Source organism: Citrus sinensis, chromosome 7 (genome assembly GCF_022201045.2).
Source record: "Citrus sinensis cultivar Valencia sweet orange chromosome 7, DVS_A1.0, whole genome shotgun sequence".
Taxonomy (NCBI): domain Eukaryota; kingdom Viridiplantae; phylum Streptophyta; class Magnoliopsida; order Sapindales; family Rutaceae; genus Citrus; species Citrus sinensis.
In genome coordinates, this window is record NC_068562.1 from 28506933 (window position 1) to 28578782 (window position 71850).

Genomic DNA, 71850 nt, shown 5'->3' on the forward strand with positions numbered 1-71850 from the left:
CCAACATCAGATTTTGGATCAAATTTACCAAGATTATCTTTTGTGTTCAAAACAAAACATTTGCATCCAAAAACTTTAAAATAGCCAATGTTGGGTTTTCTATCTTTCCACAACTCATATGGAGTTTTATTAAGATTAGGTCTAATCAACACCCGATTTAAAACATAACAAGCGATGTTGACGGCTTTGGCCCAAAAATATTTTGGTAATGCATTTTCATTTAACATGGTCCTAGCCATTTCTTGAATAGACCTATTCTTTCTCTCAACAACACCATTTTGTTGTGGAGTTCTAGGTGATGAAAATTTATGCCCAATGCCTAGATTATTGCAAAAAATCTCAAATGCATGATTTTCAAATTCTCCTCCATGATCACTCCTAATGCATACAATACCATGCCCTTTTTCATTTTGTAATTTCTTACAAAGCACTTTAAACGCATCAATAGCATCATCCTTATTGGCTAAGAATAATACCCACGTATATCTAGAATAATCATCCACTATCACAAATGCATAATATTTGCCATTTAGACTCGCATATCTAGATGGCCCAAAAAGATCTATGTGAAGAAGTTCAAGTGGTTTTGAAGTAGAAATATGGTTTTTATTCTTGAAAGAAGTTTTAATTTGTTTTCCAAATTGAAAAGCTTCACAAATCTTATCCTTTTGAAAACCAATTTTCGGAAGACCTTTAACTAAATCATCTTTCGAAATTGTTGAAATCAAATCCATACTTGCATGTCATAACCTTTTATGCCATAACCAACAATCATCATGCAATGCCGAAAAACATTTATCAAGAGTAGATGCACATTCTATGTCAATGATATAAACATTACCACATCTATTCCCAACAAATAAGATTTTGCCATCACATGATTTCTCAATAACACAACTAAATTTATCAAAGATAACTTTATAACCTTTGTCACATAATTGACTAATGCTAATTAAGTTGTGTTTAAAGTTCTCAACCAAACATACATTCTTAATTAGAGTTTAAGAGACTTTACCAACATTTCTAATTCCAAGAATTTTTCCTTTTAAGTTGTCTCCAAAAGATACGTCTCCACCATTTTCAATTTTGGTGAAACTTGAGAACCATGCATAGTTTCTGGTCATGTGCCTTGAACAACCGTTGTCCAAGTACCATTTATTTTTCTTCTTCTTCAAGCCCTACAAGAAAAAATCTCAAGTTTTAGGTACCCAAAGCTTTTTGGGTCCTTGAGAGTTAGCAACGGTTCCTTTTGGAACCCAAATGCATTTAACACCATAATATGCATTCCTTTTCACGGGACATCTATATTTCATATGACCATTTTGATTACAATAATGACATACAATCTTATGATCATTTGTGGAGGTAGCTTTAACAAAATAATTCTTATAATACTTTTGCTTCAAGTTAGGCTTATATCCAAGTCCTCCTTTATCAAAAACACATTTTTGTGAGTTAAGCATATTATCTAACATCTTTTGCCCATTTGTAAATTTCAAAACAATTTCATTCAATTCATTACTCTTTTTCTTGAGCATTTCGTTCTCATTTTTCAACTCATCTATGTGTGATTCTAAATGCTCATGTAAGATGCTAGGTTTCTCATTTGATAATGCAATTTCATCATGCAATGTTTTGTTCCCTACTTCTAGGCATACAATTCTTGCATTTAGAGATTCATTTTCATTTTTAAGCTTTGCCATTTCCTTTTTAAGACATACATTCTTTTTACCAATCTTCATCAACTCATCATGCAAATCTTTAAAAGCATCATACAATTCATCATAGGTGGGATCACTTACCTCATTGAGATCATCATCCCCTCCTATTGCCATGAGTGTTAGGTTTGATACTTCTTGTGATCCTTCTTCATCACTTAATTCTTCCTCACTATCATCCCAAGTTGCAAGCATTGCTTTCTTATTGAGTTTATTGATAAGTGGGCACTCTGATCTTATATGTCCAGGCTTCTTACATTCATAACATGTAATTGCCTCCTCCTTCTCCCTATGGTTCTTGAAGTTTCTGAAATTTCTTCGCTCTCTGGTTTTCTTGAAGAATTTTTTGAACCTCCTTGCTAGCATGGATAGCTCTTCATCATTCGGTTCACTCTCCCCATCACTCTCATATTTTGAAGCTTTGAGAGCAATGCTTTTCTTCTTCTCCTCATGTCCTTTTTCTGCAGCTAAATTCTCTTCATATGAAATGAGAGAACCAATTAAATCATCAAGAGGTAAAGTATTTAAATCTTTGGCCTCTTCAATGGCGGTTCTTTTAGGTCTCCATTCTTTTGGAAGTGACCTAATGATTTTCTTAACTTTCTCACTATTTGAGAAGGTTTTCCCTAAGGCACCTAGGGTATTCACTATGTCCGTGAATCTAGTATACATAGAATACACATTTTCATTTTGTTTCATTTGGAACAACTCATATTGACGAGTGTATCTATTGATTTTAGACTCTTTTACTTGATTTGTCCCTTCATAGACAACTTCAAGTTTGTTCCATATCTCTTGTGCACTTTCACAACTAGATACTCTATGGAATTCTTTCTTATCAAGGGCACAAAACAAAGCATTCATAGCCTTGGAGTTTAGAGACATTTTTCTCTTTTCTAACTCACTCCATTGACTTGATGGTTTAGGAATATCATCTCCTACTTCATCTTTAAACATAGGCATGAATGGACTATCACAAACAACTTCCCAAATTTCATAATCTAAAGCTTGCAAGTAGATTCTCATTCTAGTTTTCTAATAAGCATAGTCATTTCCATCAAAGAATGGTGGTCTAGTTGTAGATTGCCCTTCTCTAAAGGTTGAGTCATTTAGGGTTGCCATGGATCTTTTACTCTAGACGATTAAGTCTTAACAAGAGAACAAGGCTCTGATACCAATTGAAATACAAGTATGCAACCTAAGAGGGGGGTGAATTGGGATTCTAAAAATTATTCAATTTATAAAGAAAAAACTTAATGCAAATATAATCCAAATTCAAAGCAATATCAATTAAGTTGATCACAATATAAAGAGATAAGGGAAGAGTGATTCAAACACAGAGAATTTTACGTGGTTCGGCCAACCTCGCCTACGTCCACACCTCCAAGCTTTCCGGGCTTGAGGATTCCACTAAGCAAGCCTCCAAGGCTTCAAATGCCTACACTTGACTTCCAAGGTGTCAATAAACCTTTACAACAAGAGATTATCCTAAATCTCTTAACCCAAGTGTATCCCAACACTTACAATCACTCAAAGTAAAGGATTACAAATTGATTTGCCTCTCACAATATATAGGATTACACAATGATGCTTAATATGTGAATAGATGAAGCAAGAATGTATTCTAAGCTCTATGAAGATTGTATTCTCGAATATTAGCTTAATGGTCGTGTTGTGATCAATCTTCTTTGAATTTGAATGAGCTTATTTATATTTGGAGCTGAAAAACTAGCCGTTACAAACTGTCGGCCCGAAAACGGTTCGCCGTTAGCCATTAACGGTTAACCGTTTACGCTGATCAAAAGTTACCGTTGGGCCAAATTTCAAATAAACGGTTTGCCGTTTAGGATTGCCCTTTCGCCGTTAAATTCCATAGACCTGCAAAATGAATATCAGTTATCCGTTTAAAGTAAACGATTAAGGATTTGCGTGAAGTGACTTATCTAGATGTTATCGGTTGACCGTTTGTAATAAACGGTTCGCCGTTTGTTTCCAGTAACCTGCAAAACAATTTAGCCTTAACCGGTTTTGTTAATCAGTGATTCTGGACGTTATCGGTTAACCATTTAAATAAACGGTTCACCGTTAAGTTCTAGTAGCCTTCCCATCTTCGGTGTTTTTCGTTTTTCATAAACAGTTAGAGCTTAGGCAATATGTTGCTCTCTGGTGTTAATCGGTTAATCGTTTAAATAAACGGTTCACCGTTAAGTTTCAGTAACCTTCACATCTTTTGTGTTTTCTGTTTTTCATAAACGGTTAGAGGTTTAAGAAATATGTTGCTCGCTGGCATTAATCGGTTAACCGTTTAAAGGAAAACGATTTACCGTTTATTTCCAGAATCACACTTTAAAACAAATTTTACATAGAATCATTTTTGAATTTGAAGGACATCTTTTATGAAATAATGAATGGGAATGATTATTAAGGCTTTCATTTATTAAGGAATAGTTCCAACATTTTTATCAAAAACCATTTAAAGTTTGTTATCATCAAAATCAATATTATTAACATATTCATGTTAACACTTTTATCATTGATTTTTTTTTCATTTTTATGTGCTCTGACTTAGGGATGGCAATTATACCCGCAAACCCGCCCAAACCCACCCGTCAAAACCCGCCGCTACGGGTAATTTTACCCGTTGCGGGCGGGTTTAGTATTATAAACTAAAACCCACACATGGATGCGGGTGGGTTTGGTATTAACCTTATATCCAGTGGATACCCGCATGGATATCCACCAAACCCACAATATTTTTTCCAAATATTTTTAATTTAATTTTAATCTAAAAATGTATAAATAAAATAATGTCATTATTCAAATTACCAAATAGTCAAAGGTTCAAAGTTGTATATGTGTGTATGTGGCCCATCTCCCATTCTAAAGTCATAACCTAAAGAAAACTAAAGGCATTTTCCTTCGAATTAGTATTTGAAAATATTAATCTTAATTATTATTATAGGCATTGTGTTGGATGGGTGCTTATGGTGGTGAATGAAATGAATATCTTCTCTCGGAGCTTGTTTTAAATGATAATATGAAATGTAATTATTATTTTTAGATACTAGTTTGTATTTTTTAAATGGATTTGTGTAATTTATACTTAAATTTGAGAATTTGTGTTGGATTGATATTGAAATTTTAATTTTTCATTTACATTATTTAAATATAAAATTGAGTATGTTATATAGAATTTGAGGTTATTATTATAAATTTATATATTAAACATTTGTGATTTTAAATACGGAAACCCGCAAAAAATCCGCCGAGTACCATTGCGGGTTTGGTAATTGTTAAAACCCGCTATGGGTGGGTTTTTTTAAAAAAATTAAAACCCGCTGTGAGTTGCGGGTGGGTTTGGTAATTTAAATTTTGTGCGGGTTTGGGTTTGGTAATGACAAACCCGCTGCGGACGGTGCCCATTGCCATCCCTACTCTGACTATTGGGATTTGTAAATGAGAATACAAGAATAGTGTCATCAAATACTAACATCATAGAGTCACTATTTTGGTGATATTATGTGGATACAAATTACTGACACAAAAATCACTTGAGCATTACTGACACAATTAATAAGTGTCAATAAAAATAATTACAAACATTAAATTAATGCTTGTAAAGCCTATTTTTCTAGTAGTGTCATGTCCTTAATTTGAATTAATAGTTTTATGTTCAATCGAAAAGTTCGAATCTAATAGTACAGTACTGGGTCTGAGAAATTGACTTAGCTTGTCATATAGTCTTCCAACTATCTGCATCCTGCATATGATCCAGCGAAATTGAACAATATCCCTGCACTGCTAAGAGTTTCTACTATCAATACTTTTGAATTTAAATCAGTTTGATGTCGGCTAAAAGCGAACAATGCAATCAGGCAAATGATTTTGTTATGAATCATAATACGTGATTAAAGCCAGTGTGCTTCTGTGCAGGCGGCCAGCCAAAGTTCCTTGAGCCACATGGCTGCAGAAAACCCCTGATACATGAGCTTCATTGTTGCAGGCGACATGCCAAAGGCTGTCCGTTGGGTGACACGCAGCCAAAGCGTGGTGAGATGCTTCTTTCTGTTCATGACTTAGCCCTTGGGTTGTACGAGGAGGATAACATGGGAGCCATAAAACTCATGCCTTTAAATCAGCAAATTTCCCTCTCTCTGATTCTTGATCTTAAAACTGTTGGGAGAAGAAATGTTTTTGATTGTGTTCTGAAAATGAATCCTTTGGATAACCAATGTAACCTAGCTTACTAAACAAAATGACAGATGTATCTGCTTCACCTTGCAGTTTGTATTTAAAAAAAAAAAAAAATTGCTTGGATGGAGTATATAATGTATCCTTGATTCTTGTATTATGTCTTAGATTTGATCTGATATTTGAATTCTTGATTGTAGAATCTGAATAAAGTTGATCTTAAAATAATAAACAAATCTGCAATGGTTGCCCATTTAGTTCTGCTCTGAATATACTTTCATAATTATACGTGTAATTTTTTCTCTTTGTTCGAATGTGCTGTTACCTTGACGCCGATCTTTAGCTAAAGTTAGTGTTAAATCTTAAGTTTTTAACAAACTCATGCGCCTTTGTTTTCACCTGCTGTAATTATAAAAGAAATGGATCTCTTTTGCCACTTCACTTGTCAGATGTGGGTATTGACTATTGAGACCAAGATTTGAAAATAAGAAAAATCAGATTGATACTGAGGATCTGAAAGCAGCTTTAGTCAGCCCTGTAGAGCAGAAGGAAGAAGGAGATGGAATATAGAGTGAGGTGCTGTATGATGAAGATGATCAGCACTCATGTAGCCTGAATACAAGTAAACCAAAAAAAACAGGCAGGCCAGGCAGGGGAGGATCTTTTATTAGGAACCATACCGTTTTGTTCCATACACTTCAGTAACTTCTGCACAAGCTCCTTCATATTGGCCTTAGTGTGGGCCTTATAAAGAAGTTTATATGTCAATGAATCCGGAGTCACCCTCGTCTTATGCGAATTCTCAAAGAGCAAATCTGCTTCCAGTGTCATGCCATTCAGTGGTACACAAGTACTTTTCATGCCAGAAAGTACAGATTCCATTTCATTTATCATCCCATTTTTCCCATATCTATCCATCACACCATTTTAAGCATAGACATCAGGGGTCACACCATTGTAAAATTCTAATTTTATCTTCTGTAGCATTATCTTTACAACATTTACCAATCAATAATGGTAAATGGCCTACTATTATTTCCTTCTTAATTAATAAATCACCCTTTGTAATATGGACATTTACCATACAAACAAAAATGATTTTAGACATCAATTACCCTTATCTACACCATCAACATCTCTTGAGGATCTATATCTTAGTACTATAGAATTTAAAATAAAACAATGTGTATCAAATATTTAACAAGCAGTATCATCGATTAAAATTAAATATATTAAACTTAAATACAGAACAATCTAACATTTTCAATGTGTGCTTTTTATTTTTGTTACTACTCAAATGCAAAGTAACAGCAATAGAGATAAGAGTAGTAGCAGTAGAGATAGAGCCGCAACAGTGGCTAGAGCAGTGGTAGCAAAGCAGCAACAGCAGTAGCAGAAGAGCTACAAAATGAGTAAGGGTAATCTTCATCACCTATAAATTCTCCTTATTTTTATCTTTTATTTTCATGCTTTTACGTAAAATAAAAGTAAACTTTAATTAGCTTTTTGCACATCCAGCAGCCAGGTGCCAGCATAAGAATTGAAAGGATCAACGTATCTTCACAGAATATTCGGGTCGCAATGTGATTAGTCGATTACTTTGCGCTCTTTTAACTTTAATGTTTTTTATTAATTTATAAACCAAACAATCCTATGATTTTAACTATTCCATATGGACATTATGGTTTAAAATAATAATAATAATAAAATCAGTAATGCTCATTGCTGATTTAGGGGCAATAATAAGGGTTGCTAACTGTTAATGTAAATGGGCCATGTAACACCTGATGGACTAGGGGCTTGTTAACCTTTGTCACAACTTGTTGCTAGACATGTCAGTCATTACCCACTAATGTCTAGTAGTCTGGTTGAATAGAAAGTTTATTTGGATATTTTATTCTTATAATGCGAAAGGATCAAATTGCCCACAAAAGCATTACCCCTGAGTGACAAAAGAGAAATTAAAGAGGCTAAAGTTTGTTGCTTGGCAAAATGGGATCCGATGATTACAAGTTGAAGTTGACAGCCTCTGTATTTTTCACCACTCCTATGATCACGACTAATGAGTTCTCTCATGTGATTAAGTCCATTAAAGATCTCGTTAGTCGGAACTAGCGCATTACCATTAACTATGTTTACAGAGAAGTTAATTTTGCAGCAGACTTCTTACTCTTAGTAAACCATACACTATCACTTCTTTTGGGTCTTCATTTGTTACCAAACTCTCTTCCTAGCGTCATTGTTTATCTTCAACATGACATATATGATTTGTTTTTCCTTTTAACTCTTTTTAAAACCCGTTTGTTTAAAAAAAAAAAAAGGCTATAATTTATTACTTATTAGAAATAAAAATATAATATTAATTACTATTTTAGTTGTGAGGTATGATTACACACAATGGCGGTGGAAATTCACTGGCCGTTAAAAGTTTAGACTAATTTGGGCATCTTCAATCTTTTATGAAAAGATGGAAGGAACCTTTTTTTGGAATCGTTCAACATTTTTTTAAGTTATCAATAGTTAAACGAGCCTTGTGTAGCTCGGATCCTGTCATCTGGGAAGATGACTTTCCAGCCGATGTTTTGTGTATGTTTGAATGCTTAGCTTAATGAATGGTTTACTTTTTGAGTGGATGTATGTTTCAGCTACAGCAAGGTTCATCTCTTATTCCATTATACATCTATTGATTACTGACTGATTCCTCACTGACAGACATGACCCACTGGATGTGCTTTCACACGTAAAAACAAGGGTTATTTTTAGGTACCTCCCTTGAGGTTTAGTGTATTTACAGTCAGATAGAAAGTATACATGTAATTACAGGGACCTCCCCTGACGTTAGTATTCAAATACGTATGTCATTAGTATGTAAGGGCAATTGTGTAAAAATATATTTAAAATTAAAAAAAATCAAAAGTGAGATGATTTAGTTGATTCGTCTCTTTCACAACCCTTCAAAGGAGCCAACATCATCGCCTCACAGCTCTGGGTTTAGGTAATAACCAGCAGCATGAAGAGGGCTATGGAGATGATTGTCCCAGATCTCATCAATAATTTCTCAAATTGGCCAATATTGGGTTTTCTTGTTCTTAAATTCCTCTTTAATTGTCTCCTTTGCTTGATCCATGGTTTCATAGATGTAACCCACTTGTGGTTTATCAGCCCCATTGATCAAACACAGAACACGCACAAGGGGTATAGTTGCCTTTAGGACCATCTTGGCTGTGCTCCAAAAAGAACGAATCTCCACTAAATTAACTATCCTCTTCCCCTCTGTTCTTGAAGCCCATTTCAACGCCGAAGTCTGCTAGTGGTCCTGCAATATCTTCTCAACCCAAGACCACGTGGCCGCCGCCATCGCATGTAACTCCGCCTCCGTCTTCGTTTGGAAGGGCGAGACCCACTAGGAGTGCTGGTGGTGCACGGAGAAAGCTCTGGACTGGGGTCGCGACGGCGGCCCAGATCTCATCATTGACGACGGTGGTACGCCACGTTGTTGATCCGCGAGAGAGTCAAAGCTGAGGAGATCTACGAGAAGACCCGGAAGCTACCCGACCCGGCCTCCACCAACAATGCCGAGTTTCAGATTGGTTGTACCAGATGCAAGAAAATGGAACCCTCTTATTCCCTGCCATCAATGTCAATGACTCTGTCACCAATAGCAAGGTAATTTACTTTGATTTGCGTCAGATCTCAATTTTATTTTATTTTATTTCATACCATCAATTCATTAAATGTTTGAAATATTGGAAGAAATTAAATACTAATGTTTGATAATGCAATGGGGGAAACAATTTGATGACTTGTGGATGCCGCCACTTGCTCCCAGATGGTTTGATGAGAGCTATTGATGTTATGATTGTCGGAAAGGCTGCTGTTGTTTGCGGTTATGGTGATGTTGGCAATGGTTGTGCTGCTACTTTGAAGCAAGCCGGTGCTTGTGTAATTGTAACTGAGATTGATCTGTACTAGGATGTTAGGTTTAAATTTCTTAGGAGTGTGTGTTTGGGTGGTGGGAAAGTTGGAGGAAAAAAAAGCTTGGTTTCAGTTGATTGAAGACCATTCGGGTTTTGAATAAGGTTATGGATGGGGCTGTGTGGATCATTTTGTATTTGATGCAGTTTTAAAGTTTTGCTTGCTTTGCTGCATCTTGTTATCCTATTGTTTACTGATGAATCATTAAAAAATATTTTTGTTTGGAGGTCAATGAAAATGTAGAATCAGTGTAAAAGATAACTTATAATTTTGAGGAGGAGGGTAATTTTGTAAATTTAACAGTCGACTAACAGTTAAACTAACTGGATACTAACGGCAGGGGAGGTGTTTATAATTACGTGGATACTTTCTATCTGACTGTAAATATACTAAACCTCAGGGGAGGTACCTAAAAATAACCCGTAAAAACAATAATAAAACTGTAATCTGAAATGACCTTTCATTTTTTATTGCCTTCTGTCGCTATCTCTTCTATTATGATGAACTAAATTTATCTGGAACTTTGAAGAAGATCTTATCACAGGTGTTCATATTCATTTATGGGTTAATTTTATCCTGCCCCAAAATATTTTAATATTTTTCACCACGTATTTATATATTTTAAAAATATTTATTTCACATTTAATTATATTAATTTGATCGTTATATTTAACAGAACTATTTAAAATTTAAGTAAATATCTTAAATACATCTTATCTTGAATTAGAAAAAATAAAATGAGATAAAATATTAATTTAATAATTAATATTTATATTAAAAAATTTTATTTAAAGATAATTAATAATAATTTCATTAATTAAATTATCAAATAAATTTAATTTATCATCATCAAATAATATTTAGGATATGAATTTCTAAATTTACCTTTTGACCATGAGAATAAACGGTCAAAATAACAGAATTGAGTGTGAAATGAGTATTTTCGAAACATATAGATACGTGATGAAAAATATTAAAATATTTGGGGGCAGGACAAAATTAACCCTTCATTTATCTAAAGTAAAGAAAATTTATTTCTTTACATTGGTTTCAATAGATATATAGAATTATCAATCATATAATTGTATTTTATTTAAAGAACATAATTAAGAGAAAATCTTAATTCAGCTATTACATAATAGCATCCAAATAATAGTATGAATTATATAAGCCTCCTTAAAATATTTATTACAAAAAGTTAATCATATAAAATTAAACATATATTCCTTTTTAGTTCCTAGAGTTTATGATAATTTCTTGCTTAGTACTCAACATGAAGTAAAGCCCAACTAACATAAAGTAACATTCAAGTAGATCAACTTGATTAAGGAGTTATTAACAATAATATTATTACTTTTATTAGAGATTTAGTTAGTATTTCAAAATCTCTCACCCAACTGAACGGTGGCTCCACTAGAACCCACTGGTAGGTAGTAGAGAAGGCTGTTTCTTACGTTAAACGTAAGTAGCAGCTCCCAAAAACAAGATATTCCTCAAATTGATAATTGATATAACACAGGGAACATCTTCACAATATAATTACCTCCTTTCTGCACTTTGGCAATAACTTTTTTTTATTGTTTTCAAATACTTCACCAAATTTTTCAATATGGTTGACGCGATGGTTTCCGTTGTTTTGGAGCAGCTGATTTCAACGGCTATTGAAGAGGCAAAAGAGCGGGTGAGGCTTGTAAAGGGTGTTGGTACAGAAGTGAAAATGTTGCAAGACAATTTTGAAGCCATTCAAGCTGTGCTGGTTGATGCAGACCGAAGGCAAATGGCGGAGGAACCGGTCAGACTTTGGTTAGAGAAGCTCAAATATGCATCCTACGACATGGAGGATGTGTTGGATGAGTGGAACACCGCAAGGCTCAAACTGCAAATCGAAGGAGTTGATAACAATGCTCTCGCTCCTCGAAAGAGGGTATGTTCCTTCTTTCCTGCTTCCTCTTGCTTTGGTTCCAAACAAGTGTTTCTGCGTCATGACATTGCTCGGGAGATAAAAGAAATCAATAAAAATTTAGATGGTATTCACAGACAGAAAGATATTTTTAATTTTAGTGTCATTAGATCTACTGAGAGGTCTGAGAGGATGCATAGTACTGCTTTAATTGATGTGTCTGATGTTTGTGGTCGAGTTGAGGAGAAGAGCACTCTAAAGAGCAAGTTATTAGGTGAGGGTAGTGAACAACAAAATGCCGTCCAAACCATCTCTCTTGTTGGGATGGGTGGAATTGGCAAGACAACTCTTGCTCAATTTGTTTATAATGATAATGATGTGATAAACCATTTTGGGAAAAGAATATGGGTTTGTGTGTCTGACCCTTTTGATGAGTACAGAATTGCGAAAGCAATCATTGAAGCTTTAGAAGGTTCTGCCACTAATTTAGTTGAACTAAATGCACTTCTTCTACGTATTAATGAATCTATTGCAAGAGAAAAATTTCTTCTTGTTCTGGATGATGTTTGGACAGAAGATTACAATAAATGGGAATCATTTCGACATTGTCTAATAAATGGACAGCGTGGAAGTAAGATTTTAGTTACCACTCGTAAGGAGATAGTTGCTGGAACGATGGATTCAACTGATGTTATCTCCATTAAGGAGCTGTCTGAACGTGAATGCTGGTCGTTGTTCGAACGAATAGCTTTTTCTAACAGACCTCGTTTGGAGTGTGAACAGTTAGAGGAAATTGGTAGAAAAATTGTCAGCAAGTGTAAGGGCCTGCCACTTGCTGTCAAAACTATTGGGAGCCTTTTGCGTTTTAAAAGAAGCGTGAGAGTGTGGCAAAGTATTTTAGATAGTCAGATGTGGCAACTAGAAGAATTTGAAAGAGGTCTTTTAGCCCCTCTTTTATTGAGTTATAATGATTTGCCGCCCACAATAAAACGGTGTTTTTTGTATTGTGCTATTTTTCCAAAAGACTACCGTATGGATAAAGATGAATTGATTAAATTGTGGTTGGCTCAAGGTTATATTAGGCCAAAAGAAAATAAGGAGTTGGAGATGATTGGGGAGGAATATTTTGACTACTTAGCCACAAGATCTTTCTTCCAAGAGTTTGAGACAGACGAGTATGATGGGCTTGTTGTAAGTTGCAAGATGCATGATATAGTGCATGATTTTGCACAATATCTCACTAAAAATGAATGTTTTTCAACAGAAGCTAATGGTCATGAAGAACCGTTGTCATTGATAAATACCCCCAAGGAAAAACTTCGTCATTCGATGTTGATGCTTGGATTTGAGGCCTCATTTCCTGATTCCTTATTAAATGCCAAGAAATTGCGAAGCTTTTTAATTCGTAGCCCATATGATGTCTTTTCACCGGTCCTGCCACGCTTGTTTGATCAATTGACATGTTTAAGGACATTAAAAATAGTTGCACATGGCTCTTGGTCTCGGGGTATGATTCGTGAAATTCCAAAGGAGATTGAGAAATTGATTCATTTGAGATTTCTTCAACTGCATCGTTTAATGATGGATGAACTGCCTGAAACGTGCTGTGAGTTATTTAACTTGCAAACATTAGAGATCCGTCAACACGGTTATTATTTGAGAAGCTTACCTCACGGATTTGGAAAGTTAGTGAATCTGAGGCATTTAAGTGAGTTTGTTGTGGGTATTACCGGGAGCAGAAATGACAGTCGAAGTCAAGGATGTAAATTGGAGGTTCTGGGACAGTTGCGTCACCTCAGAGGGTCTCTTAGAATTCGAGGGTTGGGGAACGTGAAAGATGTAGATGAGGCTAAATCTGCAGGGCTTGAGAATAAGATGAATCTTCTTCATTTGGGATTAGGGTTTGATAAGGAACTGATAGAGGAGATGAACGAGGAAAATGGAGCAAAGGATGAAGCAATTATTGAAGCCTTAAGACCACCTCCAAATCTTGAGTCACTAGAAATATTATTTTATAAAGGCAAGACTTTGTTCCCCATTTGGATAGTGTCGTCATGCAAACTGAAGAAATTAAGACTCCAGGGTTGCCATTCGGTAAAATTGCCTCCTTTGGGAAAATGGCCATTGCTTGAAGTACTCACAATAGAGTGGATCAAGAGAGTGAAAACAGTGGATGATGAATTTTTGGGAATAGAAAGTAGAGATCGTCTACATGGTATTGGCACATCTTCCTCAGTTATTGCCTTTCCTAAATTAAAACAACTCAAGTTTACTCTTTTAGAAGGATGGGAAGAGTGGGATTTTGGGAAAGAAGATAATATTACAATCATGCCACAACTAAAGACATTAAAGATTTCTAACTGTTCGAAGTTGAAGTCGGTGCCAGACCAACTTCTTCGGAGCACAACACTGGAGGAATTGTGGATTAGTCAGTGTCCTATTTTAGAAGAACGTTTCAAAAAGGACACAGGAGAGGATTGGTCAAACATCTCTCACATTCCGAACATCCGATTTACATGGGATTATGTGCAAGGGGGCCCTGGCTGAATTCAATATCAGATAGCAACAGTTACCACTGACTGGTATTTTCTTCTCCTCATTCCTTTTAACTTAATTTATTTTATTGGTAATTGTTTGTAATATATTAACCGAATAATGTATTTACTTTATGATTGCAACAATTTTGCAGCTATATATATATGAGCAACAATTTTCTCTGTAATATATTCTTCACAAGCGAGTGGCTACCTGCAGTTAATTACCTTCAAATCCTAGGTATTTGCTTCTCGATCTTTTTTTTTTTTTCAAACTCACCTTTTTTGTAATTTTATTGAACCAAATCCTCTATCACACACACACATGTTATCTGGTCAAGAACGTATGCAATACTATTTTTTAATTATTAATTTTCTAATTTCACATTGAATAAATTAACAGTTTCTTTAATTAAAAGTAATTAGTTGAGACTTAATTATTGAGATGGTGTTAATTGAACTTTCAGGGATTTCATTACATTAAGGGTCCTTTTTTTAGGGATTCATCGTGTTCTTTTGTGGTATGACAAGTCTGAGCCAAAGCCTGTGACCTGTTGAATTTTGAAATAGAGAAACTCAGGTGCAATTAAAATACTAAGTAGTTTGTTTAATCATTTCACAGGTTTTTCCTCCATAAGCAGAAATTTTTTATCATGTAATTAATGGCCAACTTTGTTTGATCATCCAATATCATAATAAGCATGAGTTATAGCTTTTACAGCCGTGCAACGTGATTTTGATTTTTCTTCCTCATCTCTATATCTTGGGAAGATTTGATTTGGATTAAGGTTTTTGGAATAAGAGCATTTAATATTTTCTTTTGATTCAAAAGCAATGCTCACAGCACGATGAGCCTACTCAAAGCTGAATGAGTGATTTGTTTATTACATACTTTTTTTGTCTCTTCAACTTTAGAATTATTAGGATTCTATAATTAAGCATATCTAGATTCTGGACTGTCAACTCAACTTTAGCAAGTTCGTTTAAGATAAATATATATTAATTGGAGTTTAATTTGCAAGGTTGCTTTTAAATTGTCATAATTTGCTTCTAAATTAAGTTAAAAATTCAATTTAATTTGTCAAAAAAGTGATGTCTTATTGTGAAACACTCGAAATTCTTTTTATGCAGAGTAAACAGAGTAAGCGATGATTTTTCAGAATATGAAGTGATCATGCCACATCTTCAACTGCACTGGTTATTGCATTTCCTAAATTAAAACAACTCGCACTTGTCGTATGTTAGAAGAACGTTTCAGAAAAGACACAGGAGGGGATTGGTCAAAAATATCTCGCATTGCTTTAATCAAAATTCAAAATGATTATGTGCACGGAGGCTCTCATTGAATTCAATAACAATAACACTGAGCTACGTACCATTGACCCAAAAGGTATTTTATTCTTTTCATAGTTAGCTAATTCTCTAATTTATTTAGTTATTTGTAATATAAAAGGTTAAATGAACAAAATCTGGATCAAATTCTAAAACCTGTCATATAGTCTGGAAGCAGCAGTTGTTACTAATTTAAGCTGTGTCTGGTTTTGCTTCCTAGTAATTGTATCTTTTTTAAGCCCCTACCATAAAGTGTTTCATAAATTCTTAGAACTGAGGCTCAAAAGATTAGTTGATTTGATGTATTGATGAAAAACTTTGGTTATTATTTTTTGGACTTTAAAAGTTATATTTTTACCAAACATCGTTACTTTTTGTTTGAAAACAACAATAGCAGTACTTGCATTTCATTCAAGTTCTCCAAGATCCGACCTTTATGGACACATTACAACACTTTTGCAGGTATTAGCAGAAGTTTCCACCATAATTTCAAAGTGACCAGAAAAGCTGCAGTTACCATCTCTCCTAGGTATTTTCTTTTGTCATCAAATTCTGTGGAGCTAGTTAAGAAATGAAAGAGCTTATTAAGAACTAAAATTTCCAAAACAGGGAACTACAGAGAGAAGAATAAAATTTTGCTCAGCATACTTACATTTCATTTCTTAGTTAAATAAATATACAAAAACACATTCTTGTTTAACAAGTCATGCTCAGTTCAAGTACAGCTGTATTGCTAATTAAATGGCTCCCTTTGCTTCCATCTAATGGACACAGTTCACTGTCCTTTGTCCTTTACAAAGGACAGAGCTAACCTTTCTTGTGCAACCCTTCATTCTTATCTACAAGCTATCTATAGAAAGCCTGAGAGTGCTACTGAGTCATCACTCCTCGCCCAATTCATTTTTCATGTCAATGCTTTCTGGATGATTTGGAGATGAGCACCACGGTGAGTTGCCTCAGCATGGCATTTCATCGAGCAGTCTGATTCACTGTATCAAACACCCTTTTCACTCTAATATGTATCATATAAGTTATCCGGTCTATATTATGCAAGAGTTTTTTTACTGAAATCATTGACTATATTTTCCTTACTTGAAATAAATTACTTGAGCATTATTTATTTCTTTAATTGTTTTTCAGGTTTTCCCACTATAAGAAGATATTTTCATCATATGACGCCCATATATTCGAACCCAGTGTCACAATAAGCATTACTTGGTTTTCAAGAGTAACTCATGTCTGATGTGGATATGCAAAATGTGGTCAAGGATAAAAGGTAATATCTTGTGGGAAAACTTATAGGGACTTATTTTCTGCATCAGCCTAAATTTTCATCATGATGCTAAGTTTTGTATCATTTCTTGAAGCAAATTATAATGAATTAATATTACAGAGGATTGGCAGCTTGTCATAGTTGCTGTAGTGGTTTGTGGCATACATGGGGAGAAGAAGTTTCTGATTTCTTTTGAGTTACGGTTTGGCTTTCATCAAGTGCTCTCTGCTTTGTCTTGGGAATATTAACCTTTTCATGGATTTAAGGTTTTTGGATGAGTTTGAAATCATCTTGTATTTATAAGACCAATTTTCTTCTATCAGATTTGAAAAGAATATTCTCACCCAGAATGCCTACATAAAGCTGAAGGACAGGTTTGTTTATTGTGTACTCATTTGTCTCTTCAACTTTAGAATTCCATAATTCAATTTCTCTGCTTTCTGGACTCTTGACTGTATAGTAAGCTTGTACTTGTAAGGTAAATATATTAAATATAATTCTGCAGGGCAAATTCCACTTTTTCCACCCTGCAGCTACAATTTCTCAGCAACCTCACCAAGGCTCGTCTTTTAAGTATTTAATTACCCTTCATTCTTTCTTCATTAGAGAAAAATGAAGCTGACATTTCTCCTTCCACCTTAAATTATGCTATTGCTTTGTTGGTTCTTATGCTGTTTTTGCAGGGCTGATTTATTTGGTGTTAGAAAGAACAGCTTGATTGGTAGAAAAACTTGGTCTATGAAGAACATGTGATCAATAAAGTCATTAGTGCCTTAAAAAAAATCGAAATAAGGTTATTAGTTCGTGTCCTTGTGAGTGCACGGAATTAGTTGAGGTTCCTTCTGGTCTCTGTAGCCGTATTTTGTTATTTGGCTTTATTTGAGTTTGGAAATAAACAATGGATACGGTAAGCCAATGCGGTTGATTTTGTAGCTGTGTGGACTGAAACAAGTTGGTGTGTCTCATGCTCTAGGGTGTTCTTGGGTCTTTTGCTCCATTCAAAAGTATTCTCCCTATAGTAATTTCGTTAGAATGAAATTGGTTGATGCAATTGATCATATTTGCCTCTAAATTAATCTAAAATTTCAATTGAATTTGCTTCTAAATTTAGGTGAATCCAGATGACATTATGTTTGGAGGACAGTACATAAGTTCCATGAAAAGCAACAAAGGCCCTACAAGGGATCAATGGTTCCACTTCTTGAAATCTACAACACTTGACTGATTTCATTTCCCTGAACTATGGGTCATGTGCAAACAAATGGTCAAGGGAGCCAAAGGTCAAATGCCACAAAACATGAAAGACATTAGGTACATATAGTCAATTACTTGTTTTGTTCACAGGGGTTTTAATTTTTTAGTCTTCATTTGTGAAAGATGTGGTTAATTAATTGATGTGGTTTGTTCATAGTAATTAGATAGTGCAAGTAAAAACACAAAGCGGATAAAATTGTTGTACTACTGTGGACTGTTGCAACGGAGAACCTTCTTGCTTCATTTGGACAAAAATGAAGCTTAGATTTCAGGTTCTTAAATCTGATTTTCTTGCATTTTGCTTTGTTGGTTCAGTTAAATAGTTGTAGAGAAGCATAAGATCGTGCTTTTTCTTTGTTAAATCGTTGTGTTTTTTCCCCCTTATTTTTGCAAGGCTGATTGATTTGGCCAATTGGAGGGACAGTTTGGTTGATGGAGATGAATTTAAAAGAGCAGCCAGACTAAGATGAAATCTGTTTCGTTTGATTCTCTTGTTGGGAGCTGGAATCAAGGTACATTTGCAGTTTAGATTCTTACAAGTGCTGGCGATCGACTGTCATTTGCGTAGCTTATATTGAGAAGAAGTATCGTAGTTTTTGTTAATCATTCTTGAGTGTTGTTGTGTGGTAGAGTATTTGTGTTCTGTAGTATGTGCCATATGTTGGGGATGGCAAGAGAGCCATAGATGAGTACACATCAGAAATTTTTATGGAGGCAAAGACACCATTCTGCGGCCACAATACTCTCTTTTGGCTGCTGCCATCATCTTACTCAGCAGCAGGATCATGCTCAAAGCTGAATGAGAGGTCTGTTAGTTTGTTGCGTACTTTAAATATTTGTCTCTCCAAATTAGAATTTTATTAATTTATACATCTTTGCATTATGGACTGTTCTTGGTTGATTCTATGATAAATTAGTTCAAGAAATATTTATTTATATGTGGTTAAATTTTGCAGGGCGAATTCCACTCTTTCAGACCTGTGGCTACAATTCTCACCTTCTTCACCAAGGCTCCACTTGATCAGTTAACGCCATGTATATCATTCATCAGCCTGCAAGCTGGTCGGGAGCTCATAAATTTTGGTACATGGACAAATCTGTGGGGACGCAACCGGGTTCACAAGCCTACTGAAGAAAAATTTTAGGGCATCGTTCTTCATAATTTTTGTGTGTGAGACAATAGTGGTACCTTGGAAATTTTGCTAATGATAATGAAACAGTCTGGCATTTTGAATTTATGATTGTGTTTTTGGTCAAGTTGGCTAAATTTTAGCTAGACACAATATGGTTTAGAATACTTTGTTAGCCTCTGCTTTAGATCTCATATCTCAAGTAAAATGAATTATTTGGGAATCGTTGAATGTCTATCAATAAATTTGTCATCTTGATTCTCGCATACCTGATTTTATTGAGGCAATGATTAGCTTCTTGCTCTTTCTTTCACGCCTCAGGAATTAAAGATTTAACTATGATGTTGCGAAACGGTGGAAACAACATTACATTGCGGTAAGAGAATCTAATCTTGTCAGTGTTGGATAAAGGTCGATTCTGATAATTAAATTGCAAGCTGAAACAAAATAGCATTCGAACATGACACGAATTTAATAACATACAGACTTGAAATTAAAAATTTGCTTAGCAACACACACACGCACGCACGCACATGTAAGAGAATGGGAAATCCAGTTCATGATCGGCGAGCAGCAGAGATTACACTTATGTCCAAACGTCCCAATGCCTTGTATGGCTAAACGAAATCAACTCCCTGCATACAAGGAATATACTCAACCTAAGTTGGAAAGTGATGAGCATTGCTTTTAGAATATCTTATACTTAATTATCACCAAAAATGGTTCGGAATTCTCGTCAAATGGAAAATGGACCACATTTCCTTTGGTACCTTTACACACTAGTGTACTAATCTAAAATGAAAAAAATGAAGTCCGCATCTTCAAGGATTCCCCACAAATAGAGTTTTCATATTTCAATTTCAATTTTTTAATGGACTTTTTCAGTAATTTTGGCTTCTGGGTAGTTAGCATTTGTTGGGTTTCTTGTGCTTTTGTTCGTGTATATGTGTTTGAGTTTTCTTATGGCCTGTCTTGAGGTGCTCGTTACATCATATACTGTACGGGTTTTGAAGTATCAAAAGTGTTATGTCTGTTTGTAGTGCTTTGTTGAAATAGACACGAGCGCTTTTTTTTGCATTAAAAAACAATGAGACTGATTTGCAGAGAAGTATTTGATAGAAGAAAGGATCTTGAAGTATTTCATAGAGAAGCACTTACTATGTGATGTTTTAGAAAGCACTTTCAATTGCTTTTATTTCTGTACCTCAGTTTGTGTTTCCATATTTCATTTAGAGATATACGTTTAATTGGGCCTTATACCTGAGCATTCTTATCTCATGCAGTTTACAACAATGATGTAAACATCGTGATCACATTAAGATTAACTAAGAGAAATGAAACTTAATGAGTGTTAACCGATGATCACAGCGAGTTTAGTGCAAATTTGACATGTTTTCTTCAACAAAGTAAACAGTTTGATTGACTTAATTATTGCGTGTTCAGGTGTTCAGATGGATTCTGAAACAACGATGGTACATTGCTGATATGGGTATTTATTCAGAGTTCATAACGGTTATGGGGAAGAAGGGACAAACTAGGATGGCCATGCGGCACTTCTCAGAGATGCGTAATAGCAGGTTCCGGCCTGACGCTTCTGTATATAATGCTTTCATCACTGCACGTCTCCGCACCCGCGATAAAGCAAAGGGTAATTTTTAGGGACCTCCCCTGAGGTTTACTGTATTGACAGTCGGATAGAAAGTATTTATATAATTACAAGGACCTCCCTTGACATTCATATAAAAATACGTATAACGTTATTATAAAGGGTAAATACGTAAAAATAAATTTAAAATTTAAACAAAAACAAAATTCAAACAAACACATCCGAACGGAACAATGGCAGCCCCTTCTCCACGAGGCTGACAAAAACGTCATCGGTGCACGCCGCGCTTCCTGGCGCATCATGTCCTCCATCAAGCAGAAGGAGGAGTTGCGCGGCAACCAGGACTATGTCTCCGTGATTAAGGAGTACAGATCGAAGATCAAGGCCGAGTTGACGGAGATCTGTGGCGGGATCTTGAAATTATTGGACCAGAAATTGGTTCCCGCCACTGCCGCTGCTTATTCCAAGGTGTTTTATTTGAAGATGAAGGGAGATTATCATAGGTACTTCATCATCACCGTCCTCCATTTCAGTGTCTTCACAGGAGTGCAAACAGCTGTTGCCAAAAGAACACCAATTTTGGGTATGTGAAGGCTATGAAAGCAGCTTCAGAAGCAACCATCACCCTAAACCAGACCTTTTATCAAACCCTAACTCCATCCCAAATTCAGCTTCTTCGAGCGAGGCAGAAGAAGAAGACTCTAATTGCATCAACAGTTTCAACAAGTTTACAGATGAGAACTTGAAGATTCTATCCGATGCATTAGAAAGGAAAGCAGTAGTACCATGGCAGAAAGAGATAATGCCAGAAATCGCAAGAACGATCCTCAAGTGCAGGTCTAAAAAACTGCCACGCACATGAATGGAATAAACTCTCTCACGCGTCTCGCTTTGTTCAACAGCCAGCGTTGCTCAAATTTTCCCAAGTTTCCTCATCGCGTTACGTCGGCTCCGATCTCCCTCACCACATGCAGCAGCCAGCAAGTCTCAGCACTCCTCACGCAGTGTCGGCTCTGATCTCCCTCACGCAGCAATAGCCTTGTCTCCGACAGCTGTTGTAATCTTCTTGTTAAGGCAATTCGTGTAGGACATTGTACTGTTTATGAGTTGACTGTTAGGGAGTTGAAGCTCATTGTCCTGTAATTGCAACCTTCGTGATGTTGAGGAAAGTTTATCCTGTAATTCCTGCCTCTATGTTTATTTGTTTCAAAGAAAGAGAGAGGGAGAGTGAGAGAGCAAAGTGCTTGAAACGAACCGAGATTTGTTGCGTGGGGGAGAACAAATGGTAGACTTGCTGTGCGAGGGAGAACGAAGGGTAGACTTGCTACGTGGTGAGGGAGAACGACAAGGGCAGTTTTGGAATTTCAACAGTAACTGACGGTCTACTTAACGGAATACTAACGTCAGGGGAGGTTCCTGTAATTACATGAATACTTTCTATCCAATTGTCAATACACTAAACCTCAGGGGAGGTCCCTAAAAATTACCCTTTGTTATTTTGAGAAGGTGAAGAGAATGGTACCTTGCAGACCAAACGGTGTGACATACAACATCCTTTTAAGATTTTGGCTCAAGCTCGAAATGTAGATAAAGTCAATGCTTTGTTAAAAATCCAACATCAATTTCATAATCTAATCCAATTATATTTGTCCAAGCCTCAATTTTAAAGTTCAATCTATGAAAGATTTAAGAATTGTAGAGATTTGGAGATATTTCAAATCTAAATATCTACTGATGGTAAAAATATCTTAATATAAAAATCTTTAGAATATTTAAAAATATTTATAAAATGTACTTATAGATTATTACAAATAGCCCTAAGTTCTTTGTCGTAAACGTCAAGTGAATAATGAAGAATTAGAAGAGAAACGCAAGACTAAGCCGTGAGTGATGCAGTGTTTATCCTCTAAAATATCAATAAAGCCCTTCAATTTATTAAAACTCTTCTGTTACCTGAAGAGTTTTTGTTTTCAACAATTTGGTCCTCCTTTGTTTTCAACATGCTTTGCCCAAAGAACTCGATGAGAGAATCCTTGCCTCTGGTATCTATACATACAATGGTGAAATATTGTAATGGATGCATATGGGAAAAAAGGGATGATCATTGCTAAAAGAAATGGAATCTGTACTTTCTCGCATGAAAAGTACCGGTGTAAACTTGATATTATCACATCTAATCTGCTGATTGATTCGTGTGGGAAGAAGCAAGCTTATGATAAGATGGAGCAAGTGTTTAAGAGTTCAATGCGCTTTAAAGAGAAACCAATACTGCCTACATTTAGTTCAATGACTTTAAACTGAGTGCCACTCTTGAGGCTTACTGCCACTGGAAGCAGATTTGCTCTTTGAGAGTTCGCATAAGATGAGGGCGACTCCAGATTCATCGACACATAAACTTCTGTATAAGGCCTACGCTAAAGCCAATATAGAGGAGCTTATGCAGAAGTTAGTGAAGCATATGGAACAAAAATGGTATAGTTCTCAATAAAAGATTCTTCCTTGAGGCTTTGAAACTTTCAGTTCGATCTTCCCTATTCAATTCACAATCTGCAAGCGCCAAAACAGAATCCTAGTAAGATAAGGTAAGTGAAGATTTGCCTTGTAGTGCAATTAACACCTAAGCCGACCGAATTATGTCAAAATGCCTAAATAACTACGGTACAAGTTATCTATTCATCTTATCTCCAATGACAAATTAACTTTCTTACGACATGATAGCTACCTTGATAAGTAATTTGACTTATTCACATCCAGGTTATGAACGTTTGGAATCCATATTATGCAACGAGACATTGTTTTTGCTAATCCGATTTGAAAGGTAAGCTACCCTCCACATCAGAAATCTTGTGGGTATTGAATTTATAACCATAATCTTACAGTTTACTGCTGACACATTGGAGTTCTGTGGCTCCAAAATTAATCTCAAAGTATCAATATTTGATTTACCTTTTGCCAAAAGTCAGTGCTGTATTTTAACATTCTTAAAAGTATTCTATTCTGGGTGATTTGGAAAGTATTTCTGTTGGCCATGCCGTTTTATTCAGTTTCCTTATATTCAAGCGACATGAGTGCTGATCCTCTTCATCAAATAGCACCTCACTTTATATTCCATCTTTAGACTCTTCAAATTACTAATGTTCTTTTAAATGCAATCTTTATAAGATACTTTTGCAAACGAGTTATATGTGCACATGATGAATTTCCACAATAAGACTCACCTTTTTACTGCAGCGTCGATAATTTCCGTTGATCGCTCATCGTTATTACGGGGCCAATTAAGGGAGGAATTGCGGATCCTCACTGTGAGTGTTGAGCGGGATCTTGGCGAATGAAATATTGGGAACTTTGATGTTTGAATTTGAGATTCTGCAGAGTGACTCCTATAAATAGAATTATTTATGATTTGGGCCTAAGATTTGATAACTTAAAACGTTGGCCCATTAAAATTACCCATGTCAACTTTAATCCATGGATCTTCAATTTTGATATTACAGATGTGTATTTTTTCACGGATCAGATTTTACGGATTGTAAATTAATATATATTTGATCCACAATTTTATAAATTATAAATTTTTAATCTAATTCAATTCACGAATTAATATAATTCAATTCAAATCCAATCCATACGTCTGTAGATCGGATGCGGATTTGAACCAATCCATATCCAATCCATCATTTTGTGAATTGGTATACATACTGAAAATTTTTATTCTAGCCAATACATGAACTAACTAAATAAAAAAATTTAATATAAAAATAATTTTACTACCTATCAAAATTAAAATTAAATAAGATTTAAATAAATTAATCGTTTAAATAAAACTAGAAAATACATTTAAAGTTTCAAAATATAACACATAAAAAAAAAATCTCATTTGTTTAGATTAGTATATGAAAATTAACTATTTAGGAAGCTATATTTATTTATTTAATTATTTTTATTTTATATTATTATCAGATAAGATATAATATAGTTTTAATGTAATTGTATTTTAACTTATTTTTTTATTTTTTTACAGATTCGCAGATTTTTGTAGATTTACAGAAGTAGATCCATATCCAATCTACTAATTACGGATTATCAAATTTTTAATCCAATCCAATTCACAAATCCACGAATTGGATAGGATTCTGAACACTCTTATATATTAGTTTGTAGTAATGAGAAAGAGTCTAAATGAGGCTCGAAATATTGCCCTCGATATTATTGGAAGCACAATCTAAATTTGGGCTGGGCGTTTTGTTTTAAAACCAAGTCACTTTGATATTGAAAAACTACTAGCATTGGGGCTGGTTTTTTTTTTTTTTTTGCTGGTTATCTTAAAAAATATATATTTTATTCATTATTTATAAAAATGCCCCAGATGAATTACGAAATTCTAAAAGTCCCACAAACATAATTTTGAAAAATTTTCATACTGCCCCTGACTTAAATGTCTAACTCTAAATAATTTGATTAGCTATTATAGTTTCATGAAAATTAATAAAGGCAAGAAGAGAACCGCCTTTATCAAATGAAATCCATTAAAAAATCAATTAAAACAAATAAAATATAAATTTTACTCTTTCTTTTGTCTCTTGCGTAAAATAAAGTGTGGACTGCATAGCAGATTAGGCGATTAGCAGTGCGCGTCACTGTGTGAGTGGACTCCGTACACTTTTCTTCATTTGTATGGTTTGATGTTTTAAAATTCTAAGTTCATTAATTCTAATTTTTTATTATTTTTTTCTTTTTCCATTTTAAAATCCCTAATTTTATTATATATTCATTTTTTATTTTTGTGCTTCCATATATGAATATTTTTGCCATTATTGAAAGATTTAAGAACAAATTAAGTTATTAAGATCAGTACACTGTGCATTAAATTTTTAATCAAGACCCATAAATATTTTGTCTAGTTCTGTAAACTATAATTTTCATGTATATTCTTTTTATTTATGTTGAAAATTTTCTTTGAACAATAAATGTTATACTTATTCAATAAACATATTTCTTTGAACAACCATGGATAAATATTTAAGAAAGAATTTAGCAATTGCAACATTGTCAGGAAAAAATGAATGGTAGTTCAGAAGAAAAAGTTAGACTCAATTTGCATGATCTTCAAAGGGATCCTGGTTTACGAACAACAATTTCAAAGTTAGATCCTAATAGTCAAGATGAAGTTTGGAAAACATATTTGCAAATAGATCCTTTTCAACCTCAGAGCCATGATTTTATTATTAGGAGAAAAATCACGATGACTTGTCCAGAGTTGGTTTGATAATTATGTGGATTGGTTAGAATATAGCAGTAAAGGATTCATCTTTTTGTCTTCACTGTTATGTTTTCAGAGAAGAAAATAGTAATCAAGGGGGTGGTCCATGCTTTGTTGATGAAGGATTTAGAGATTGGAAGAAAAAAGAAATGTTGAGACAACATGTTGGTGGTGCAAATAGTGCTCATAACATAGCGAGCCGTCGTTGTGAATCATTGATGAATCAGAAAACACATGTTACTACATTTTTCTTTAACCATTTTAAAAAAATTCTAAGGGAGTACCAAGTTTGTTTAACTATTGTAATTAATTGCATTTGATTTCTTTTGAGACAAGACTTTGCATTATGCATTCTGTGGTAATAATAAATCTCAAAGTTAAAAAAATAGAGGAAACTTTCTTGAGCTTCTACGATTACTTGCTAATCGCAATGAGGAGATTAAATGTGTTATTTTCAACAACGCTCCAACAAATCTTCAAATGACATCTCCTAGTATTCATAAACAAATTCTAAGTGTTTGTTCAGCTGAAACTTCTAGAGCATTCATTCAAGAAATTGGTGAACTTTTATTTTCTGTTATGATTGATGATTCTTTGGCAGTTGTATTGGTCTTTCATTTTTACGTCACTTTAATTATTACGTAAAATATTAACGGTCTTTCTTTTTTTTTTTCTTTCTCAGATGGAAAAAAATCTGGGACTACAAAAGTACATATAAATCACGTGTGCTTATTTTTGTTTTTTGTTCGTGTGTTGGTGTCCACTTTCTGCAAAACAAATCTACGGTATCTACCGATCGAACCTTTATTTATTATTATTGATTTATTAATATTTTGAAACTTTATTACTTTGTTGTTTGTTTTTCTTTCTTTTCTTTTTTTTTAATCGATTTTATTTTATTTTTTGTCAATAAAAGGTGGAAAATTAGGCAGCTTTTGGACAGGACGTAGAAGACGAGAAAGCCTAAAAGACAATGAAGAGAAGCAGCTTAAAACAATTATTGGGTTTGAAAAAATGTATGATTTTGGATTGTGGCATGCACTAACTTTGCCACCGCCCTCTCTTTATTTTTTAAACTCTGTTGCTTTTGCTTTTGAATAAACATACCCAGATGAAAAAGATGGCACAGGAATTTCTTTAATCTTTCGGCCTTTATGTATAGCTTCATTGAGGGGTTTTTTTTTCTCTTTTTCCCTGCTTCTTCTTTAAGAAAATTATATTTTATTGCCTTGAGGTTATATATATATATATAGTAGTTGTGACTTTTAAATTAACTTAGTGCCTGTTTGGTATGGCTTATTTAAGAGGCATAAGGGCTTATTTAAGAGCCATAAGGGCTTATTTAATCGTATAAGCACTTTTTAAAAATTTTTATAGTGTTTGGTTATTTTTTTTGTAGAATTTTTTTAGTTTAAATAAGATAATTTATCTCTACTAGCAAAAGTCTAAAATTTGAGCTTTTGGGAGTAGAGGTTATAAAGCTTTTCTAAAAATATATAATATAAAAAATATCATACAGTTTAATGGTTCAAAAGTGTATTTTTTATTGACAACCAAACACCCAATGACTATTTGTCCAAAAGTTCTATTAGTATAAGCTCTACTGTTATAAGTTCTATTTAATAAGCTGTACCAAACAGACCTTAATTAGGAAAGTTTTGCCTCCACCAGTTGTAAATACTTTGATTAATTTTATATGTCTAGGTTTATTGTAGATTTAATATAACAATTTTAGTTACTCATAAAAAATGAGAATTTGATCTCATACCGTCATACAGCGGCATAAAGTTTTTTTTTTTTTTTTTAGCCAATTCCACATTTTAAAAAGCATCGAGATTTACACTGAACGCTTACGAAATAAAATTACATACATCTCAACAGCTCTGGGCCTACTTGTGCTGCTGGTTGATTAGAAAATCTAGTGGCTTTGGCTTTTAGCAAGAATTGGTTTTGCTTCCTCACCTTTTTGTACATGAACCAATTAAAGACGAGTCACAAGTACATGATAATATCTTTTTTTTTTCTTTTCAAATGACTAGTTGAAATGTTTACCATGAATTTATGATTTTTTTTCTTTTTTTAAGATTTGAATGAGATAAGAAATCTCACTCAAATTATGCATTCTTAGTGTTTTGATATTGCTTGAATTCGAATGACAGTAGGTGTAGCACATTCATGACCAACCATGAAAAACAAGAAAGCTCCTTTTACCTAATAAACATAATAAATATTAAAAATTATAACTAAGTGGTCATTTTAAATATTGAAAATCAACCATTTGACAAATCTAGATTTTTTTTAATTTAAACATGAATTATAATTAATAGTGAGCTGGAAACCTCTCCTCATTTTAACTTATCTAACACTTGAAGAATACTTATAACATCCGCAGATTTTTATCCATACTTGGTCGACATTTTCGTATTTATTGCATTCTTTATTAACTACTAGTTAATTATTTCTTCAACACATATAGCAGTGATTATTTTGAAAACTACAACATTACTAAATCAATTCACGATATTTTATTAGTGTAGTATTACTACTATCCTTAAATTGCATTAACTAACTGACGATGCATTCTTTTTTCTTTTCTCTTTCTTTGATCTTTCATAGATTCATATGCATGGATTGAAATGCCATGTACTTGGGAAAAGAGAGAGAGAGAATAATAAAGCAAAATGAAAGTTTGATTCTCAAAGAGCTTTGGTACTATATTTTTCTATTATGAGAATTTCTTTCAAAATGAAACTCTCAAAAAACAGAAAATGTTAGACATATTGAAGGAAAGAAATTCTTTTTAGATGTTTCACTAAAATGGTAAAAAATTGTTTCTAGTTATAACTATATGGAGAAAAAAAGGGCTTTCTAAAGCAAAATTATTGCTAAAACAAGGAATTCTTATGGAAAAAGGACACTTACACTGTCAAGGTATGGGGAATTGGTAACAAAAATTCCTAAGTTCTCAAAAAAGGCAATGAAGACCCCTTTTTAACCATAATACCCTTTTAATATAGTAATTAAAAAATTGACTTTAAAGTTTTTTAATTAATACGAATTTAATATAAATAATATTAGCCTATTTTTAACATTTAAAATAATATTAAGTTATTAAATTATTATATTTATTTTAATAATATATTTGTATTTATTAAAAAGATTTTAAATAAATACTTGGGTTAAATAGATTTTACAGTTAACAAAATATCTCCATATTAATAATATTAAAATTATTCTTTACATAATATTTAAAATATTTTTTAATTAATTTATTTTAATATTATGTTTCTATTTATTATTAAATATTACTTTAATATAATAACATAGGTCTAATAGATTGTAAAATATAAAAAACTAAACATTAAAATTATTTTAAAATGCATATTGCATTTTTTGGTGCGCTATTTCTATTTATTGTAAAATTTTGGGATCAATCTTTTGGGTTTTAATCGAGTTAAAGGTATTATAGTCTTAGTACCTTTTATTGAAAACTTAAAAGTTTCTATAATCATTTTCTCAAACATTGGGGTGTAGGTGTTTTTTTTTTTTTTTCAATTCTTATTGATAAATTTTTTTAAAAAAATTAATGAATATGAGTATTGAGGTAAATTTCTAATTCTCGAAAGCTCTCTTCAAAACATTATTCTTTCAGTAAAATTTATTAAAAAAAAAAGGAGTGGATTACAAGTAATCTAATATATGCATGTAAGGCCGCAAAAAGACTAGTTGTTAGGAGACAATACATGGCTCAAAAATAATAAAATTATCACCTCTCACATTTTATTATGTTTTTTCGTGCATAATTTAGGGACCAAGTTTGTTAATTTGAATATTTAAAAAAAAACTTAAATGGAAGGTAGGAACCGTGGCATAACTTGGAAGCTTCACTTTCTAAACTAAGAATGTTGAGTTTTTAAATTAATATTACATTCTCCTTCTTAACAATTAATAAAATTAATTACATAAAAAAATAATTTGATCACACCAGCTTTGTTCCAGCTGTACCCCCAACCAAACTTGCTGTTGGCTTGGTTTCTTCATACAAAAAATGGGTAATAAAAATACTTTCTTTGTTTTATAAAAAAAAAAAAACGATTTTGTATTATTTAAAAATGGACTTAAAAAACTTAACAATGAAATACTTTACATTACTCCTTATTTAAATAAAGGCAGCCGCTAAGTTCTGTACAAATATCTGCGTTGAAATTCGTGAACGTCTTATTCCTTTCTACAGTTCCGCACACGCGCCTGCTGATCAAACAAACCTTGGAAACAACCAATCAGAACTTGTGGGGCCCGCAGCAAGCTCCAATTATGAGGCTCCTTCTTTCCATCTTCACCGCCAGATCCTTGCCACCTGTCAATCATCAGAGCTTATGATTTTTTCCCAAAACGTGTACAGTGGTGATGTTCACATTGAGTGTGCCAGCTGCTCATTCATACGTGCTTTCCGTGATTGAGCGAGTCCCTTTCCATGAATACCTTTCAAGCGCTTTAACAATTTGTTTCCTGAAAGGAGCATTTTTTGCATTTATGTCCCTCTATTTTGATGTTTTTAAGCATACAAACTACAAAATCTTATGCTTTTCATATTTATGTTTACGTCTTTATATTTTAGCTTCTTTGCATGTATAGAAGTTGGTTTGAACAATTTGATTGGAAGATGATTTAATGATAAAGATAGTTGGGGACATGATTCCCATTGCATGTTTAGTTCTCAAACAACTATGCGAATATTCAAAATTTATTTAGATTTTTATAAATAATAATGTTCATATCTTTTAAAAGAAATATAATACTTTCAACATTCAATTTCAACACTCATGATACATAAAAATTATTCTAATTAAACTAATAAACACAATTTTTGAGTGACCAAATGGATAAAAATTTATCATGATCTTATTACTAGCAAATGAACGGAACGGAAAAAAAGGGGGGGGGGGGGGGGGGCTTTAAAATCATATTTATAAGAATGTGGATGCACAATTATAAATGTGCAACTATACAAGGACAGCAATGCAAAATTTACTACATTATTTCCTTACAAATGAAGATAATTGGCTTGTACATTAAGAAGAGCCCAAATCATATTTTAATGCATTAAAGCATTGTCCAAACTCCAAAAGACAAAACTACCAAAATATCAATGTCTGTAGGGTGAAAAAAGCTTTTGTTTACTCTTCTTATTTGGGGTCCACAACCTTTGTTCCTCTGTTTGAAATCTGTCCGAAAGTCTATTTAAGAAGCAGAAGCAGTAGAGGTTCACAACAGCTAGCCTTAATTTGAAGCACTTTTCTTTGTTTGTTACAAGGCAAGGCAAGGCAAGCAAAGCAAAGCAAAGCAAAGAATCTGTTTTTGAGTAAGGAAGCTCCTCTGCAGCTTCTTTGCTACCTTAATCTTCCATTTTCTTTATTAGTATAAATTCACCCCTCACAACTTGCAAGTGACATTTTAGAAACACCTTTCAAGCTTCTGCTGGTTCTCATTCTCACAAGTTTTTCTCAGAATTTTTCATTGACACCCCAGTAGGTGAAAAAGTCTTAAAAATCAGAAAATGGGAGTTGCGGGGACTTTAGAATATTTATCTGATTTAATGGGAAGCTCTGGCCATAAGCACAAGAAGAAGAAGAAGCAATTACAAACTGTTGATCTTAAAGTCAGAATGGACTGTGATGGCTGCGAGCTTAAAGTCAAGAACGCTGTCTCTTCACTAAGCGGTGAGTTTTGCTTTCGATGTTCTGTTTTGTAAAACAAGCTGAGTAATGTTTATTGAAACGGAATTGAAATGAAAGTTTCATTTGTTTTGAGCAGGGGTGAAGTCGGTGGAGATAAACAGGAAGCAACAGAAAGTGAGTGTGACTGGTTATGTTGAAGCAAACAAGGTGTTAAAGAAGGCAAAATCAACAGGGAAAAGGGCAGAGATTTGGCCGTATGTGCCTTACAATTTGGTGGCTCAGCCTTACATTGCCGGTGCTTATGACAAGAGAGCTCCTCCTGGTTATGTCAGGAAAGTTGAAGGCACAGCAACAAATGCTAGTGTCACTACACTTGAAGATCCTTATATATCTATGTTTAGTGATGACAATCCAAATGCTTGTTCTATTATGTAATATTGTAAGAAAAAGCACTTAAAATCCCCTGTTTTTGCTGCTTTTTCTCAGCTGATGATCAGTTCGGTGACTACCTGCAAAACACCATTGTAAAATTCCATTGTGGCGAATTAGGATTTTTGCATTTTCTGATTTCTGTTTTGGGGTTTTGCTGTAATATTATTGGTCTATTAGAGATGTTAATGAGAAGGTTAGTGGTTTGATTAATGTTTTGTTTAGTTCCATTCTGACTGGACCTGATAAGCACTCTTTTTTTATTTTTTTTTTTTGTCAGCTTTGTAAATGACTCAAGGAGGAGTTAATGTGGGTAGAGTTGGCAAAAAGGGTCATCGGGTCGTGTTTGTGTCGTGTCAAATATAGGTCGATGTAAACCCGATTCATTTAATAATCGTATTAAAATATTGAGACTCAAACCCGACACGAAAAAATAATTAGGTTACCCAATAACTCGTTTAATATCTATATATTAAATAAAAGTTAAATATTTACACTTTGTTATACATATGTATACACATACATACATACATCCATATATACATATATAATTTATCAATATTATAAAATATACATATCTACTAAAATATTACACACACTATTGAGGTTTTAATTATATATATGTAAATAATATTATATATCAATATTATAAAATATACATGTCTACCAATATTTTATACATTTACACTATTAAAGCTCTAAATGTATTTAAAATTTTATAAATAAAATATTTTGTCTATATTCATCCTTTTAAAAAATAAAAAAAATCATCATAATATTTGAGTTTTGATGACAAGAATCTGTAAATTATTTTAAAATAAAAAATATAATCGGGTCATTAATCGGGTAAATGGGTCAAGAATTGTAACCCTAACCCGACACGGAAAAAAATCGTGTTGACCCGAACCCGACCCATTTAATAATCGTGTTAAATTCGACGACCCATACCCATTTATTGGTATCGTGTTCGTGTCGGGTAATCGGGTCGTGTCAAATTTTGCCAGCTCTAAATGTGGGGGCCTGGAGTTTTAAATTGTTATGGGGCAGCTGCAACTTGCTTACTTTTACTTACTTTTACGGCTTTAGTTACCCGCTTTATTTATCTTATATTATTATGTATTGCGTAAGGTACATAATTTTTTTATAATTATTTAATAAAAATTTAACGATTCTGAAAATAATATAATTTTATTATTTTATATTTGTATAATCATTGTATTTTCATTAAATAATTGTGAAAATCTAACCGTTTGATGAACGTGGTGACTTGGAGCTTTAAGATTTAAGTTGTTATAGGGTAGTTACAACTTGTTTATTTTTACGACATAATTCTTCCACAGTCGTTTAATAAAAATTTAACGGTTGTAAAAATAATATGATATTATTATTTTAAATTTTTACAACTATTGAATTTTTATTAAACGATCGTGAAAAAGTTATCTTGCTTACATAATAATGTTACTTTTACAGTTGATAATTGAAGAGTCATTGTCATTTGATGATGTTTGCATCTCTTCCAAAATCCAAAATCAAATCATCAAGATTTTTATATTCAATGTAATTTACGTAATCTATTAGCATCAATAATTTTCAATCTTTGAGGAATGGAAATCAACCTATTCAATCCTATGTGAGGACGGGTAGATTTCACCCTTTCAAACTGGATCCTTGGGCTGTTCTATCATTGAACTGATTAGAGCAGGTCTTGGAAGATGCCTAACTACAAATGCAAGTAACACAAAAGAGCTAACATTTGCATGCAAAAGACTTTTAATTTAAAGGAATATTGCTAATATCATGAAACAATTCATTTTGGCATGAATGTCACTCATGAATGTTACTCATGGGTTTCTATTTTACGGCTTGAAATGACTATGGTTTGGCCACAGCAGTTTTCAAAACCATGTATAGAAACAGAGAGTTGCAAGCTGGCTGCTACTGTGCTGCATGTGGCAATGGCAAAGGTGCTGTTATTTCTAGCTACGTCTTGAAGCTTCTTTAGAAAAGGGGATGCTCGACAAGTGAACATCTCGCTATAGCTCACACTTCAAAACAAAAACTCCGCTTTTCTGACTTTCTAATTCTATTTAGAAATCTTTTTTCTCCACCCAACGTTCAAATTAATTCAAACCAATTTGGTCCCAAAACAGCAGAGGAAACAAAAAATGAGATAAGAGAAATCCCCACTTGACGTCACTGCACATGAGAAAAAAATTTAGTGCATGCTAGTTGGCTGTACATATGTAGCTGATGGCAAGATGCTGCCCATTTCTAGTACTACAAGTTGCAATGAGGCATGCAAATGATAGTGAAGATTCTAATACGAGATCTTGGCTCGAGTACTTCATCAATTAACCGTCTAACCTAAAAACTTAAGGTTAGGTTTCCAACACACGATAACTGGGCTTTGCTCGCATTACAAATATTCAAAAGTTCTTCTTTCTATAGGCCATCTTGAAAAAAAAAATGTAAAATTAAAATTTCCTAATCTCTCTGTTGGTTTAATTGAAATGCGTAATTTACACATGGTTGCACTATCTGTAGTAGGTCCAAGGCTCTAAATTCAAATTAGTTCAAATCCATAGATTGCCAAAAGGGCGTAGGCAGAAAAGCAAAAAGGAAATTTCCCAAGAAAAGCAAATCCTTTTCTTCCACTGAGGCAAACATGAGAAGAATCAACTTCCATTTATTTTCTTACTTTTTCTCAAAACTTTCTCAGATCCAAAGGAAGCGTAAAGACGCATCATTTCTATAAACAAAGGATTCATGTGCAACGGACACAGTTTCAAAAGGCGTATCCACCATCAAATTCACATATAATCTATTAACACATAAAGTTAAATCTGTAATGGCAAACATAGTAGAAGCAATACACCAATACTGCATTTGACCTGTATATTTTCTGATAATATGCTGCATTTTACGGCAACTGAAGTGGCTTGCGTATGGCAATAATTTGGAGATGAACAGAGATATATTTATCCCTTGTAATGTAGATGTATAGTTGTATTGATAGCTTTTAAAGGGCTCCAATCTGGAAAATGCAGCATATAAACAACATTCAAAAATTAAGAAAATTATAAATACCGTTGGCAGAAAATTTAGGCTGCATTCTATACGTGAAAAATAGAACACGCATCTAGTTCAATCAGTCGGGATGAATAATTACTCCAACAAAGACTAGTTGTGTTTCTGCTCCAAATAGGCTCAGATGAGTTGGCAAGCTACAGGCTCCATGATCCTTTTGATAAAGGTGACTAGTGCTGTTATCCACGATATTTAGACCCTTCAGACTGACCCATGCTTGGATGCATTATCTGGTTCACTGCTTTAAACTTTCGAGGAAAAGGATTAAAAAAATTAAATTTTAAAGGAAATTCTACATATCAAAGGAGAGAAAGCACATAAATTTATCACCTACAGACATATTCAACATAAAGTAATGTGATGGCCGATATTGCCTTGTAAACTTTGTAAAACTAGCCTGTGTACATATGATCTCGGACACTGTTGGCGATATTTCAATAAGACCATAGGCTAACCAAACGATTAAAAGTAAATCAACTGATTGAGAACTTCACTGAAAAAGGGTTGATGGATGTGTGTTATACTATATGCTGGTCAACTCTTCCATATACACTTCCAAAAGTGATTTATTGATTATCGGACTGTTAATTTTACCTCGACCCATGATTTTTAAGTGTCGGACATGGGGCAGAGACTGTAACCACTCTGTAATCACATTGACCTAGCATAGATTTCAAAACTTTTGTGCTGAAACAAGCAGTTTAACAGTGAATAATCTTTCATTGTTATTGTAGATTAAAAAAAGCAGGATAGCTCCATTCTGTTTATTTGCTTAAGCAAGAATATAGATTGGAATCTTGTAGTTAAGTTTTTTGAGTTAAATACCAGACATGACCAGTTATTGTGGAATTTTAATTTTCATCTTCTAAATATACAAAAGGGAAAGGTGCTTTTATTAACGGTGAACAATCTTTCATTTATACACAGGCTACTACTTTTTTCAGAACTGTGTAATATCACATAGAGGATGTTAGTGGACTCACTTGACCTACACAGGCTTCTCATGTAACTTTGAACAATTAAATCTTGTTAGTCTTCACTTGCGATTCCCCGAGTAGATGCCAACAAAATTAATATCATACACAAGAGTTGCGTTGGCAGGTATATTACAATCGCCTACATAAACCAGAAAATGAGTGTCAGAATCCAATAATTCCTGCAAAAATGATTGCTTATAGCACTTGGTATGCATTGTGTTTAATTAAATAATAAAGTAATATTAACCTTGATTTCACATTTTAACAAACTTAGTTACTAAAAACTGGTAAACTGAAACACTTTCACACTGGAAACTATCATTGCGGGAATTTCTGTTCTTCGGAAAGAACCTAACCTCTTTCCTCATGCACATGAGATCGTACAAACTGAATTATATTGGAATTTTAACAGCAAAGCCTCATAATAATGACTAATTTTGAAGTCCAAGAAAGTGGAATACTGATTCTTTACACTAGAGAGCAAGAGAGAGATGTTAACATGGAGAATTCAGTTCTGGCTATTAAAACGTCAGTACTAAGGAGTCAGAGCATTCCAAATATTCTCAGATTCTAGCTATTAGAAAGTCAGCACTAACGGATTGGAGCATTTGAAATATTCTCAGCTGCAATGATTGATTAAAATATGCTAAGGTGTTGGCTATTTAAGCAACAAAGTTAAGTATACATTTCCAATTATGAAAAGTCTAGATTATAAAATATTCAGTCCTAAATGAACCTCACCAGAAAAGCATCCTGCAGGTTCTGGCCCGTATGCTAACTCTGGTGGAATCTGGAGTTTGCGTTTTCCACCTGAATGAAATTGGAGATGTGTCAATTCTGTGGGAAGTTATGAAGCAATATATAAACTATGAATGTACACAAGTTTAATTATTGTCTTTAAAAACGTACCGACATGCATTGGAGGTACTCCATCACCCCCCAGAATCCCCTGATCCAACCCCTTTATGACCTGGGCACGAGTATGAAGACAGCAAGTGAAGTCATATTTTGACACTTCAATGATAGACAGGTAGACAGGATCAAACCAATTATTTAACAACTAATACAATTTTGTACCTTGCCAACTCCAATACGCATAGTAAGAGGTCTAGCACGCTTATAGCTGCTGTCAAAGATTATCCCATCAGCAAATCTTGCAGTGTAGTGAACCTATATTTGCAAAAAGAAGAACACAAATCAGTAAAATTTGTGGAATATTCGGTAACAGGTATTCTCATAGTTTTTATCACTTGGTTTCAAAGATCATTCTGTATTACTCATGATTCATGATGTGCTAAAAATTCTATCAAAAGAATATTCACAAGAAACCTATTTATCTCACTGGCATTCCCAATGACTATCAAACATTTTTTAAAAGTTTGGGACAATTGGCAGAAGAATGTGCTCACTATGAATTGGGATAGAAATCAAATTGCACTGCAAGTTCCAAAACTTGTTCGTGCATATATATGTTCAGCAGCTGATTGCAGAAAAAAGGCTTTTAAAGTTCTAGTTGTTAATATCAAAAACCAAATTTTCAACATATTTCTTTTGTAACTGGTCATAGTGAAAGTATTTTCATCAATAACTATCCAAATTCTGAAATCTAATGCAATATGTCACCCACAAATGCAAAAAAAGAAAGCCACTCCGCACTAATATTATCATTTGAATATTTTATGTCACATTGGCATGTTTTAAAATGCTCATCCTGGGACTATATTGTCTAGCTACAATACAGTCTTAAATTATTAGTTATTAGAAGGGGCGGTCTAGCTTCAAATTCCCATTTTAAAACGTGCGGACAAAATAATCAAAGATAATTCAATCAACCCAGAAAAAATGAAAGAGAAAAAATCTAAAAGAAAGGGAGAAAGTTATTGAAGACTCACATTGATAAGCTCGCCATAAGGAGCCTCAACACCAGAGCCAGAAGCAATGTCACAGTAACCAAGGCCAGAACGAGCAAAGCTGAACTCACATGGAGGGTCAGCTGTAGTGGCGTAGTACTCAATCCTGGTAGCATCGGCTTCTAACGGGGTCAAAGCAATTACTGAAGAAGCTAAAAGCCCAATGCCCACTTCAAAAAAACGCTTCTTTGGGTCAAAAGAAAGCTGCTGCTGCTGCTGCTTTGTGTTGTGTGCTTGTTTTGATGACAAACGTGAAGAAGATGAGGATGAAGAAGAACATGAACAAATGATTGTTGGTGTTGAAACTGCCGCCATTTTAAGTTGAGAGCTTGAGAACGTGGGTAACTGAAAGTGCTTGGTTATGGGGAAAATTGTGGATATTGAAGTGGGGCCCGGTTTGGAGGATGATTTTGGACCGTAAGATGTAGATAAGTGTGCCATTAATCCGGGTGATGATTAGGAATTGTAGACACTATGCCTCGGACAGGTACTTAATAAGGAGTGGTGATTTGGTGCGCGCCATTTCACCATAATAGTATCAGATTATTCATTGGTAGAGCATTCCATGACTCCACATTAGATCATTGTTCCTAATACGATAATTAAATGTGATCCACTTTATAATCTATTTACAACAACAACAACAATAATAATAATCAAGCCTAGCCGGAGAGTCGGTTATTTTTATAAGGTTATTCTTAGTATTTAAATAAATAATTTGTATTATAAAATAAGTTTCGCAGTTATTAAATTTTATTGATGCATATATATTAAGTAAATATGTAAGAATAATATTTTAATTTTTAAGGAATAGATCCAACTAGTTTCCACCTTATAAGTTAGTTTTTTGCCATGACAATATTTTTTTTTTAACCTTCACAAATAGATAAACAAAATGCAAAAGAAAATACACTATATCGAGGCATTAAGTAATAAAGGACTTTGACCCTACCATGTCAAGGTACGGTCATCCGGTAATTTAACATCGTGTGTATATTCATCTCGAAACGTAACTATCCTACAAGTGAATTGTAACTTTTACGTGCAATAATAATATATGATAATCTATGTGATTAGATGATCGCATAATGATGTAATGTGACACGTTTAGGTCAGATTAATTGATACAATTGCCTCATTACAGCAAACAACTTAGAAGAAAGTACATAGCAGAAGCTCAAAAATCAAAATAAGCGCGCGTTGCCGTTGCGCCCTGCGCCTGCCGCTGCGTCGGAATCTTGTTATTATTTATAAAGGGTTTGTGGTCACTTCTTCAAATTCAACAAACCCAATAAATCAATCTCTTCGATTTTTTTTTTTAATTTATTTACCTGAAAAAATAGCTATCAATATGTCTGCGCGTGCATCATCAGGGGAGAATGACTATGAGAAAGAGATCGGTGGTGGTGATGCAGAAAAAGAGAATGTGATTAAGATGTTTAAAGATAATGGGTTGGAGAATTGTTTGGGTGGGGATGCTTCTGATACAAAAGAAGTCTTTAAAATTTGTAGGGTGTTCGGCGTGGATCAAATAGTGAATGCGATGAACGCCTTTGTGCCTCCGGGAAGAGTTGATCTTTTGAAGGCCTTTTTGAAGATTTTTTTGAAGAATACGAAGAGGATTGCCGATGTTTATGTTGCTGGTGGTCCTAATGCTAGACTAAACTTTTTAAAACTGCAAAAGAACTTACTTCTCTCCTCGATTCAGGCTTTTGAAAAGAAAACACAGGCCGTGTTCCAGACTTTAGAAGAGCAACACCAGCAAGAATGGATCCAGTATTTACAACGGGTACAACTGCGTCTTGATCGTCTGCAGAGTACTGTGCCGAGCAACACGTCTTTGCAAAGTTGGGAGGATCAACAACTGAACGAGTCCCTTGCTATTTATGTCAGGGTCCAATGTTTAGCAGTGGAACAGCATATCGTGATGAGGTTCTTGCAACAGCAACATCACCAGCAAAGCCAGGCCCAGCAGCAGCAGCCAGCGATGGGATTTTTAGAACAGCGAGTCCAACAACAGCAGCAAGCCGTGATTGGGTCATTACAACTGCTACAGAAGCAGGCACAACAGCAGCAGCATGCGGTAACGGGATTTTTACAACAGCTACAACGGCATATTCAGCTACAGCAGCATGCAGCGTTGAGATTTTCACAACAGCAACAGCAGGCCGTGGTTGGGATTCTACAACAGTTGCAACAACAAGTTGGGATTGGATTTCAACAACAGCAACAGCAACAGCAGGCCATCATTGGGTTTTTGCAGCAGCAGCAGGCTGTCATTGGGTTCTTGCAACAGCAGCAGCAGCAGCAGTAGCTGGCCCAACAACAACAGCAGCTTCATAATAATGATGCTAGTAGTGCTCAAGTATCTATTACTGCAAGTAATTACGGGGAGAGTGCTAGAAATGCGAACCCGGGGCCGAACAATGCATCTTTGCAAAGTTCCGAGATTCAGCAACAGAATGTTGGCCTTGGTGGTGGCTGATTATTCTTTTCTTTGTGATTCTGAAGAATGTTCATATATATTTATGTTTGCAAGGGGTTTTAAATTCGATGTCTTGATAGGTTTTAGATTTTAGGAGAAAGATCATATAACTTTTGCCTATTTAGAAAAAAACTCAAAAATCAAAATAAACATGCGTGCAAAGTGCAATATTATCATGACATTATAATTTTGAAGGTCTAAACTTTTAGTACATTTAAGCAGAGTTAATTATTTTTCTCAAGCTGAAAGCGAAATTTTAAAATTCAGCCAGTAACATGCGAAGATCCTCCCAATTCAAATCTTCTGCCCACTTTAAATCATCCGAATCCAGTGACCAATTATTTTCCTTGTTTCCCTTCTCAGCCTGGTCACACAAAATTAATAATCCCCCAACAAATAAATAAATAAATAGAGAGAGCTTACTAAAAATGGATGTTAGGTGACTAAAATGAAAAACTTAATTTTGGCTCATAAATATATAATCAACTTAATTACCTCATTAGAATTTGGCAATAGATTTACTTGAGTACTAAGAGCCGCTTCGCTGCCTCCATTTTTTTCAGTGCTGCCATTATCATTGTTGTTGTTATTGGTGAAAATAGGTTCATAGTCTACCGGAGAAAAAACACTGAAAAAAATGTAATATTGACTTAATTTTAAGGGTTTTTAGATAAGTTACCTAGTTTTGTTAAGGATTATTCGGAAAAAAAAAGGTACCTCTTAGAGTTCAAAGGTTGATTGGCGTTACTGAGAATAGTACTGAATGTGCCATCAGCGAAATTCACCTCATTAAAATCTGCTTCGAATTGAAACGTTGGTGACATTACATTTTGGATGTACGTATTGTCCTGTTCAACCACACACCCCCCCCCCCCCCCCCCCCCAAAAAAATCAGCAATTTATAGGCTGTTGGGTCAATGTACTTTCAATGGTTAAGATTGAATATAACACGGGTGATAAATGCATAATTAATTAATGCAACACTATTAATACACACTGAGAGTGATTAATGAATCTAACTATCTACAATTTGTGTAAAAATAAGAAAGCTTTTCAACTTAATTGGCCCTTTTAGAATATATGCAATTAATCAAATATGCCCCACGATGCTGAAAATGCAAAATACAATTTCTCTTTTCTATCTCAGAAAATATTTTTAAACAATTTAATTAATTAATATGAATCAACTAAATAACAAAAAGTCCAGAGGCTTATCACATACGATTGTTGGTGGAATTTGGGCAATTGGATCTGCATCACTACTGCCATTGTTTTCAATGCTGCTACCGTTGTTGTTGTTGTTGTTGTTGTCAACAACACTCCCATTGTTGCTACAATCACCAGTAACAGCATTGGTGAAATTCAAATGTTCGGAATTGTTGTTGTTACCGTCAATGGTGATAGCGGCAATAGTATTGGGGACCCTGAAATTGTCAAAAGAAAATATTTTTTGAGGCCTTGAGTAGTATAAAAACTTTGATTTTTCTTAGAATAATGAAAAAAATTTATATATACCTCTCAAAATTGAATGGTTGATCGAATTTAATATTGAAATGATCCGAATTTTGAATAGTACTAAACATATTATTAATATCAGTAAAATCCACTTTACTAGGATTTGCTTGAAAGTGCGATGTATGTGGCACTACATTTTGATTGTTCGCATTAATCTGGTTCCAAAAAATAATACCAAAATTAGTGTCAATTGAAAATTTTAAGAGAAGGAAGAACAGAAAATAGAATTTTATATTTTGAGTTTGAGCTGCAAACCCAGTTGTGCCCATGTGTTTCTGTTGGATAGCTTTGATGAAATCCCTGCATTGGTGCGTCAAGCCCCTGCAAATTAATGCAATCAATTGAAAAAGCTCGCAATTAGAGGCTGTATAATTTTATTTTATTTTATTTTATTTTTTTGCTTGGGGGGGGGGGGGGGGGGGGGGGGCGGGGGGGTTACATACCACAGAGGAGAAATTGAACTGCTGATTTGGAACCCCAAGTGATGAGATTTGATCCCCCATTAGGGGCTGATGCTATAACAATTTTCTCAAACCATGAAAATAGATAAATTAACAAGGCATAATCTTACGAGAAAAAAGAAAAACCTCATATTTTTCAATTACATGTGTAAGCGGATGACAAATGTAATTAAGTAAGAGATTAATAATTAGCTTATTAATTATCACCTGGACTGAGCTTGAGTAAGTCGGTGGAAATTGCAAATTCCCTGCAGCTGCTACTCTCCTAGAGTGAGCAAGTAGTTCTTGAAATGAGCACTCGGGAAAACTTGATGAACTGCAACAAAAATGCATCAATGGAGGGGTTTTAACTTGGGACTTTTTTCAAAACTTGCACTAATTTCCTGTTATGTTGTCGTTTGACCCAAAAAAATATTAATATGTCAAGTCACACATGCAAGACTAAATAGAGTATGCAAATGCAATTACGTAAGGGGATTCAAACACAAGACCCGATTATCAGATTAATAAATTCTAATACGTACCACGAAATTGATTATTTTTAAAAGGGGTTTGTAACCCTGATGATAATACCTGAACGGATCGCTTATCAAATGATCATGCTGCATTTGAAGTGAACCAGAATTAGGGTTTTTTGATTGCCTCTCCTTTGTCAAATGATCATCTTGTTTTGCCTTATCCTTCTTCTGCTAATCATATCCAACTCTTACGTATATATTAATTATTTCAAGTAACAACAACAAACACAAAATATTGGAAAGCCTTTTCTTTTTTTTTTCCCTCCAAATCATTTTTCTATATATCTAATTAATTAAGATAATATAAATTGAATATACCTGATTTCTCTTCTTGTATTTTCTTAACGGACTTTTAATCAACTCATTCTGCAAAAAGAAATAAAGAAACTAATAAATAGCCACCGATGAAATAAAAAAAATTAATTTAAAAGAAAAAAAAAACTCACTTTTTTATTCTGAACTTGCTGCAAAGCTTGTTTCAGGTTTCTCTCCAACAAAATAATGTTAGATGATGAAAGATCGTCTTTTGGGTCGGGCTCATAAAACCTTTCAAAGGTTCCAAGAAATATGAAAAAATGAAAACAACAATGGATTCAAAAAATAAATTATCATTTTCTTTTTGGTGATAATATACACTTAATTACCGGAGCTGGTCCTCTACAATCTCTGTCTCTACCGACGTCCTAGTAATTCTTCGTTCAAGATCCTAATGAAAAATCAAAATTAAAGTAAAAAAAAATGATTAATTTTACAGTAATTAACATTAAACCAAATAATTAATAAAGATTAAAAGCTGAAGTACTCACTCTAATTCTGTGTTGTGCAAGTGTAGGTTAATTGAAATTGAACCCGAAATGGAGACAACATAAAAGTTGCGATTATAAGGCATCAGAACAAAAAAAAAAAAAAAAAAAGAGAATCAAATTAGAATCGATTGAGGAAAATATATATGGTCAATAAATTCCATATACTGATACATGTTAATTGAGATAAAATATTTGTGAATTTGTTAATGGATCCACGTCGACCAATGAAACAGTGATGGCTGTGAACGTGATAGACTCGCAAATGTCACCATGCATGCATGCCTAAAACGACAACGGTCAAAACTAAAAACGCATGAGAAAGAAAGAAAGAGAGAGAGAGAGAAAACAAACTGATTTTTTAGGTTACGCAACTCGTTTTCATCACCCATGACGCGATCAAGCTGCTTCAGCCTCTCTGATGTTTGGCAATTGCAATGTACATGTTTCTATGGCACCAACAATTGAAGATTACGAAAAATTAGTGTATAATAAAATTTCTTTAATCAATTAATCCATATATATATATATATATACAAAATAAAGAATAAAAACTATATATTAAGATGTACCTTACATATATTTGCTTCACAATGAACCTTACAATTGTTCACTTCACTGTTTTAATAAGCGATTGACCATTCATTATTCAAAAGAAGAAAAACTTTGAGCAAATTAATCAAAGAAAAAATAAAACAAAAATTTTATTTATAAAATGTGTACTTACTGAAATTTTTTCTCAGGTGAAAGATTGAGGTAACGTTGAATCAGATCTTCAATTCTGTGGATCAAAGGGAGAAAAATTACTTAAATGATAAAATATATATATATAACATCTAATAATTTCACAAAAGATTTTTTATGAAGAACCTTAGACCAAGCTTAGAGATGAACATGATTAATACTAAAGATTAACATACGATAAAGAAAAATTTTTACTTGAACCTTTTCATACTGCAAAATTTAGTTGAACGACCGCGTTTAGTAGGTGAAAAAGTGATAAGAACGAGATCGATTCCACAAGCAACAGAAATTTCTCTTGCTTTCTTGATCAAACTTTTTTTTCTCTTAGCATATGTCACTTGACGTGCTTTGGCATCTGCAATTTTCTTAATCTCGATTTTCTTACCCATTGTGTAATTGTAATCGGAGAGAAGAAAAGCTGAAGAAGAGAAAGCAAAAAATGTTTGATTTGCCTGGTGGGCTTTTGAGTCACATGCGTTAGTACATTGCCACCTTTGATGGGGTTAAGTTTGTGTGCACACAAAGAAAATTGTAACAATAACAGACTAATCAAAAGAAGCCACGACCACCAACTAGAGCCAATCAACTTTTTATTGATTAATTTTACTGATTCTATATTGTTGTAGGCGCTGCTGGATACAAAGGAAACTAACTCGGTGTACGTGGCCGTATTTGGTTTGTTGTAAATTAATTGAGCAGATTCTTTGAATTAACTGCTAGATCAGAGTCAACTCTATCTCCTCGCTATTCGTGTTATGCCTCAAATTGTTGTACATTTGACCTGACGTTGACTTGCAGTCTGAGGGTACAATTTTCATAGAGCAAGGACGTTTGGGTTAAGAGGTTTACAAGTACACTTGATGAGCCAATTCAAAAATCTAATGGTTATGGTTCATTTCACTAATTACAAAAGTGAAGATTTTTTTTTTTGTGGGAAAATTCTTTTATTAATTCTTTATTGAGCTTTTATAATTTGTAGAAAAAAAAATTGTCATTATCATAGTTATGCATACATATAAATATAAAAAAAAAAATTATTGTCGTGTTTGTATACACGTAAATCCTAATTCTCTTTTACTAAATAACGACAAAAATATACTTTTAATGATTTTCTAATCTTACTTTTTTATTTGTCGTACTTTGATTAATTCATAAAAGAAATTATTTGTCGTTTATATATAAAGCATCATCGATTCATTATTAATTACAATAATGACAAAATATATCTTTATGAATGAGTAGTTTTAATAATGACAACGTAGATAACTTATTTTCAGTATTATAATTAACCAACTCTTATAAAACTGTTTAAAGGTATCTCCTTGAACATAAATATCTTCTACAATTTATTAAAATTTTCAATTTAATTATTTCTTAATTAATTTTTTTCCCCTCATAGTATGTATTCCTTGACAAATCACTTTAGTGTGATTAATGAATTTCCTTACCCATAGTGTAATTTTGTAACGAGAAAGAAGAAAAACTAAAAAGGAGAAAGAAAAAAAAAATGATTCAATTTGCTCTAGCATATAGATCAAGTCATCAAAATTAGATCGTCCTATACAAAGGATGTCAAATATAAGAGTCATAAATAGAGTGCTTTGCTGCCTGTAAAGGGGCTAAGTTCGTGTGCTTCTCGAAAGTAAATAATAATATTTACGATTCCTTAAATTGGTTAATGAACAGAGGACACGACAATCCATTCGTGAGCTAATCAACTTTCTATTGGTTGATTTGTTTTCCTTTTTTTGGACTGCCTATTATTGGTGATGGTTCATTGATTCTGCACACGTATATGATCAATCAAAATTAGTACAAGTTTTATATTATACGTGGCAGCATTTGGTCAGTTTGTAAATCAGGAATACAGTTATGCCTTTGCCACGTCACATAACCCCTAGACTAATCGCCGCCGTCCGATTAATGTCATCGTCAAACCAACCCAATGCAGCACAAACTCGTGTTTGCATTCTCCCGCCAAAACGAACAGATTCGAGATCCAAATAACCAATTCAAAGCTCTCTCGATCAGTATCACGCGCCATCCAAGACCCGCGTCAGTACGCTCTCCGAGTTCCTATAGATATCCACCATATTTCGCTCCCGTCGTATCACTCTTATTTTTGAACTTCACTCAGAATTGCTCAAAAGCGTTAAGCTCTCTGAAATGGCCACTCTCTCCACTTCTCTTCGATTCCTTACCATCCTCGCGATCTATCTTCTCATTATAACCAAATCGGCAGCCCTCACCGACGTCGAAACACTCTTTACCACCACTCCTCCACCACAACAAACACCTCCACCGCCGTCGGACCTCAACGACCAGTCCTCCTTCTTCTCACACACGGCTATGCTCGCGCCGATCCTCTCACACCTCGGCTTTAACGAGCTCGCAACCGGTGCTCCATCTCTGTCCAACGACGCCGTCGCGACCAGCTGGTCCGGTCCGTCAACTCTCTTCGCTCCCTCCGATTCCTCTCTCCACACGTGCTTCTCGTGCTCCGTTCCTTCGCTCCTCCGCGAACATCTCGTTCCCGGCCTCTTCACCATCGACTACCTCCGCAAGCTTGCTTTCGGTACCAAAATCGAATCGCTAAGCCCCGGCCGTTGCATCACCATAACTTCCTCCAAGAGCGAAAACGACACCGTCTCGAAAGTCTTCATCGGCGGCGTCGAGATCACTCATCCGGATCTCTTCAACAATGGAATCATCATCATTCACGGAATCCAGGGCTACATCTCGCCTCTCTCTCCGTTATCTTGCGACGTCGAGCGGATGACGTCGTTGTCCTTCCCTTTCCAGCCGTCCGATCGCGGTCATCACCATCAGCAGATCCAAACTCAGCAGCCGATCATGCGCTTGATGCTCCGTGACGCCATGCTTCGTCTCCGAAACAATGGCTACAGCATCCTCTCGCTGGCGATGAAAGTGAAGTATCAAGAGCTCATCAACCTCGCGAACATGACCGTTTTCGCTCTCGATGACGTGTCAATCTTCTCCGGTTCGTACACTTACATAAGCAATGTTCGGTTTCATATAATACCGAATCGTTACTTGACGATCGGCGACCTCGAGAGGCTTCCGGTTGGGACGACGTTGCCGACGCTTGCGAGAGGACAGTCGCTAACGGTAACGACTGCCGGAGGAGCTTCCGTGACGGCGCCGTTAAGGATCAACTACGTGAGAGTTAAGGTCCCTGACGTTATGAAGAACTTGAAGATTGTTGTTCACGGAATTTACTTGCCGTTTCCTCACTTGCATCCTGCTACTGTGTTTGATGGTGTGATTGGAGTTTCTGGTAATGCTGATGGTGGATCAGACGGTGGAGATCCTTCGATTGAAGGGGAATGCTCTGTGATGGATGAGCATGGAATCGGTTCTTGTGGTGGTACGGTTACTGGACCCGCTACTACGGTCGCGTCTGGGGCCAAGTTCAGCAAACCAACGGTGGAGATTGAAGATCATCATATGCTGTGATGATCAGTGACAACTAGTCACACGCTGATGCGTTATTTTTTTTCACTTTGTATGTTTGTTGTTGTTAGTTAGTGACGAGGGTAGTCAACTCTTGACTTGCTGGTACGGAATACGGATTATGCAATGGTTTGTTGGAAATGAATAAAACTCGATTCCTTTTTTCTGATTCATACTATTCAGCTTATTTCACTGATTCGCTCTACTTCAGCAATGAAGAGAAGTAATACATTCCAAGTTTAGTTTGTTTATTGATTCAATTTTAAACCTAATGTAATATGATATTTTAAATAAAATAATAATAATAATAATACAAAGTAACAAATTTCCAGTTCACTAATTTCTGCTCATGCAGCCCATGATCGACGACGGCAAAGGCCCAATTCTCTCAATTCCCTCAGCAAATACAACTCCCATGCCCAGGTAAAAATGGGCCTCGATGTGGCAACGAAAAGCCCAAGATCCCGGGTTATCGGCCTGAAACAGCAATACGGTCCACCCAAAACGAACTAAGGATGAACCATAATCGGAGCCACAAAAAACACTTGTTTGTATCATTATCGATATCAAATTTGCCTTCTCCATAGCCCAACGCCCAAAAATCATGCCCATGTAGACGCCAAGGATGCGTCTCACTTTCATTAACAAACAATTCGCATTCTGTAGAATATTGTCCACTGTTGCATTGAAATTCAGCTTGTAAATTCCATTACCTATGATGGCATTTGGGTTTTTTACAACATTAAAGATGTCGCAGTTTTCGAAATCATATCCTTCTGGAGGTGGGGTTTGGTCAAAAGCATTCGTTATATTTTCTTTCAGTGCAATAAGATCAGGGATGTGAGGAAACTTTTGTGACACACTGTTCACTAAACCACTTGATGTGTCCATCCACAAGATTTTGTGTATTGAGCATTACTATCATTCTATCAAAACTCTGCGGCGGGGGAACGATGAATCATTTTCGGGCTTTAATGGCTAGACTCTGGCCTACGCGGGGGCGAACGTCGTCCCAGAGGGGGCCTGAGGGGGGTATTGCTGGGGGAGATTTTTTGGGGTGATTTGGATAGTAATTAAAAATGATTAAGCCTGGAGGAGGGCCGGCCGTGGCATTTCTGTTTGTTGTGGCCCAGTAGTTTTTAGTTGAGTTTTGGTCAGCTTTTATTTGGACTGAGTATACAAATTTTGTACCACAAATGAGTCCACATAGTGTCCATCGGCTTCACAACTGTCATGTTGTGGCCCTGGAGAAGAAACTTTTGTCAGAAAAATGTTGTCCAATTTGCTTAGAGGATTTTATTAAACGGATCAGAGATACCTCAAATTAGAAGCTGAGGGCAGAGAGAGTAGTCATGCTAGAAATCTTGAGTCTATATGTCTATCATACCTCAAATTGCATGTGATGAGACAAAAATTGAAAAAGTGAAACGAACCTGGGCTCTGACCTATGTAGCCTGTTTTTATTTAGTGGATTCTAAATCTAAGAGCTTTTAAACTATGTTAACTTATTGACCACTAGGACCACGCGAGTCTCTCTCCTTATGGGTTTTCTCTGAAAACAAATATCGATGAGAGTGAGAGTACAGTTGTCATGACTTTGTTAAGTCACTCCGGCAAGTGAGTGGATTTTAGTTTAGTTGTTGGTTTTTTCCAAGGCCTGGGGACCTTTGTAATCAGTACTTCGACAAGTCTTGGGGATTTGGTAGCAAAGTCAAGTTGGTTGGCTATCTATTAATGCTAAGCATTTCCTGTAAGAAGCAGCATATAAGTAATGGATCCAAAGGAATTAATTAAGAGGTGCAGAGCAATAAGATTAAGCAACGAGGAAGGGGGGAGAGTCTCTTTCAAAAACAAAATGAAGATCAATTGTGAGAAGATCTTGGCGGGTTGTTTGGTTGGAAAGGTGCTCCACACGAGAGAAGTTAGCATAGAAGGTTTAAAAATGGCAATGCAACAGGTGTGGAGAACCTCGCGAGAAGTCAAAATAGAGAAACTGGGAGATAACGTCTTCATGCTCAAATTTGGGTCAGAGGTGGACAAGAGAAGTATCATGGTGGGAGGTCCTTGGCATTTCGATAGAGCGCTCATTGCGCTAACTTAACCAGCAGAAATCGGAGATATAAAAAAGCAAGATTTTAGTCACGTTTCATTTTGGGTTCAAATCCATGATGTGCCTATCATGTGTATGTCTAAAGATATGGCGGTAGAACTGGGAAAAGTGATTGGGAAAGTAGAGGAAGTAGAAACTGATACAGCAGGAGAGTGCTTTGGTCAATTTCTGAGATTGAGAATATCCGTAGATATCACAAAGCCATTGAAGAAAATCATCGAATTAGAATAAGAAGAGGAAGATGAGGATTATATTCCAATACATGTGATGTATGAAAGACTGCCTGATTTTTATTTTTGCTGTGGGCGAATAGGACATCAGTATTGAGAGTGTGTTTACTACAAATCCCAGTCAAAAGATGAGTTAGCTTATGGCCCATAGCTCAAACCAAATACCGTAGTTGAGAAACTAAAGCAAGGCAGAGGGAGAGATAGATGGACAGCAGAATCCAACAGGTTCCGCTCAGAGGAACCAGCTTCTACAAAACTTGATATGGGGACAAATAAAGAAAAAGGAGTGCACCAAAAAGCAGTTGAACCAGGCAGTGGAGATGATTTGAACCATCCTATTTTGGATCCGGGTCTGGATAGTTTGGGAATCGAAAAAAGTAAGGATCAGATGGTAGTGGAAACGCATTTAATGCAAAATGCTATAAGACATGGTGAGCTAGTAAGTAGCTGCAAGGAGCAGAAAAGTGCAGCAGAGGGGGTTGCAGTGCATCGGGAGGTGGATGTAGAAGCGGGAAATAAGGGGGGGAACGAAAAAGAGAGGGAAAAATTAACACAAAAAGAAAATCAGAAATGGTGTTATGTCATGGGCTGGAAAAAGCGAGAGTTTTCGAGCCGGAAAAGAATGAAATTAAAGGGGCTTTGAAAGATAGAGAGGGCCAACAAAAAACAAACATGAGCCTAGCCCAAATGGAATTGGAAATTGAAAATGCAGAAAATGAGTCGAAAGTAGAGAAACAAAAACTTAGAAGCAAAAAGTGGAAGCTCCAAGCTCAAAACGTGGAAGGAATTGGAGGTAAAATGGAGGGGTCCACAAACCTAAAAAAGCCTATGAGCTCAATGAATTGGGAAAGCCCAAGGGGAAAAAAGAGCAAAATAGACAACCCACAAACTTTTGAAATTTCACAACGGGTTCTAAGAAATAGGGCAGCAGCTACGAAGCTAACCTTCGAAAATGAGCATGGTGAGCTAAGAGGGGAACCTCAGAATGCAGCAAAGGAAACATCGATGGTGGCTGGAGAACAGCCCCGCCGACAGCCATGAAACTCATAAATTGAAACGTTCGAGGGCTGGGGAAAGGTCGAACGTTCCGAGAAACCCAGCGGATGGTGCAGGAGCAGAGGCCTCAAATATTATTTCTTTGTGAAACAAAACTGATGTCAAAGCAAATGCAAGCGAAAGCAAATAAGCTTCAGTTCCAGAACTGTTTGCAGTCAATAGGGAAGGATTGAGGGGTGGATTAGCTTTGTTGTGGAACTCATAGGTTAAAGTGGAGATAAAATCATTCAGCCAACACCATGTAGATTCAGTAGTTCAAAATGAAAACGGGAGTTACTAGAGATGTACCGGAGTATATGGTCATCCGGAATCAGCCCAAAAAAAGCGCACGTGGACTCTCTTGAGAAGGTTAGCTACTTTATCATCTTTACCATGGTTATGTTTTCGAGACTTTAATGAAGTATTGAATTTAAATGAGAAAATATGAGGGAGAGAGAAGAGAGCTATCATGGTGAACGATTTTAGAGAAACTTTGAGGGATTGTGATTTAAAGGATTTAGGGAACATGGGGTATCCGTTTACATGGTCAAATCGAAAATTTAGGTCAAACATTATTGAAGAAAAGTTGGATCGCTTTTTATGTAATGGTAGTTTGGGCTATAGTTATGAAGAAAATGTGGCTGTGAATCTAACTTCCTGGAGTTCAAACCACAGCCCTATCTTGATGGAGATCATAGAAATTGGGAAGGGGCAAAGGTATTAAAAAAAACCTACCCTAGACCTCATTACAAGGACATGTGGAGCCCTTATGAGAAGTGTAGGGACATCGTGAAGCATGAATGGAAGGAAGTAAGCTGCTGGAACAGAGGAAACCCGATTGAAAGCTTTAAGCGAAAATCAAAAGAGTCTCTGGCAGAGCTGAAACTATGGAGCAACATGAAATTTAAGGGCAGGGAAAAGAAACTAAAGCAGCTTATTGAGAAGCTTAGAATTTTAAAAGAGATGTTCAACCACTATGAGTAGGGAGATGAGATCAAGAAGGTAGAACATTATATTGACAGCATGCTGCTCGATGAAGAAATTTTCTGGAAGAAACGATCAAGGGTGTTAACATAAATATGTTAATAATATTGATTTTGATGATAACAAATTTTAAATGTATTTTGACAAAAATATTGGAGCTATTTCTGAATAAACGAAAACCCTTTTAATCATTGCCTTATTTCTTCATAAAAGATGGATTTTCAAATTAGAAAGAAATTCTCTGCAAAAACTTGTTTAAAATTACAATTCTGGTCATAATCGGTGAACCGTTTATTTTAAACGGTTAACCGATTAAAGGCAGAGAGTAACACATTTCCTAAACCTCTAACCGTTTATGAAAAACGGAAAACACAAAAGTTGGGGAGGTTACTGGAAATTAACGGTAAACCGTTTTCTTTTAAACGGTTAACCGATTAGCACCAGAGAGCAACATATTACCTAAGCTCTAACCGTTTATGCTTAACGGAAAACATCCAAGATGGGAAGGCTACTGGCAACTAACGGTGAACCGTTTATTTTAAACGGTTAACCGATAACGTCCAGAATTGAAGGTTGTCCTCCTCTGGCATTGCTTAACGAAAACTGATAAGGCTAAATTGTTGTGTAGGTTACTGGAGCCAAACGGCCAACCGTTTATTTTAAACGGTCAACCGATAATACCCAGAGAAGCCACTTTATGCAATCCCTTAACCGCTAAATGAAAACGGATTAACTGATGTTCATTTTGCAGGTTACTGGAGACAAACGGCTAACCGTCTATTGCAACCGGTTAACCGATAATATCCAGAAACGTTACTTCACGCAAGTCCTTAACCGTTTAGCGTAAACGAATAACAAATGCTCATCTTGCAGGTCTCTGGAAGTTAACGGCGAAAGGGCAATTCTAAACGGCAAACCGTTTATTTGGAAACTGGCCCAACGGTAACTTTGACCAACCGAAACGGTTAACCGTTTATGGTTAACGGCGAACCGTTTTCTGTCCGACAGTTTGTAACGGCTAGATTTTCAGCTCCAGATATAAATAAACTCATTCAAATTCAATGAAGACAGATCACAACACAACCATTTGAGCTAATATTCGAGAATACAATCTTCATAGAGCTTAGAACACATTCTTGCTTCATCTATTCACATATTAAGCATCATTAAGTAATCTTATATATTGTGAGAGGCAAAACAATTTGTAATCTTTTACTTTGAGTGATTGTAAGTGTTGGGATACACTTGGGTTAAGAGATTGGGGATAATCTCTTGTTGTAAAGGTCCATTGACACCTTGGAAGTCAAGTGTAAGCATTTGAAGCCTTGGAGGCTTGCTTAGTGGAATCTTCAAGCCCGGAAAGCTTGGAGGCGTGGATGTAGGCGAGGTTGGCCGAACCACGTAAAAATCTCGTGTTTGAATTTCTCTTCCCTTATCTTTTTATATTGTGATCATCTTAATTGTTATTGCTTTGAATTTGAGTTATAATTGCATTAAGATTTTCTTTAATATTGAATTATTTTTAGAATCCCAATTCACCTCCCTCTTGGGTTGCATACTTGTATTTCAAAGGGCAGATTGGCTAAAGGAGAGAGACAAAAACACGAAATTTTTTCACTCAAAAGCTTTTGCGAGGAAAAAGAAGAACAAAATTTATGGCCTAGAAGATGGAAATGGAAGGTGCATTGAGGAAGCTGATGAGGTGGAAAAAATGTTCAGTGAATACTTCACAAACATTTTCACCACGACAAGTCCTATATCTGATCAGTTAGCTGCAGCAGTAGCGGATTTGCCTACTAAAATCACAGGGGATATGGAAAGTCACCTAGATCAGCCTTTTACAAAAGAAGAAGTAGCAGCTGCTCTTTCTCAGATGTGTCCCACGAAACCTCCAGGCCTAGATGGGCTCCCGGCAGCCTTTTTTTAGAAGCATTGGAGTTCAGTCAAGGATGGAGTCATCACAACCAGCTTGCACATATTAAACGAGGGAGGTAATCTCACACCACTTAACCATACGTTTATTTCTTTGATTCCTAAAGTTAAAAAGCCTAGGAAAGTGACTGAATATAGGCCAATTAGCCTCTGTAATGTAATATACAGAATAGTCGCTAAAACAATAGCCAACAGGCTTAAGCAAGTGTTAAATAACCTCATATCCCCTACTCAATGTGATTTTGTTCTAAATAGGCTTATTACCGACAATGTAATCATAGCTTATGAATGCCTAAACAAGATTATACTAAGTAAGGGAAAAAATGAAGACCTAGTAGCCCTCAAGCTTGATATAAGCAAGGCCTATGATAGGATTGAGTGGAGTTTTGTCAAATGTGTAATGCACAAAATGGGGTTCTCTGAAAAATGGGTGAACTTAATCATGAATTGTATCTCTACGGCTAGCTTTTCAGTGTTAATCAATGGAGTGCCTAATGGTCTCATCTATCCTCAAAGAGGTTTGAGACAAGGATGCCCCATTTTCCCCATATTTATTTATTTTATGTGCGGAAGTGTTCTCAAACTTAATGGTGCAGGCAGAAAACAGAAACCTTATCCATGGACTGAAGTTCAGTAGCAACATCTCAGTATCACATCTCCTCTTTACGGATGATAGCTTAGTTTTCTCAAGAGCCAATAGCGCTGATTGTAGAAACTTGAAGAATATTTTTGACTGTTATGCAGTAGCTTTGGGACAAGTTTTCAACTACGACAAGTCTTCGATGTTCTTCAGCACTAATACAAAACAAGGCCAATTAGAGGAAGTAAAAAGCATTTTTGAGTTGAATGTTGTATCCAAACATGAAAAATACCTTGGTTTACCAGCTATGGTGGGGAGGAAGAAGACTTGCTTCTTCAACGATGTTGTGTAATATATTTAAAATTGATTATTTCAAAATACAAATTTCAAATTGAAATTTTCAGTTGACATGGGTTTGTTGAATGGGTCTTGAAACCAATGTGAAGTACATTATCCATGGCTGATTTTTTGCAACAAATCAAGGGCTGAATTGGTCATTGATAATGGCAGATTTGTTGTTTGAATCAAGAAGAAGCACTTTGGCTTTCAAGTATAAAATGGATGAGTGCAGTGACTTTGAGGAGTAGCAAACTGATTTCCTTTCCCTCCCCTTTCCTTCACTGCAACCTTGTCAACATTCACTTTCCTCCCTAAAATCATTCATTTTCCTCGCTGTTCTTGACTGATATAATTGGGAGTGCACCCTTATAACAGTGAGTCGTTGGATCCTGTAAGACAAGACTGCCGCAATTCCTTTACGCACCAGGAATTCATCCTCGAAGGGGCTGAATTTGTTTTTAAGGACAGTGCTATCTTGCACGCCTCGACCATCACCTGTTGTGTTCTTCATTTATTTTTCTGTTTTGCAGGTTCTAAGAAGTTGCTGGTTTGAATCCAATAACTTTGCTTAACTACCGAGACAATTTTGAGTTTTGTACAAGTGGCTGGCTTCTTCTGTTTATAATATTAATTGTGCTGAACTCATCGTCATTATCACAACATAAGTACATTTTTTGGGCTGTAATTGTTGGTAGTCAAGAAACAAAGGCTTGTCATCATGAAGTTTACTGCAACAAATGATGCCCATATTTCTTGTTTACTCCTTGGTTCATATTCATATTTATAATAGCTTACATTCACTATGACTGAAATTTCTACTTTTAAGGGGGGTATTGTTGTAAAAAATTTTAATATACTCGCAAGCGCAGGAATCTAGAGATAGAATAGTGGTAACGAGGTCGATCCCACAGAGATTGTTATAAATTAAAAGTCTAATTTAAATCTAAAATTAATATTAATTCTAACCTAGTTGAACAAATTGAGTTTTAAGAGAAATTAAACTAATTAAACTAAGAAAATAATTAAAGCAAATGAGAATTCAATAAATCAAAAATTACCAAAGTTTCAGAATCCACCACTATTAAACTAGTAATTATCTAATTATTAATTAATTCCCAATTTTAGAGTGACAACTTGAAATCAATCTATGTCATCTCATGGATATAACAATTAAGCCTAAATAAAATTAATCTTGTGTAGGTTCTTTTTCTGCTTAATAGTATGGTATCTAAGTATCCAATGTAAACATATTGAAAAATAAAGAGTCAAAGTTTTCTTAAGTACTCTGTGTAAATAATTTAATGAAAGACATAGAATCAAAGATAATCATGTATAAACTTTATAGATCAAGCATAGATTTAATAGAATATTAATCCTAACAACCAATAATGTATGACATAATTGATAAAAAGATTTTAATCACATCCAATTAATCATATGAAATAAAAATCATAATTATCAAAGAACATATATAGGGAATTAAATAAATAAAAAGATAATTATTTTATTGAATAAAATTTCATCCTTAACTTTAGTATAAAAAAATTAGTTAGACATACTTAAATAGAGAGCAACACAAAAAATAAAATCAGCCATGGAGGCCGAACAACTACTGCTGCTGCCGAGTACTCTCTGTCTTGTAGCTGCACTTTTCTTTTTCTCCCTTTCCTGGCGGCTGTGTGTTGCCTTTATATAGTGTTACTGACTTGCTTTAATCCTTAGTGGATTCTAATTGTATTAATTCTTCACAACGTATCATAAGTCAAGGCCATCCACCGACTTACAAAAGCCCACTCACCAAGCCCTTTTTAAATTATTTCCTTCTTAAACTTTGAAACCTAGCCACACGTTTGAGCTCAAAAGCAAAATGCCAATTAATGATTTCTTCTTTTAATGCCCAGCACATGCACTCCAAATTTCCAAATCTTTACTTCCAAATGCATGCCCACCGTTCATCCTTTGAAGGGATTGACTCATTGACTTACAATTTTTGGTCTTCTTGACTTCCATTAATTATTGGTTGCATTTTTGTCTTCCAATTTAATCTTTATTCCTTCCTAATTTGATCTTCCTCATGTCATTTTTATCCTTAATCTTAAATTAATTCCCTATTCAACAAAATAATTCAATTAATTAAAAATAACAAATAACAATAACTAACAATTAAATAATTAAGGATAAAATATGTTTTTAAGGATAAAATATGTATATAAAATAATATATATATATTTTTATAGTGAATCTATTGCTTTGCCCTTGCAACTGCAATCAAGTCTCTATTTCAACAAGAAAATTTTATCTTTTTATATATCAAGTATCATAACTATGGCGGATTGTTTATTGATGCTTGTCATCAACTTTATCATGACAACACATTGAAGCCATCTTTCACCAACATTTGGAATTAGTTAACAACATCATCTTCAGGATTGAGCAGCAAGGACCGCAAGCGAAAAAGTATAATATTAGTCAACAAGTTAACATCTTTATACATCAATAGGTTATGCCTAAGAATACGATATGGCATATACACTATCAAAACTATATTATTGAATGAAAATAAACTTCTAATGAGAACAAATATTGAGGATATATTTTCGTCTTATTAAAATCTGAAATATAAGTGGAATCTCTCTGTTGAACTTCTTTACTTATATTGGCGGCAGTTGCTGCTGTTCTGTGGACTAGATATTTATAGCTCCATACCATATCAAAATGTCATCGTAAAATCCACGACACACATTCATAAACATGATGCCATATTGATACACAATAATGATAATAGCAGCGCAACCCAATGAAATGTAGCAAATGATTTCAGCAGAAGTGAAAAATGTGGAGACCAATGAGATTGTAGAAAGAGATCCAGAGACTACAGCAATAAGGCCCCAGAATTGAGAAGGATTTGCTTGATTGCGTTGAGACATCTTATCCGCTACAAATGCAATATAGTGAATGATTATGGTCGCAAGAAACACATACAAACTTACTCCATGAGTCTCCTTCAACTGTTTAGTTGTGCCTTGGACGTTCACACCCACAACAGCAGCAAGGGTCGAATTTAGATATCCAAAAACTTTCAAGTACGGAATAGAGGAAATGAAATTGCCATCACTGCAAAACCATCAATTTGGATACATGGAGAGGTTAGCAGAAGCGGCAATAAAGAGACTGAAGGAGATGTTATAAGGGTTACTTCTTTGGATTCAAAACTGAGGGAAATGAAAAATTGTGATCACTGCAAAACCTTAAATTTATTTATGCCTTGCACATTTCCCTCTGGAACAATAATGGCGAACCATGACTGTTAAAGTCATAAGCTTGTTTTGGGTTCTGTTATGTGCATTTTCTGCAGTTGATCATTTTCCTGTGTTTAATCTTGATTGTTTGTTTTATTTATCGATTAAAGGATATTGATTGATAATTTTTCAATCATCGGGGGTATATTTAAATCTGATATTGCTTCATATTATTACTATTATAATAACTAAATAATGGTATTCAACAAGCTCTGCAAAAACACAGCAGGAACAACAGCAGCAGCAGCTATCAAGCAAAACAAACCTCATATATATTCCTGGGCTTAAATTAGCTCATATGCTTTCATCATTCCTTCCAAAACAGAGAGAACAAAATAAAACAAGAGAAAATAAATTTACTGGGCTTAAAAAAGCCACAATTTCTAAACATATTTGGCGGGCTTAAAAAAAATGAAAAGGTCACTTTTGGTCTTTAATTTTTATTTTATGTTTTAAAATTATTACTGAATAAATAATAAAATTTAAATAGTAAAATATTAAATATTAGTATAGATAACAAATATCAAAATATTTATATTCTTAAACTTTTGGATCTATTTAACTAGTTATAGTCTTCAGTATCTATTCAGGATATTAAAAAAGTGGGATGGAATCATGTTGGCCCAAAATTTTAAATTAAAATATTCATTAAATATTTTAAATTTTTATCTAATAAAACAAAAATTAAGGCAAAATCGTAAAACTTAATTTCTAATTTTCTACAGCAGCTAGCAGCCGCCTTAACTCTACTTTTATGTAAATTTTTAATTTTAATATAATTAAATTAAAATAAAAAATAAAAACTGTATCAGTTACTTAGGGATCGGGGATCCTCAGGATCCCTTGTTATTATTTGAGGAGAGGCCGGAGATTCCCTAAACAATTTTGACGGGGATGGGGAGAGGACAATGACGTATGCAGAATATCGGGATAGGTAAGGAGATGTCAATCCCCTCCCCTACTCTCCCCACTGCCATTCATACTTTTGATAACGTTTTTTATTTTGCTGTTTTTTGTTTTGTGAAAAGGAAAATAGATAAAACTTGTTTGGTGGCTCATTTATAATGAAAATGGTACAATAACAAAAAATGAATAATTTTCGGTCTTTAAAGTTTATGAACAATATCATATCAAAGACACAATTTTCTTTCTCTAAAACAAATATAAAAAGCATCAATTGGAGTACAATACCAAACGCACCCTAAAAGCAAAAGAGAACACGTTGCTATTGAAATTTTGATTTTAATAAGGAAAATCAAGAATAAATTCAAACCTTGTGCCTTTTTTTTTTTTTTTGAGTAGAAAGTTTTGAACAATTTATTATTTTATAAATTCCATCTTCATATTTTGATTATTACATACGAATTAGATATATTAAGAGTTACAAGAATTTTATTACTCTTGTTTTTATACAAAACTAGTTTCTCTCTTTGGCAGTGAGATCGCATGGAAGTGAAGTAGGCAAAATAATTTCCGAATTCTTGATGGGAGTAAATGAAATTCCAAATTATTGATGGGTGGGGTGTGGGGATGGGTTTACCGTTTGCCTCTTGACCTAATGTCATCTTTGACTCTAGTGTACTGTTATCTTTGACACATTCAGAGTAAAAAATGGGGTTGGCGCTCACTTCTGCTTTTGAGTAACCGATAAGGCGATAACAATCAAGATAATTCCCAAACTTTTTTTATGGCTATTGGTTACCACTCTCTGTATTGGAATCTAATAAGCAACCAACGACAAAATCCCCTAATTTTAAATAATTAATGGGAATGATATATTGGATTTATTCTTGATTTTCCATATTAAAATTAGGGTGCTTTGAGTCAATGGGCTATTGTAAAAAGCAGAGAAGAGAAACCAGACAATCGCACATGCATTTTTTGAATACTTTACGCCATCTTTCTCAGGTTAATTTTCCATTATCTTTTCTTTTGAATACCTTACGTCACCTTTCTCGGGTTTTATCTTTTCTTTTGAATGCAATCGCGCATGCATATGCATTTTTTGAATACCGTATGCCATCTTTCTCAGGTTAATTATCTTTTCTTTTGAGAGAGTGTTTTTCCATTACATAATTAAGACTCGGACAAAACTAATGGACACATCAAAATCCATTACAGTGAATTGTAAATTATACCTAAATGAAATAAATATAATCTTAAAATCTATAATTGTTTCGCCCCGTGACAAAGGAAAGTGTTATCATTTTCTTTCATACTCTCTTTTTCTTTTATGCATAATCTAGCTTAGCCGATGCCTTATACAAAAAATAGTTGCCATTTTTTCTTTTCTTTATTTTCAGCTATCCGTTTCTGTGTATCAGGAAACACAGAAATCTCCAAAAGGAAGATTTACTGAAATTTTACTATATAGACAGACAATTATAATACTACGGAAGATGGATGAAGGAAAAGAACAAATGAAGACTTCACTAGTAATTTTATTTAAGGGCATGTTTGTAATAAAATATTCTAAAAATTTATGTGTTTGATGAGTTATTGGGCTCAAATCAAATACCCTCAACCTTTGTTTTATTCTAGTATCTGTTTTGAGACTTACTCACATCAAAGTATCTGCATCCTGTTAAGTACGCGCGATCTTAATTTGAATTTGTATTTCTAAAAAATCTTATTTTGAATCATATAATTGATAATACTTTGATAAGAAGATAAATAATGTCCACATTCCTAATTCCTGATGTGACTATTACACCATTTTAATCCCTTATTTACCTTTAAACTAAGAAATAAAAATGAACTAAATTCATTTGCATATGCAAATTATGAGAAAGTGTTTGCACATATTTTTATATATTTCAAAACAAATTTATGATAATAGCAGCACAATTTTTTTTCTTTTATGAATAACTCAAACAAACAAGCATTTCCTACTAAGAAATAACGTAGCAGTACACCAAATTAGGAACGACAAAATGAGCCTTACCTCTTCAATTTCTAAGAAGCTATTACAGCAGAGAAGAAATCAATAAAGAGAAAGCCTCAAACAACATAAATTTATGAAAATCATAACAACGAAACAATTAACATCATGAGAAATCATCCTTAAAATAAAGAAAATAACTATAATGAAAATTTAGTTCATATTATAAAATTAAAAAAAAAAATTGACTTCCTCTAAAACACAACTGAGAACAGACAAATTAAACAAAACCAAAATTAAAATTGCAGTGAAATATATTGTACGTAAGTACCTTGAAGGATTACAGTGCTGTTGATGAAGATGAAGATGGCACTGGCAGCTTATTTGCGTCATATTGGATGCGACTCTTCTTCTTCTTCCTCTTCTTCTTCTTTATTATGTCTCTGGTGAACCATTATAGATTTTATAGTCTCGTGCCGCAAATTTAGACTTATGCATCCAACCTGTATCTGCAACGTAGAGAGAGGTGTCCCACTCCCCGAAGACAAAAGACAGAAAGTGGGTTGATATTTTCGCAATCACGCCCAAGTAACGTCAGTGTCAACTCTATCACTTATTAGGGTTTGCAGAAAGGAGGTTCCATGTGACGGAATATAATCGATTCATACCAAAAAAACGAATATAATCAACTCATACTTTTCTTACTATTGTTTTTTTTTTAAACTATTGTTATTATTATGATGTTAATTTCGTTATCATTTTTTTTCTCCGGAACTCATCAAATTCAAACTCAACATGTTCTTATTATTATTATTTTTAATATTGATTACACATCATATTATTATATTACACATATATTTACAACTGTCATTATAACAAACATTACACTAATATTTACAATCAGACATACATAACTGGAACTTGCATTATAACATTAAATTTTATTAAATATATGCCCAAATAAATAACCCTTACAAATGAGGAATGTCTCTATTCCACTCGTATTTCCCTCGCAAACAAGTGATATCACTACTTCACTCGTATTTTGCAAGGGAGAAGGACTTACAAATTAACTCCATACAATTTTTCTTTAATTGAGGGAGGTTGAGCCCATGGAAACTCGAACCATTACCCTCATAGTTATTCTTAACTTTGAGAATAGTGGTTCATCCAAGTAGCTAACATGGTCTTATTTGGATTTATAATCTCAACCCCAAGTTGGTCTACTGTAAGAAAAATTTTAGAATATCTCAAATATATTACAACTGATTAATACATGCATAATATATGTAGTTAAATTTAATACAGCCATCACTTGAATAATGATTTATAAAATAAATATATACATGTCATGACATTATTTATTATATGATTAACATGATACATCGTATGTATTTTAAAATTTCTACACCTGCACGTAGCTTGGCTAGAGATGCTAGTTAGTTAATTTCCATTTTTGTGTGGGAGCGTACGATAACTCAATACGCTCCCACACAAAAAAGCACTCGACACTGGCGTACGATAAGGACTCGTGTATCATCTTGAAGCCAAGTTAGCGGTTTTACAGACTCTGGTTTTGGCTTGTCTCCCTTGTTTTGGTTTTTCAGTCTTGTGCTGTACAAGTTTCAGGCCCCCAAGTTGAATGGACATTTATCACTCTGTGCTCGGGGACACATCACTTAGATAAATGCACCAATGGTATGACATTGGTTTCTTATTGAAAAAAATTCACGAAAATAACCCAAAATTTTTAGTTACTTCGTAAAAAATAACTCATGTACTAAAATAGTAAAATTGAACATTTGGACAATAATGCCCATAGATTATATGACCAACTGTCTACATCTGTCTCATCCCAATCTATTAGTGCGTTTGGGGAAGCTGCGCTGCCACCGCACAGCTGCCCCAAACAGGTCCTATAATTTCAATTACAACCGTATCTAATGTACGTAGGAAGGTTAACAGGGTGACTGACGAGGAATGTCATTATCGACATCATTTAAAAATAAGTCCGAATTGGACACGCATTATGGATTTTCGAACAACTATGTCATCAGCGATTTTTTTAATCATTTATATTTTTAACTTTTTTTTCTTACTATCGTTTTTGCTTTCTTTTATTTATTAACGTGCAACACGAATTCACTATGTCATCAACGATGATTTTTGAAACTAATGAGATTTATGTCTACGTTTGAGTAAATTTTTCAAGCAAAATTAGTTTTCTTACTATTTTTTTTTTATTTGGAAACTATTGTTATTATTATGATGTTAATTTCGTCATCAGTGTTTTTTTTTTTTTTTGGGTTTCTCAAAGGATGGGGTCGAGATTATAAATCCAAATAAGACCATGTTGGTTTGGATTTGATGAGATCTGTAGACAGTGTTTGTTCGAAGCATTTTAGAATAATTAGTAATTGAAATGCAATCCAAGGAAACAATTATTAATTTCAGAGAAATTTACTTATTTGATAGAGAATTTTCGATATCACATTTGTACAGACACTCTTTTTCATTTCTTCATGATTAACCAATTGCTTTTTTCAACACACGGTGGCCTTAATATTTGTAAGACTTACCCGAAACTCCATTTCTGTGGAAAAATCTTTGCTTGAAGAGTACGGGCACAATAAATTACAACACCAAAACAATACGGTAGCTTGAAGAATATTAATGACAATTATAAGTGTATCATTTATGATTTATCAAAGAAAAATATCGTTTTGCAGGTCCATTTGCCATTACTAATATACCACATCCCCTATCTCTTAACATATTCACCACACAACATGTAATGTAAGCACAAAACCGATGCAGGTTATACCTCTTATGAGTGAAGCTGGCTATCAATCTTCAATTTCAAAACCAATCTTAGAATTTTTCCACTTTCCTCTAATTAATGTTTTGTTTTTTTTCATAATTCTTTATATTTTTTTGTAATACCCTACTCGAATATATGTTTACTTTATGTTTTAAGGGATACTATGGAGTTTGATGTAGCCTAAAAAAATTAATAATTTAGTAATATTATTTATAAATTAATATATATTTTTATTAAATAATCAAATTATTGAATGTATATTATAAGTATTATGGAACACACATATATATAGGGAGAGAAAGAAGACTTGCCACGTTTAAATCAGGCTACAATAATCCTTCTTTTAGTAGTACAATTGGCTTTAAAAAAAAACGTGAGAAAAAAAGTCAAAAGTCACTTTTACCATCTCCCTCCTCCTAAATTCCTGATATTCAAAGCGAAAGAAAACATGTCACTATTGAAATATTGATTTTAATAAGAAAAATCAAGAATAAATTTAATCATTCCAGTGTAATTATTAAATGACACGAATCTAATTAAATCTCCTTCAAACCCTATCTGTTTTTGTGTTTTTTTTTTCTTTTTGAGTGAAGTTTTGAACAATTTATTATTTTATAAATTCCATTTTCATATTTCGGTTATTCTCACAGATATTAAAATTAATCATTTATAAAAAAATTTCTTTTTTCTGTGGGACCTACTGTAGTGTTATGGAAGGCACCAATCACGGGGATTTGAACTCGCCTTCTCAGGAGTCGGTATTCAACAGCTCATCAGTGAACCGAAAGAGTAATAAATAATTGGTTTATGCATCTTTTTCCGGTAGTCAAATTTCAATCTTGTTTTAATATATAAATATTATTATAACTGTCATAGCTAAATATAATTAATGACATTAATTTTATGGATCATGCTACGTTACAGTGGTACCGTGCCACTTTCTTTTGTCTTTTGTGGTAAATTTTCATATAACCCCTTTCACACTTTTTTATTTAAACTTTACTTTACAAATATTAAGTTAATTTCAACTGCATCCATGTGAACATTACCAAAATACCCATGTCGACCAACGGTGACCGGATTTCAACTGACGGCAACGGGAAACTCGAGTTAGACACTTCTGGCTGAGCTGAGTCCAACGGTGGCGGTGGCGACCTCTCACGCGTGGTGATGGCGCCGGATCGAGCTCCCAAAGCCGTGAATCCTTCAACGACCGATCAACGGTAAATCGGCTCCCCCGGTGGCTATGATTGGTCGGAAAATACAGAGGGAATCGTGGGGAGCAAAACCCAAGTGATAGCGTCACCGGAAACCGAAGAAATCGAGGCGAATTGAAGCGGCGGTTCCGCGGCTTTTCACGGTTTCAATCGACAGTTTTCCGAATGCTTTTTGGCGACAAGATTGGCATGGAGATGATTAGCATCGCATGATCTTCCGATCAGTACCAACCTTGGCCGATGAAGTGGCCGGAAATGGAAATAGCATCCGGGTCGGGTTTGTGGGTTCGGCATGGGCATTTCGGTTCACAGAGAGGATATTGTGATAAAAGTGCAATATATAATAAGAATTTGTAAATAATAAATAGTATAAAGTGCTAACTAAAATGTTTATATAGATGCAGTAGATATTAACTTAATATTTGTGAATCAAAGTTTAAATAAAAATAAATAAAAAGAAATTATATGAAAATTTACAATCCTGCAGTCATAAAAAACAAAGGATGTGGCACGGTACCACTGTAGTACCGTAGCCTGATCCTAATTTTATATGTATATTAATTAAGTTGTGATTGTTCTTCGTCTCTTCTCATCATGCTGTGTTAAAGTGTTACGTTTCTACTGCCTGGGGCCCTAGTCTTGTGCGATGGGAGTACGGAACCAATGATTTAGAGTGGTCTGTCGTTCCATCTGTACCGACCCACCTGTTTTGGTTTCGTATAAAGATATAATTTAATTAATGATATTATTTTTTTATATATAATAATTATTAAGAATGTCGTCATGACAGCGACGACGACAACTCCAAATTTTCCAAGTCGTTGTAGGAAAGGAGTGGACCGATAAAAGAGCTTTTTCGCCCACTTATCATCTGCTTTGTTTCCTTGTGTAGACCGAAGGTAAGGTGATAATTCCAATTTCCAAAGCCTGCTTGGGAATAAAATACTGTATTTTTTAAGTTATAATTATTGTAAAAAAAATTATAATTATAAAATAAAAGTTAATAATATATAGTAAATATAATTTTTTAAATAATAATTTGAAAAAATTATTAAAGATATAATAGATTTTTCATCATACAAGTAAAAAATTATTTCAAATTAGCTTCTAAGATACAATAGGTAGTGTTTATCATATACTTTAATATTGTACTTTTTAAGATATAATTGCCCAACCTTAATTCCAAACGTACCCCTAGTCACATATCTGTAAGGTGAAGGGATGTAATTTATATTGCGCTTGCTAACTATGACGGTATTTTAGGCCTTGCGAAAACCATTAAGCAAAATTATCGTATTATTTTCATTAAGTATTGGAGATGAAATTTAGAATAGTATAAAGGAGATCCTGAATGAACATACTGTCGTTTTAATTCAATTTTATTTGGTGATAATTTTCAGTTCAAGCAAGCTGTAAACGATGAAGATTGATTCAGATGTATAATTTTATGGAGAAAGGGCTCTCAGATGTTAATTTGCTGAAGGGTGCATCGGCAGAGAGGCATATCAACTTTGTTTCCAGAAGACTAATTTGCAAAGACTTTTTTATATTTCCAGAGTCAATGGAATTTTTCTGCCTTTCTAGAGTGTTACCTCAATTAGCAAACGTATCAATGAAAATGAGAAATAAAATTATTGTTCATCGGCAGAGAGGCATATCAACAATAATCAATTATCAATTGGAAAACTTCTTTATATTCAAACCTCTTTCTCCCACGATCTAGCAGATCACAATTATATTATGTAGACCACTTGTTAGTTGACACACTCCCATTAAAAGCTAACTATTATCTTCTCTATAAAATAAAAAATAGAAAAGGCTTATTTTGGTGTAATGGTCTTCAAGATCATACGCTCCTTTGATCATACACATGCCTAAACCATGCATACAATTTATAAATAAAAGAACATAGGTATTTTTTTGGTGAATTTATTTTCCAAAAAAAAAGAAAAAGAAGGATGCTGGTGGTGCATAAGATTATGATTTGTAATATAACAAGCAAAAATTGATCTTCACTTTCACTTTATGGTCGTGGTTGAGTTAACAAAGTCTAGGGTTAAAACACTTCACTCTTTTCTTTAGTGACAGTGCTTAGCGTTTCAGGATCAGGGCTTCTCTGGTTTTAAATTTCATAGCAATGGTGAAAACAGACCAGCTATTTCTTTGCAGTCAGTCTCTGCAATCAAAGAGGCCAAACCCAATTTTTTTTTTTTTTTGAAACTGCTAAACTGACTTGTATTCACCCTATATATATATATATATATTTCTTTTTTCACTATGACCTTTCTGGAAAAGCGTTTACATACATGCATGCAATCATACATACATACATAAATAATGCATATATGCATGTGCATAAATAATAACATGAATATATAAAGTGGAGAAACTTCTAAGCTTGGTTTGGAAATTGAAGATTGATTTCCTTGGTTCAAACAAATGACTACAAGAGACTTATTATATATAGGTATTACATTTAAAAACGTTAAAAAAATTGAATGTGTAGAACTGAAATGATGTGAATGTAATAGTCACATTATTAATAAGAATTTAGAATTAATAATGTGGACAATGTTTTCTTTTTTGTTATTCTATATATTTTCAAATTTCAAAATTTAAGATTGGACAATAAAAGTATGTATATACTAGGAATCCAGTGCAACTCACCGACTAATTATGAATTGTTATTCCAATTGAAGGTATAATCAATCGGCTATTGTAAAAAGCAGATGAGAGAAGCCATACAATCGCATATGCATTTGTTGAATACTAGCACATACGTATAAGAAAAAAATCTACATTTCAAACTAAGAGAAATCTATTATTTAACTAATACTAATTATTTGACATGGTCTCTTTTAAATCAAAATCTTAGTTCACTTCAGGGGCTTATTTAATTGTGTTGATGTGAATTTTAAGTACCCAGTATATTTATTATTAAAGCATTATTTTATTATCTCATACTATTTGATTTAATATATACAAGAATTTTGCTTGTGGTGCTGGAGAATGAGAATTTTGCCTATGATGCACAGGTAGACAATGAGCATTTTCAACACAAAATGAAAAAATCTACAGCAACAATAGGGCGCTTCTCACATGCTTCCTCACTAATGAATTTACTCGCCCTTCTCTCTCTCCCCCCCTCTCTCTGACTGTATTCTTTTTTTTTTTTTTCAACTGGGATACAAATTTTTTTGTGCGTGTACTGCATTTCATATATATAAAGCAGCGTTGCATTCCTGTAATAAGCTCAGTAGAAGAGAAGCTAAATGCAGAAAGAGAGAAGACAGGCAAATATACTTCAAAGACGGAATTCGACAAAGGAGAAAAAAAAATTGATCGCACAACAACATATAATACTCCTCAGGCAAATGGCAATTTTCATTTCAATGTTTTTATTTATTTTTAATGTTTTATTTTTATTTGCATTTTGTGCATAGGTGACAATTCATGAAAAATAGATAGCCATACACTAGCTTCCCAGACCTGTGTTAATAAATTCCCTACTGTTTGTCAAAATTAATCAATTCCTCTCACAACTCATCAAAATACTATGTGTTTTTTCATTTTTAATCTTTTACTATTATAATTTTTTTATTGATTTATGGTGAATTTTTACTACATCAAAAGTAAAATTGTAAAAAAATACAATAAAAATCAAGTTAAAAATAAATTAATTTACTAAAAGAAGGGCAGGCTTCTAATTCTTTCCCGAAATATGTTACACTTTATCAGACCAAATGTGGTAATTGAATGTAAAAGAAAATCTTCAATATATATAAGATAGAAATTATCTAGCTTAATACTAACTTGATGTTTTTGACTAATACAAGAGTTGCTTTTGATAAGTAAAATTATAATATGGTATGCTAAGAAACCCTAAGAGATATATACGTGGATAAACAATCATAACACTAAAGAGGATTTTGGTATCATCCTTGGAAAAGCTTTAAATCCTCTACACTTAGTTGGCGAGCTAGCTAGCTACATTGGCAATAGTTGTTGTTGGTTGTTTCCTCCAAATCTATTCTAAAATTGTAGAATCTTCTTATGAAGCCTCTAGCTGTAAGCAACAAGAAGAAGAACAAAAGTCCACGTAATGAAACTGAAATGTGTTTATGGTTGTGGCAGAATAATGGGGACCAATGAGATTGAGCAAATAGAATCTGAGATCATAGCAATTGCCTTCAACATTTGAAGCTTCAATTTCAAGGCAGCAAAATATGCAAAGCTGTAGATGAGTAGCACCAACAGAAATGGGCACATATTCATCTTATGTGTTCCAATCAAGGGTTTATTTTTGTCTTGAACATTGTTAATTTCAATAACTCTGACAAATAATGAAATTAGAAATACAAAGACTGTGTGGTATGGTGCCATTGATGATGAGAAATTTGGCAAACTGTAAAACCATCAAAATAAGATAAAATTACCTAATTAGCATAATAAATTTTTACATAAAAGTACTATATAGTTGCAGTGGGGATTGAAGATGATCATAGTCTGTGATGGTTAGCGATGCCTGGGGCTAAGTTTAGCAAACCAGCAGTGGAGATTGAAGATCAGCATATGCTGTGATGATCAGTGACGACTAGTCACACACGCTGATGCGCTAGTTTTTCAGTTTGGATACGAAATAGGGATTACTGATAACGGCTGTAAGGCCCTGTTCGTTGGAAATGAATATCGATTCTGTCTTTTCTGATTCATACTACTTGGTTTGTTTCGCTGATTCGCTCTACTTCAGCATTTAAGATGAAGAGAAGTAAAACATTCCAAGTTTAGTTTGTTTATTAATTCAATTTTAAATCCAATGTAATACAAAAATTTTAAATGAGAAAAATTAATAATAATAATAATAATAATTGAATTACAAAGCAGCTAATTTCTAGAAGTTCACACTAATTTCTCCTTACACGGCCCATGATCGAGGAAGGTAACGCAGGCAAATGGTTCAGATTCTCCTTCAGGAAGTGACGCTCGAATTGATCCATACAGGCCAGCTTCTCTTTGCGTTGCGTAATGAAATGGTATAAATATGTTCCTGGTTGCAGTAAGTCAAAAAATTTATTAAATGTTTGTTTGTTGTTGTATAGGAGCGCATGAAATTTGACTCAAAAGCTAGGTCACATATGCTATGGGACAAAAAATTGAAAATTTAAAACAGAGAACATTAGACCTGGGCTCGGCCCTTTGTAGCCTCTTTTATTAAGTGGATCATACAGGTAAAGTGTGCAAAATATGTTAAATTACTTGATCCTAAAGTTAGAATGTCTAGGGATGGCAATGGGGAGGGGAGGGGAGGGGACCAATCTCCCCATACCCATCCCCGATGTTTTGCATATGTCCCCGTCCCCTCCCCGTCCCCGTCAAAATTGCTTGAGAGAATCCCCATCCCCTCCCCGAATAATAACAGGGGATCCCCGAGGGTCCCCGGTCCCCGAATAATTAATAGTCTAATACATTTTTTATTTTCGATTTTAAATTAATCATATTAAAATAAACTCATACCGCTATTGTAAGCTCGTAACCAACTTTGACAGCACATTAAGTCCTCCAATGTGCTTGGATGAAGTTTGTTATGGTATGAGCTCACAACTCTACCACTAGTGTTAAAAGCTGATTCAGAAGCAACTGTTGTAATTGGAATTGCCAAAATATCTCTAGCAATTCGAGCTAATGTAGGATACCTATTAGCATTTGTCTTCCACCAACTCAAAATATTAAAATCTTCCATCCGAGATATAACTTTCTCATCCAAATATGAATCTAATTCATCTGCAACAACTGCACAATCTCCATTGTTTACATAATCATTAAAACCTGTCATCCATTTGGTTGCTTTCTTATAAGAATCCCCTGTAGATCTAGTAGAAGAACTACTACCAGTATAATCAAAGCAATAAACAGTTGGTGAAAACTTCAATTAATACTCTTCAACTAATTCCCGGCAAAGGGTGACCACTTTCCCAACATACAACTATTTTGATATTTATTATTTTTAACAATATTTATAATTTTGTTATTTATTTATTAGTAATTTTAAAAATAAAAATAAAATTAAAAATTAAAATGGGGAAATGGGTAGGGGATGGGGATTCCACCTCATCCCCGTCCCCTCCCCGAATAAAAAGTTGGGTAAAAAATTTTCCCCGTCCCCTCCCC

The 71850-nt window shown here is 34.3% G+C and overlaps 5 protein-coding genes and 2 pseudogenes across 26 annotated transcripts; 4 read left to right on the top strand and 3 right to left on the bottom strand.

The window, feature by feature from the left end:
• The first annotated feature begins 11145 nt into the window (after nt 1–11145).
• On the top strand, nt 11146–19415 carry LOC102607473 (putative disease resistance protein RGA3). 19 transcript variants are annotated; one of them, XM_052444305.1, is made up of 12 exons: nt 11146–14366; nt 14474–14559; nt 15450–15708; nt 16113–16179; nt 16791–16926; nt 17044–17119; nt 17247–17297; nt 17429–18234; nt 18335–18449; nt 18572–18689; nt 18808–18983; nt 19134–19415. In XM_052444305.1, exon 1 carries the CDS (start codon nt 11494–11496, stop codon nt 14329–14331), a length of 2838 nt encoding a protein of 945 aa, XP_052300265.1. In that variant the 5' UTR covers nt 11146–11493; the 3' UTR covers nt 14332–14366; nt 14474–14559; nt 15450–15708; nt 16113–16179; nt 16791–16926; nt 17044–17119; nt 17247–17297; nt 17429–18234; nt 18335–18449; nt 18572–18689; nt 18808–18983; nt 19134–19415. The 19 variants fall into 19 exon arrangements, 18 of the variants coding, with proteins under 18 accessions (XP_052300265.1, XP_052300266.1, XP_052300264.1 ...); XM_052444306.1 differs by having other exon boundaries at nt 18035–18234; XM_052444304.1 differs by having other exon boundaries at nt 16791–17119; nt 17247–17310.
• A 979-nt stretch (nt 19416–20394) lies between these two features.
• Nucleotides 20395–23214, top strand: LOC102623762 (pentatricopeptide repeat-containing protein At4g39620, chloroplastic-like; annotated as a pseudogene).
• An 8213-nt stretch (nt 23215–31427) lies between these two features.
• LOC102607180 (heavy metal-associated isoprenylated plant protein 23) lies at nt 31428–32493 on the top strand. The gene is made up of 2 exons (XM_006464205.3): nt 31428–31893; nt 31988–32493. Exons 1-2 carry the CDS (start codon nt 31731–31733, stop codon nt 32284–32286), a joined length of 462 nt encoding a protein of 153 aa, XP_006464268.1. The 5' UTR covers nt 31428–31730; the 3' UTR covers nt 32287–32493.
• A 2507-nt stretch (nt 32494–35000) lies between these two features.
• Nucleotides 35001–38657, bottom strand: LOC102606671 (photosynthetic NDH subunit of lumenal location 4, chloroplastic). 4 transcript variants are annotated; one of them, XR_369107.4, is made up of 7 exons: nt 38237–38656; nt 37422–37514; nt 37254–37314; nt 37086–37154; nt 36351–36483; nt 35450–35615; nt 35001–35314 (listed from the first exon to the last, which is right to left on the bottom strand). XR_369107.4 is itself a non-coding variant. In XM_006464204.4 (5 exons), the coding sequence occupies exons 1-5, from the start codon at nt 38567–38569 to the stop codon at nt 36404–36406; spliced, it is 636 nt and encodes a 211-aa protein (XP_006464267.1). In that variant the 5' UTR covers nt 38570–38656; the 3' UTR covers nt 36240–36403. The 4 variants fall into 4 exon arrangements, 1 of the variants encoding a protein (XP_006464267.1); XR_369108.4 differs by having other exon boundaries at nt 35001–35605; nt 38237–38657; XR_001508177.3 differs by having other exon boundaries at nt 35001–35615.
• A 3265-nt stretch (nt 38658–41922) lies between these two features.
• On the bottom strand, nt 41923–45169 carry LOC107176423 (uncharacterized). The gene is made up of 10 exons (XM_052431406.1): nt 45044–45169; nt 43878–43939; nt 43680–43779; nt 43552–43599; nt 43289–43401; nt 42923–43031; nt 42698–42769; nt 42510–42575; nt 42255–42409; nt 41923–42163 (listed from the first exon to the last, which is right to left on the bottom strand). Exons 1-10 carry the CDS (start codon nt 45167–45169, stop codon nt 41923–41925), a joined length of 1092 nt encoding a protein of 363 aa, XP_052287366.1.
• Nucleotides 45170–46838: 1669 nt separating this feature from the next.
• On the top strand, nt 46839–48399 carry LOC102623468 (fasciclin-like arabinogalactan protein 21). The gene has a single exon (XM_006464263.3). It carries the CDS (start codon nt 46947–46949, stop codon nt 48255–48257), a length of 1311 nt encoding a protein of 436 aa, XP_006464326.1. The 5' UTR covers nt 46839–46946; the 3' UTR covers nt 48258–48399.
• Nucleotides 48400–48590: 191 nt separating this feature from the next.
• LOC102623190 (L-ascorbate oxidase-like) lies at nt 48591–50342 on the bottom strand (annotated as a pseudogene).
• Between the last annotated feature and the right edge of the window lie 21508 nt (nt 50343–71850).

Coding starts and splice junctions, on each gene's coding strand:
- LOC102607473 (XM_025095758.2), top strand. CDS start 11,494: ATGGTTGACGCGATGGTTTCCGTTGTTTTGGAGCAGCTGATTTCAACG.
- LOC102607180 (XM_006464205.3), top strand. CDS start 31,731: ATGGGAGTTGCGGGGACTTTAGAATATTTATCTGATTTAATGGGAAGC. Junction 31,894..31,987: donor CGCTGTCTCTTCACTAAGCG/GTGAGTTTTGCT, acceptor TGTTTTGAGCAG/GGGTGAAGTCGGTGGAGATA.
- LOC102606671 (XM_006464204.4), bottom strand. CDS start 38,569: ATGGCGGCAGTTTCAACACCAACAATCATTTGTTCATGTTCTTCTTCA. Junction 37,315..37,421: donor TGCGTATTGGAGTTGGCAAG/GTACAAAATTGT, acceptor ACTCGTGCCCAG/GTCATAAAGGGGTTGGATCA. Junction 37,155..37,253: donor AGTACCTCCAATGCATGTCG/GTACGTTTTTAA, acceptor AATTTCATTCAG/GTGGAAAACGCAAACTCCAG.
- LOC107176423 (XM_052431406.1), bottom strand. CDS start 45,169: ATGGGTAAGAAAATCGAGATTAAGAAAATTGCAGATGCCAAAGCACGT. Junction 43,032..43,288: donor TTGATAAGCGATCCGTTCAG/GTATTATCATCA, acceptor TTTTTGTTGCAG/TTCATCAAGTTTTCCCGAGT. Junction 42,410..42,509: donor AAACACATGGGCACAACTGG/GTTTGCAGCTCA, acceptor TTTTGGAACCAG/ATTAATGCGAACAATCAAAA.
- LOC102623468 (XM_006464263.3), top strand. CDS start 46,947: ATGGCCACTCTCTCCACTTCTCTTCGATTCCTTACCATCCTCGCGATC.